Genomic DNA, 72,089 nt, shown 5'->3' with positions numbered 1-72,089 from the left:
CTCACCGTGAAAATCCAGGTTCTATCCCAGTTGGCGGCACAGTGGTAGTCGTAAGAAGAAGGTCTTCATGCGGTTTTCCAACTTCGAGATGTGAATATCAGCGGTCTTTTCGATTTGAAAAATCTATCCGTAGCGAGCGGATAGGAAAAAAAAAGGCAGACCCTCAACACGATCTTGCATAACACAGGAGAAATGTAGAGATTTGCCACTTTCACTTCAAAATATGGGAGAAGAATGGTAGCACTAGTACTAAACGAAACAAGCATAAATCTAACAACATAAATAACAGCATACGCACGCAGAATACGTTCCGACATGTAACCAGTTCAGTAGAAATTCCGATGCGTTTACGTGATGCATTTTACAGTTAAGTACTATCTGTCCTATCACTTTTAATGCCATTTCGCTTATAACGACAGCTTTTACAGGTCGCTACCAGCACGATTAGCGAATCGGAGTCATTATCGAGTCACCGCGCTCATGCACGGTTACGTAGCAGTAGAATACTGTACATTTCAATAGACCTAGTACTTAACCGTACTTGCATCTCATAAGCATTCTGCAAGTAGGTAATGTTTATTGTGTTCACTCTACACGGAGTTCTGGCATGTTTGACGACACATTGTGCTGCAAATCTCGAAACACCGGATGTCAAATATCATGGTACAATAAGGGCCTGATTATTCGAAGTAATGTGAACCAGCACACTGGTGGATCTTGGGTCGTCTGGCACTTGGCGCCACTTTAAGAGGAACGCCAACTTCGAGGTGAAAGACAGTTATTTTATTGACCAAAAACATTACAAGTACAAAGGCCCCAACAGGCAAAATGCCCATCGAGGTGACAGAAAATAGATGCCCGTGAAAAATATGGATGCCGAGTTACATCTAAACTATAAAAAAAAAAACTACAGCAATCCAATAAGAGCAATAAAATACCAATAATTACGCTAAAATATAATACACTGCCCATAAAAAAGCGTTATATTTGTTTTATCTAAGTATGGAATAGATTTTCGATTTTACCCAATATGTTTATCGTGGTTTTTTAACACGTCAAATTGAGTTAGAATTCACGACCTGCGGCGGAAAATTATTCTTTGGAGTTTTCTACTTTGTTTGGAGCACGTTGTTTGCTTATTAGGAGATAAGATTTATGAGCGCGACCGAATATACAGTGAATTCGCGATTAGTCGAATTCCGATAACTCGAAAATATATTTAAGTCGAAGTTTTCACTCAGTCCCAGAACTTTTGCCGTATTTTGGTGTAAAAATTTTCACTTAACTTGAAGCTTTCTTCCTTTAAGTCGAAGTTTTCGGGAATGAGAGAAATTTAAAAAATAGCATTTAGCAATAGAATGTAGCGTTTAGTAATACACTGTAGCTTTTAGAAATATAGTTGAGCATTGAGCAATAGAATTCAGCATTTAGCAGTAGAACTCAGCATTTAGTATTAAGCAATAGAATAAATAGAATGTGGCCTTCTAGCAATAAAATAGAAATTTAGCATTTATACTTTTATTATTTTTTTGATAAGCCTTATTTTTTTTTGCACTCTGAAATCAGAATTTACGGTAAGTCGAACTAACGATAACTCGAAGCTACAGTTACTCTCGAAGTGAGAAAGGGGTAGACCATCGAACAACAGTTTACTAGATGCTGTGATATTCGATGGAAGAAATCACAAAATATGGAAACGTGGTAGTCATGATATAAGAAGGTGTCGCGTCTCTGCAAGTCTCAAGTGATTTTTCTTAGGCCCTACCAGGCGAATTTTCGAAAAATTCAACTACTCTCTTCTAGAAAAGAACGGGAAATTTCTTTTCTGTTTCCAAAAACACTGACATTAATTTCCATGTTATTTTTCCAAGAATCTTTCCAAGAAAAACTCTGAAAAGTAGAAAAGAAATAAGAGAACTAAGAAAGTTAAAGAATTAATCAAACGACTTCTTTGAAAACGGGGTTTGAATAAGGAAAATCAGAGACAGAGAATCACAATTAATGTATTTAATTCTCTCTCTCTCTCTCGGGTTGACGACATGGGATTTTTAGATTAAGTGGAAGAAACTAAAATAGTTTGGTCACAAGAGTGTAATTCCAACGACATACAATGGAAAAAGGAACAGAGAAGATTCGTTTTATTGATGGTTCTATCTTCTTCATTAAATTCGAAATTAACGCATTTGATTGCATCTAAATCATTTGAATCTCCTCACGTACATCACTACAAACATTTATTAGCTAGTATTGATTTGGCTGAGTTCAGAAACAGTTGAATGGGCGAATATCTCAGTTTAATTTTAATCTAACTAGTCTCGAAACCAGACGAATCCAAATGTTATGTGCCTCTAACACTCAAAAATATATTATGAGAGAAATTTATTTTCTTTCACGTGTTTCTATTTTCTAAGATGACTCAAGGAAACATCAGCATTAACCGGAAAAGAAATGTTATTGATTTCATGGCGGAAGTAAAAAAAAAACCATTAAGAGAAGCCATTTACATTACATATATTTTAGGAATGGATATCGGCAATAAAAATGATTGAATTTATTCTTATTCTTTATGAACAGAAGATCACGTACCGATACACATCGTGCATATTTTCTGAAATTTTGAATATTTGTTTCATGGGAAAACTGTTTTCGTGCTCGCGACATCCGTTGCCTGGAACAAAAATAAGTAAGACTTGAGAAATACAAAAGCACGTTCTTCTGAAAGGATAGAGAAGATTCAATATCTTTTCTCTTTTTTTCCGTGTCACAAAATGTCACAGATTCTTTTCTCGACGTCTGTCACAACTCATAATTTTTTTCTTATTTATTGGGCACTTTAAAATTATACTCCATGTTCAAAATACTTTTTTTTTTTGCGAATTTAAAATACTTAAGAGCGGTATTCACTGACATGGTTTAAACCATAGTTTCCCAACCTTTTTTGTCCCACCACCCCCTTCTTCAGAAATTTTTTTCTCCCATCGCCTCCAACGCAATCTATCCCATAGGATCCTATATTATACCCGTAGCTTCCACCGTCCCCTCCAGGAGGCGTTAACGCCCACGTTGGGAATCACTGGTTTAAATTGTAGTCACAATTTTTTGATAAGAGATAGACATGGATATTGGCTAAATTCAGGTTTTTAATCGATCTATTTATATTTCTTATCCAAAAATTGTGACTGCAGTTTAAACCATGTCGGTGAATACGACCCTTAAGAAATTTGCCCCCAAGTTTGATCTTGGAACCTGATCAAATTGAAGAAAAGTCCATACATATCAAATTAATTTAATTCGTCATGAGTAATGACTAATACTTCCTGTGACATACATTGCTGATGGGGGCGAGTTCAACCTTATTCATCGCTGTTTTTCCCATTATAAATTTTACGACAGGAAAATATTAAAAGCGTAACTAACAAAGAAAAAAAGCCACTACATATAAAGTTAAATGGGAAATTCCAATCAAGCTTGAAATGAGTATTAATTAATACTCAGGAAAAAAAATCGCGATTTCACACTTCGAACCTTAAATTGTTTTGCATCTGAATTCAACGAAGTTTATGGGATTGAATGGATTCAGCGATTATTCAGATTTCTCAAGGAATAATTAGCATTCGATCAAACAAACGTAAATATCTTCATATCCTCTTTCGCCTCGGTATTAATAACATTCTAGTCATTATTACACTGCAGCCATTTCTTGAGGCTTCGATCGATCACTTTTATGCTCTTTGATATTTTCTGCATACGCGCTAGCGCGTGTGCGTTTCATGTTCGACCATGTATTCTGTGATTGACAATTGTTTGCATTGGTTATGTTATCTACTACAAATTGTTGGGTTGGGTGTTTCTAAATGATTTTTTGTTTTGTTTACCCGTAGTATCACTTGTTATCAAGAATCAGAACATTGTGCCACCACAATATTTTCCCAATTTCCATAATTTTTATCTCTTTTTTTCCCTTTCCTGGATGTCACGTAAGAACCGAAGAAAAGTTGATGGACGTCCGTATCGGCAGTACGCAGAGAACTCCTGGAGAAGGTGTTGACGGAGATCATGGAGAAAGAAATTTCTTGACGTGAGGTGCAAAAGTGGTATAGCATTCATCGAAATTCACTTATTTCACAGAACAGCTATTTGCACGTATTTACAAGCAGAAGTTTTGACGAAACACGCTTATCAGAGAGCGACTTCTCTCCATATAAGAAATCTCAACAAAATTGCGCATAGTTCTCTTCTGGTGGTGCCACTATGTAGGATAAAGAAACCTTCCAGAAAAATCTCGAAGATTCTCGCGTAATCTTTACACTTCTCTTGGCGATATGACATCGCCAAATCACAGAAGCTTTCGCCAGACTTGCCAAGTTTGTCATCAGTTTGGCGAGATTTACAGAGAAATGCATTAATGGTTATTAACAGGCGAGAAATGACCTAATAAATGATAAATAATAACTATCTACATAATATTCGCAACAATACTTCTAAAGTCGACGGTTATAGAGTCAGTGCTATTGAAAATACAAATTTGAATCATCCTACGCGAAAGGATACTTTCGATAACGATAATATCCATCTTTAAGAGGTAAGAGAAGAATAAGTTCGTGTCCCACGAGGAATATGGAAAAGAGAGAATTGCTCTGGCATTATTTCTTTATCAATGGATTATTTATGAGCTTTTAAAGAGAACTTCGAGGTGACGCTTCTTCAACTTTTTTCCCGTTCCCGAAATTCTCTCGCCAAAATCATAAAGTGCTGTGAAATCGCTTAAATGACTGACGCGGAGAAAATGGAATTTATGGCAGGAAAATTCTACGGCTGAGAAATACTGCCCTTTAAAACGAGAATTTCGCTCAAAACGAGTGATAAATGATCCAATTAAATGAATGATAAGTAGTTGAAGGGGGAAGTGCGTGTCTGAGATGTCTTGAACATGTTTATGCCATGAATATTCTTTCGCCTTTGCGCTATACACGGATATAAGAGTCGCAACCATAATGTATGACGATGATGGAGTAACAAAGACGACAGTAATTATGGCTGGATTTCATAGAAGAAATAATTTTTTTTTCCTTCAATGTGTGGAGTTGCAGGGGCGGATCTAGCGCTCACCGTTGGAGGGGTGATTTTTGCAAATTGTTTCGCAAAAGTAACCATCCGTCCCACATTTCGTCCCGTATCTTCCAGAACAGTCCCGGTTTTTTATGCATTCGGACTTGATGCTGCATGCCAGTACTATATATTATCATTAGTGTTTTTGGTGAGTTCCTCACCATTGGCCCTGATGAGACTCCTTTCGTCCAAAAAAAGAATCTGGTCCGTGTGACTGGGCTTTCTTTTGAACAGAGGCAGATGTTGTGATGATCCTGGTTTTTCTTGTGCTTGATGTAGGTGTACATACATTTGATCTTATTCACTCACATATAATCGCATTTAACATTTCATTAAGATTTACATGTACAAGAAACTACACACTGGTTTACAGTGTGTTCATGTTTTTCATTCCTTCAAAAAAAAAAGAAAACCTCTGGATATCAGGTGACCCTACGTATTCACCCATCTTATTAGTATTAATTGCCATTGCAAAGCGCTCTACTGCAACAGGAATTGGCAGTCTTGATGGGTTATCATTACCCATTGGAACCCCGAATCACCAATTATGGTTTTCAGGTTTCTAGAGTAAGGAAAAGATGAAACATATGATATAACAACCAGCGGCACGCGAAGGTGGTTGTTTTCCTTGATATTTGCAAGGACTGAAAGAGATGTGAATGAATACGAAAATCCCTAACTCTTTAGGGATTTTCCATTCAAACAAAGCTCAATTTGAAGACTTTTAGGGAATTTTCTATGAAAATAAAAAAAATCGGAAGAATTAGATTTGCGACTGGAAGACTTTAATAAGGCTGAAAAATCACAAGACTTCCGGGTAAAAGAATTACATACATATACATTTACAAAAGTATATGCTAACAATGAGCTAATGTAATAATATATATGACATAAATGTCGCTCTCCACTTGTTAATACAAGATATACAGAAGACTGGATGTTGTGAAGATATTTATTATTTTAGATGTTTCTTATTTTAGATCTTGTATTAACAAGTGGAGAGCGACATTCATGTCATATATATATAGCCCTCTGGTGGCTCGTCGTCCATGAGCTATTAGCTGATCGGTTTCACCGTCCATGGCACGGTTCCGTTCGGCATATATACGCTCTAGCGAAGGAAAATCTCTATCTCCTCTGTAGCTTAGTGGTCAGAGCACTCGTCCGGCAATCGAGGGACCCGGGTTCGACTCCCGGTAGAGGCAGAGATGAGTTTTTTCCTTCCTTAAAAAATGAACATCTAAAATAATAAATATCTTCACAACATCCAGTCTTCTGTATATCTTGTAATAATATATGCTAATTTTTTTCTTAAGGTAAAATACATATTGTAAGCCCCAGGGTCACCAAATTGCTGTTCGCTAGATGTTAATGATGCTCCCTGGGGGTAGGATGTAAATCTTGTTTGTTTTTTTTACATTGAGAAAATAAATGCTCCCTCCGAGGAACCCTCATATGGCGAATCATATTCGCCGGACCGGGGTAAGTAACTCATAGGTTTAGAAACGCTGTATCACGCAAAATACTCTATTCGGGTGACGACAATTAGTTACACTCTTTCAATAATATGATTTGTTCCAGCTACAAGAAACGATCACTGGGAAAATAAGGTATCGAACATATCCATAAAAATGTGGTCATAAACGTCTTTATCCGATCTGAAATCGATTGTTATGGCTTGAAATATGGTTTCCTTCGTGCTTTTACGATGCTTCGCAATTCCCCGCAAGACCTGCTATTGTTCTTAACCGTTAACGGAATCGGAATCTTTTCTATTTCTTTTGAGATACGTTAGTTACATACGCGGTTGATAGAATTTCCTCTTCTTTGCCTTATCTTCCGAAACATAAGAAAACTCGTGGGATATTTGAGAAAAGAATATCCTCAAGGGGCCGCGGAAAATATGAAGATGGGTAGAGATGACCAAAAACAATTCGTTATTGAATAATTCATTTTTTCGATACTATCATGCAATTATATGTTTTTCGGTGTATATTAATTCTGGACTCAAAAACTGGACTTCTTTTTATTGTGGATAGAGCTTTATACGCAAATCAGCGGGAAAGTCTGCTACAGTCACCAAAAATGTTATGACAGTATTTTCCGCAGTTTTTCGACACTTCTTCTGACTTTAACAAAATTGACCAATTCGCGAAGTGGCCGGCCCTGTCGCGAATTGGTAAATTCCGGGCTTTGGAAGTGACACATCTGACTCGAAGTGCATTTTAACATTTAGCACTACTCCTACCGGAATTTCCATTCCCACTACAACTACACTGCTCAAAACAATTAGGGGAGCACATGGTTTTAACAAAATTACGCAAAGATGTATACCGATAAGTAACATAAAATGAATCATCCATAATTTAAAGCCTAGCAGGAAACGGAAGAAGAAAACTTCATATGCAAATCAAAGTTCATGACGTCAAAAACCAGAAAAAGGAGATAAGGGATGTTGCAGAAACGTCTGTTTTACTGCCGTAACTGTGAAATTCGATTGCGCAGTATTTTTTTTTGAGACAAGGTGACTTGAGGATGTCTCAACAACGTGATTTACCGGAATCCATGGCATGGCGTGTTATAGGCAGACTGGAATCCGGGCAAACACAACGTAGTGTCGCGGACGCTGTTGGAGTCGCCAGAAGTGTTGTTGCAAGGCTGTGGAATCGATTCCAAGAAACAGGAAATGTTGGGAGCAACATGATTGGAGCTAAGTGCTGTTTACAGACGAGTCCCGATTCAGTCTGGAGTGTGACACCCGACGTGTTCTGGTATGGAGGGACAGGGGCACTCGAAATAACCCTGCATTCGTTCGTGAAAGGTCACAATACAGACGAGCTGGTTGGATGGTATGGGGTGGAATCGGCATAGGCGGACGTACGGACCTGCATATCATTCGGAATGGCACTTTGACGGCCCGAAGGTATGCGGACGAGATACTGTGACCTCATGTCATCCCTTACGCTGGAGCCATTGGAGATTCCTTTGTTTTCCAGGATGATAATGCCCGACCGCATAGAGCTCGTCTGGTGGAGAACATGCTTGAAGCTGAAACAATACAGCGTATGGAATGGCCAGCGTGCTCTCCTGACCTGAATCCAATCGAGCATGTTTGGGACATGCTCGGACGACGCATTGCTGCGCGAACAAGGCCGCCTGTTACTGTCCGAGACTTGCAGATTGCACTTCTTGAGGAGTGGAACAGTATTCCCCAAAGTCTGATCGATAACCTCATCGCATCCATGGCAAACAGGTGTGCAGCAGTCTTAGCTGTTCGAGGAGACCACACGCCCTATTAAAACTCACGCATCATGTCTAAACATACTTTTTTTCATCGTTTACATGTAACCACATTGTTGCCCTAAATCATCTTTTCATGTTTTTTCCATATATTCAAAGAATTAAAGCTTAATTCCAAATTTTTTTACGTCTTTTTTCTGTATTGCGCATTGATACGCGTGTAATATCCATTGTATGCCAATACGTGGCTGTCTCACACGGTTTTCTTCACTTTTTTGCTTGCTACTAATTTAAATGCAATAATTATTTATATCTGAACGTGCCACAATATCCACGCAAATATACATAAACTGGGTCTTTAATTATATATCCACCGTCTTCAAAATCATTCAGAATTAAAAAATATATAAACTGAATGCAAAATTGAACGTTTCAGAATATACTACATATTTTATAAATTCAAATTGATTTTTCATAATCAGTTATGCCGAGTATCATCATTATTAACAATTTCAGATTTTTTCATGTAGTTAAATCGATAATGTATGGTTTATTGCCTTCTATACTCACTTAATTCATACACTCACAGAAATTCTGGGATTTCAACCCAATAGTGTTCCCTTTGGTTTGCATGGTACAAATAATTTCAGCCATATAATACATAATATTATGTACTTCAGAAACACCCCCCCCCCTCCTTCAGTTACTGCCGAGCATGTAATTTTTTTTTCAGTGGTTACTTATTTACCCAGTATGTGTGTTTGATCAGAATTGATCGTTAGTCTAGTAATACTTTAATGCTGCTAAGTAAAATAACGATTCATAGATTTGCTTATCCAACCGGCGAGATGATAATTAAAGGCTATTTCGTCATGATTGCTATGCAATCCTCCCAACTAACCCCTGAAAGATTCACCCAATAGCGATTCACACACAGATAATCGGCATCTACTAAAAATCAGCAAAATTAGTACAACCAATATCTTTATACGGCTTCTTTAGGTCCCCGGAAGTTACTTGAGATTTACCTAGAAAATAAGAACGACGTGATTAGCTGTTAACATGGGAAAGTATGGATTTTAATGCACTCGTTAAGCTGTAGAAATTGTAATATGTACACACATTATGTTTCATTCGTATATCGCATGTAGCTGTGTTAGCGATTGGGTGAAAGGGTTTCGTCATTCTTGTATTAATTTGCAATTTTGCGTCCGATTTTGTTTTAATGGTTTACGGAATATTCACTGACCAACAATTCATCGTCGGGAAATTCACCTGTGGGAAATCCGATATTTGTCCGGTTTCTTATTTGCATGAAGTGTTCACCCTATTTATGAATAATTTCTGTAAACGGAACAGCACATCTCTACATTATTCAGGTTACGACTGCCTCGTGGAAAAGAGTGAATTTTGATGCCACAATTCCTTTCGCGTCGAGATAGCAAAGATACATTTCACTATAATCCCTTCCCTACTCATACCTGAACGCAGTCTCGGACGGGGGTTTGAATGTGGAGAAATACTGATTAATAAATATTCATGAAGCGTCGAAATATGCGTACATACTAACTACGAATATGTGTAAATATTTAAGTTTAGATACACGTGTTTACTGGCTTTCGAGGCACGACGTCACCGAAGCCACAGTGATCGATATGACGACTGATGGACCGTCATAACCCTTGGCCGCTTCCGACATCAGCACATAAGCTCCTGCTCCAAGCGTCGTAGCCAAACCTGAAATTATGTCATAATATACGGCGGAAGGTAATCATATATTAAGTTATTCATGAGGGGCTCAAACGTTAATTGAGTGTTGCGTTACTTTATATCCAATGACGCGAACGTCCATTTACTTCATTTTTTCGAGGATTTAATTCTCAAATAGTCCCATCTATATTAGTTTGACGTAACACGCAATGTTTCGTTTGCGTAGTTCTTATCCGTGACTGGTTTTTTCATAGAAAAGTGGGATTTTGATAAATAAAAACAATGTCTAGTGGTACGTATGATAAATATAGTCGCTTCCCAATAAAATCATAACAAATTTTGCGATTATACTCCCACATATAGATATACAATACATATGTGAATTATCATGCATAGCAATCTGTTGGCCTGTGATTCAGTGCGGCCCCCGACAAGATAAAAAATATTGCGTATTAAATTGAATATGTGATCAATATTTAAGCCGGGCGTTGGTTTCAGCAGCAGATAACCTGTGAACAACAAACTACTTACACTAATTATTTGTTGTTACAAAAATAATTTACCATACTGCCTTTTCAGCACATCGTTCATAAATTTTGTTTTTGACATTATGTTTTCGGCCACCTCGTTAGGCAAGTTGTTGTGTCATCTCTATTTGTGCAGCTGAATGCATGACTGCTCAGTCACTATGACACCTTAAAACTTCCACCAAAGAACCGACCATGGCCCTCTGCTCTGTAAAACAACTTCCACCGAAGGCTACGGGGAAACAAGCAACTCCTAAGGGCAAAAATGTTTCACATCAGTTTGACAGAAGAGTTGATATTGTGTTTTTTGACCGAGAGAGTTTCACAAACTGATTCGATGATTTTATAATCTTTTTTATTTATATATTTTTTATTTCTTATTTCCCTTTTTCCTTAGGGCACACTTCAATGCATTTGGTATGCATATTTTTTATGTTTTTAGAGTTTTAGCCATGAACTGTGTTAGAGATATTGTTCTCTTCTCCTGACGCTCATACACGTCGTTAGAAAGGAGGGGGGGGGGGTGAAAGAACACGCACACACATATTCACATCGAAAATTGGTTCAGTTCCTTCTTTTATTCCACTAGAAGTCGTAAATACATCCTCACATGGATTCCTCTCTCCTTTTCCTTGTGGTCGGCGGCATGGTGTGCATTCTTATATTTTATTATTATTATTTTGGGATAAAGAAAGATTAAAGAAACAAAAACGTTGAGACACTGCAACTGAAACTTTTTGCAGTGTGACGGCTACGGCTCTCGTTGTGGTGAAACTCGATAAGCCATTTGGACGGCGGTCGCGGTTATAAGTGACTTAAGAAATACACTTGCTATTTTCCATTTACTCGCTCGCTTGAAATACGTGACGATCATCAACGGAACCTGCACCATGCGACCGGGGGAAGAGATCCTATGCGAGTTGTTATGTATTTCGACAATAAGGAAATCCGTAATGGGAGATCTTTTACGGTTAAGTTTCATGAAGACTGTTTTGGAGATGTTTAGGGGTAGTTGCCAAGACGAGCACCAATCGGATATAATGTTACGGTTGTGCTGGAGAGAATCTTGGTCGGATCTGTTGCAAATTATGTGATAAATAACACAATTATCGACATGAAGTCTGATGGAGCAATTGATTGATAATGGTAGGTCATTAATATAAATTAGAAATAATAGAGGGGAGAAGATAGATCCTTGAGGCGTGCCAGACTTGACACGGAGGTATGAGGAGTTTTGGCCTTTGAAACCGACAAACTGACTGCGGTCAACAACGAAGGCCTCCTTCCATTTCAGTAATTGAACACATAAGCCAAGGTTTTGGAGTTTAAGCAGTTCACTATGGGGGCACCCTGTCAAATGCTCTGGAAAAATCCAAGTATACGATATCAGTTTGTAGGTCTATGGTATATTTCGTTATATTATAGTTGCTTGTTCACACTTAGCACTGAAAATGTTCTGTAATGAGAGAGAAATTTAGTCTTTCATATAAATGTGTTTTGTGGCCTATGGTGGTCATCGAGCACGCGAAGTAAAATGAACATTTTTAATTTTATTTTTTGCCATTTTTCTCAGTGAAAGCAGAGCATCTTCAGCGGTGAAATTTCACGGTAGCATCACTTTTAGAAGAATGAAAAATTTTCGATGAATTATTCATTCATCAACTGGCCAAATTGAAAGTTCTAGGATAGCGATAGCGAAACTATGACCCGCGGGCGAGATGCGGCCCACTTAGACGTTCCATCCGGCAGCTTTTAAAATAATAGTAAAGAAATGGACGATTTTATTTCGTCCCACGATACATCAAATCAAGAGATTGTCTGGATATTGCGCCGAAGTAAACTTGGGAAGAAAGGTTTGTTCTCCCCACCGGGAATCGCCTACAGGACCTCGTACAAACCTGGAAAGAAAGAAAGTCTCTTGATTTGTGAAAGCAATATGTTTCTTATAAACGATGCAAAATTATTATTTTTTGTTCACGCCGTCAACCTGCGCTTTATTGAAGAGCTGATTCAGTTCTTTTAAAGCAGGCATTTTCAACCTGTTGTTCGCTGTTCACCGTTGCTGAAGCGTCAAGACTGCTCTATGCTTGTGCCCGATTTGATGACCGCAAGCACCAATTCTTCGACTGTTGCGATATTTAAGTTGCACTAATGGATTTGTTTTGAATTTTAGCATTGATTCTCTTTTAAATCTGGACGATTGCCAATCAAAAATAATGTGGAAGTACTATGTTTCACACACAGATATCTAAATTTACCACCCTATAATAGAACCCATCTCAATTTAAAAAGAGAAATAGTATGTATATCCCTCTGGTAAATCTGAAAAGATGCCTATGAACAGTGTTTCTTAGCCGATGGGTCGCAAGAACGCCTTAGCATGGCGTTTCCCAAATTTGGCGATGGGAGTATTCAGTACGTAAATACGTCGTGCTACGGAGAATAATAACTGATATTTCTAGTGTTTAAGGCTTAAGCAAACAATTGATGAACGCAACAGATGAAGATATTCAACAATAGAGATCACGTAAGTTCCATAAATTTATTTGATATCAACAACAATTTTGTTCGAAAATCTCAACGTTTAGAATCTCGTATGAAATTTTCAATTTTCGGTACATCTAAAATATTGAATATCACGATGATTTCTTGACTTATACATAATGGGTTCATTAAATGTCAACGACGCATAATGTGTACTATAAAAATTCTGTTTTCTATATGCTGTCCGCCAGGCCGTCGTCTTCGTCTTGACAATCGTCGTTCAAGGATAGTAGACCGACGTCTGGCTCACCATGCTTACGAAGTGTACTGTTCCACAAACCGTACACCAAATACACAAGGGATCCTGAAAGAAGTGCGAGAAAAACGGTCTAAATATCTTAATTCTTGAGTGCAAGCAAAGAATTTGCCTTAGATAACATAGTTATACAGGGTGTCCTGTAAGTGCTAATGCCTTTATCTCATCAACCGTTCATCATTCAGCTTCCAGTTTAAAAAGTGCTCAAAATGCGTTCAGAACCAGTTTGTACCAGTTTTGGGAGTGAAAGCACAGTGTGTCACAAAATAGAATATCTAAATTTTTAACTACCCCCTTCCCGCCTGTCATCCAACTTGTCCCGTGTCTTCTGAACCCAACAAAAAAAACCCAAATTTTCAAGTGCAATGTTCGCTGAGATGTTCGAATTCAAGAATCGGAGAGAAACGTTGGGAAAGAACAGTATAAATGAGGAGAAAAGCGTTGTTCGTTAGTTGTTTGCTGTTTTCCCCATAACTTTTCCCTGATTTTTGGAACACAAATATCTCAGCGAATATTGGAGTAAAAAGTTTTTTTTTTTGTTAGGGTCAAGAAAAATAGGGCCCAATTGGACGTTAGAGGACGGAGGGAACCGCTTCAGAATTTGGATTTTTTTATAGTTTGCGACGCACTGTATTTTCACTCTGAAGACTACTTCACCAAACACCAACTCTGGCCATATCGCTATATTGCAATTTACTGCCATTAATGATGGGTTGGAAGTAAAGGCGCTGTCGATCGGTGGTCGCCTCGAGTTAGTTAGGGAAAATATCTTATCTATATCCTCCCTTGGTTTCGAACCCGGGACCCTGACAACAACCTCTGAAGACTGGTACAGGGCAGTTTCTTAACGCATTTTGAGCATTGAAATCATACCTCTTGGAGGAACGGTTGATGAGATAAAGGCCGCATCAGCATCAACAGGACACCCTGTATACCGGAAAAGTCATGAATAGTATTTCTTTGCAGTAATAATAATAATACTCTTATTTACTTATAGGGTCAGACCCATGTATGTAAGTTCATCAAATAGAGATCATCTGAATTTCTTACCAATAGCTTTTTAAGCGAAGTGATAAAATTTGAGCAATGATACCCCAAGGATGATCCATCGCGGTTAGAATTTATTAGGCGTTCGAATATATCAGTTCATTAGGTTATAAGTGCGTTGAAATATTTAAATAAAGAATTTTGTTGTGGCGCCAACCTCTCATAGATGTGTGTACAGCAATCAACACGTTGCTCGCGAGCACCACGGTGCTCCATGAAGCCCCCCCCCCCCCAGAGTGCTCGATGCTCGTGTCTAATTTCGTGCTCGCGTGCACTTGATTGCTTGGTCAATTAATGACTCAAGGATCATCATTATCTGGATTGCGAGCTTTCACATGTCAAACGGACCGCGAGGGGTGCTCTTATTTTGATGACGGGTGCTGGCAGTGCTTGCGACTAGAAATAGGTTGACGGCATCTGGTATATAGGGGGTGTTATGTACGTGGTTATATTATTGTCAGACAGATGGCGCACATGTCATTGTATCGTATTACGGCTATTGGACGTTTAGGCAGTTCGCGCCGCGTTGTTGTTACGATAGCATCTTTGTAATCGTGTGTCCGTTATCATCATGTATTTGCGTATGTCTGTAACCGAATTATTGTAATTAACTGTACCATTAAACAAAATAGAAAACAGGGGGTAAATTCCCCTTGCGGCATTTTACTGGTGAACCGTTGATCCTAGAGACACACTCCCAATTAGAAAAATTATCCAAATAACGTGTAGAACTCAGATACGTCATTCATGTTGCAAGTGATTATGCAGTTATGAAAAAAAAAAATTATGGCAAAAATTGGACATTTTTTGCCCAAAAACCCAGTAAGGAATTTGTTACCCTGTCTCTTATGAGACAAAAAATTGCAATAATCGCGAGATATTTCAATTGAAAATCGGAGGAAAGTTAGGGAAGAACAGCATGAATATCGGGGAAAGACGTTGTCCGTTATTTATTAAACAATAATCTTGGGTTGCTGCATTTCGGATACGTTTGACATCCACATATTTTATGGCATCTTTCTTTAGCCACCTCGTAGCAAAATTTGCTGTTGTGACCTTTGTATTCGTTATAGTCCATGCTATTCTTTTCCAAATTTTCCCCGATTATTAAATTCAAATACCTTAGCCACACTTAGAAACGTAGGATATTTTTATTGCCATCAGAAGAGACAGGGAAGCAACTTTCTAATTGGGTTTTTGAAGACAGATTGCAGGCATAAAAAGTTAATTGTTTATTTATTTTGATAAATATTCACCCCCATTCTTTGCAACATGAATGATGTATCTGAGTCCTTCACGTTATTTAGATAATTTTTACAATTGGAAGTATGCCTGTAGAATCAACGGTCCGTCAGTAAAATGCGGGCAAAAGAGTGAAATTATCATCGTATGTAAAAGTGGGCAGTATATAAACGCAATCCATATTTATCATTTCACTGCTTTTCTGCCATCCATAAATCTTACTGCAAACTGTTAGAAAACATATGGTTTGGGAGAAATGTCCATAAAACTTTCCAACTCAATTTGCTGAAACGCTTGAAATCTCTTGTGAAGTTTCGCCATCGGAGAAATTCGAAGATTTCGGAGCATAATTTTGAGAGACATTCGCTGGCAATAATCCAAGATGTTCTTCATTTGAGCAATAAAACAACGGATTCATTGCTGATGAATCTCGACAGAATCGCTTTTAAAAGGCGTGGAGGTAGCGGATCCTTTCTCTTAAAAGACTTCCAGAAAGTTCCATTTAATTTTACGATTTCCTCTGGAGAACACTCAGAAGTTGGCAATTACGGAATTTCTTCTCGGGTTATTACCGAGTATGGATGGAGAAACAGTGTAGAACTTTGCACTGTATTATCCAAATAACCGTTAGATTCGTATAATACGACGGTATCTAACAAGAGAAGGGTTGATATCCTATCATCATCACCACCAGAATTTAATGGCACTTATGTTACTGTCGTGACTACATTAAAAACTGTTACATTATTCGCATGTTATGATCGATTATCAAAGCAATCGAAGTACCTTAATTATTATTATTTTAGACGATGGAATTATTTTTAGTTTAATGACGAACTGAATTGAAGGGATTGAAACGGAGCTCTGGAAGAACATAATTTCTCTTCCATTATTCATTAATTATTTTAATGGGTGTTTAGTTATACGCAACGTTGTTGAACTAATTGAGGAATGGTTGTGGCCATGGATAAACACGCTAGATTTTCCATACAATGATTTTAGTTGTTCAATTTGTACTTGCGCCTACGCTTCTTAAAGCTTCTTTCCTCGCATGTGGACTCTGTTGAATGCTACGAATTAACACGATTCAATTCAGCTCTATTTCATAACCTGTATGGAGAGAGATGCATATTTTCGTAACAAACTAATTGACTATAATAAAGTAGAAGATGCCCACCATAGTAGTGGACGAAACTTCTGCTAAGCCTGGAACAAGACATAACAGCCTGAAAGGTGTGAAAGCACCTTTCGGGCAGTGAAAGCTCGCCTTCTCTTTTCAATTAATTGACTGTTTCGATAGGTTCTTTCACTTAGGAATACGTTAAAGGCACCAAAAACTACGCATAGGTATTTGTAAAAAAATATTTTTCCTTAGAGTGTTTATAGAGATCGGGTATTGAAGACTCTCTTCTGAATTATCTAATAATGAAATTATTAAACTCACACATTTTATACTCGCACATAATATGTGGGAGTTTTACTACACAGGGTGCATAGCTAACGGGACGAACTGCAAATAATTGGCGAACCGTTGATCCTGGCGGCATACATCCAATTGGAAAAAAACATTCAGATAACGCGTAGACCTCAGGGAGGTCATTCATATTGCAGGGGGTTGCACACAGTTATTTAAATTTAAAAAAAAAACTTTTCATACGGTCATCTTGTGCTCAAAAAACCCACTAGGAAGTTGTTCCCCCGTTTCTACTGATGCCCGCAAAAGAAATTTTACATTTATAAGCGCAACATTCGCTAAGATATTTCAATTAAAAAATCGGAGAAAAGTTGGGAAAGAACAGTATGATGAACTTACCCTTGTTGGGTTATGTTTATATATATATATATATATATATATGTATTTTCCCACAAATTTTTCTCCAATTCTTGAATTAAAATATGTCAGCGCACTTTGCAATTGAAACGTGTTTTTTTTTTTTAAATTTCCCCTGATCTCCAAAAAGACACTGAAACAACTTTGTTGCTGAATTTTTAGAACAGTGTGTCCGTAAAAAAAATCGATATTCATTAATTTATCAATTATACAACCCCCTTTCAATATGAATGACGTATCTAAGGCCTAAGCGTTATTCGGTAACTTTTGCTAATTGGAAGTATGCCTCCAAGATCAACGGTTCGGCATCAATTTGCTGTTCGTGCTGTTAACTATGCACTCCGTATAATAACTCGTAATTGTTGAATTTCGGTAAGCACTAAATTTATCAACCTATTTCAAGTTTCTTTGCATCGTCCAGGGATGGGGGGTGCTTCTATTTATTGATAACATTGAAATACACATTTAGAGAAAAGTATATAGAGTTACGCACACACACCGAACAGAATGGATGCCTAAAGACTATAAATCCATTATACCTGCAAATTTTAATGATTATTTTCAAGATATATATATATTAGCACTCTGAAAATATGTAGCGATCCCTAGATAATCATGAATGAGTTACGGAATGCAGAAGTGCGGAATCCCCAGAAGAGAAGTGCATGCGAGATTCAAATATGTGATTAGTGGTATCTCTCAGATTATAATAGGGAGAACTCGCTATAAAAGAGGAAATAAAAAACATAGAACGGTGCTTTTCAATTGGAATTTTCCCAAAGACGCCTTGGTTGAACACAAATGGAACCTGTCACGCCTTGCAGTATATCACAGTCACACGATTCATATTGTTTCTTTGTTGTGTTTTCGTTCTTCTGAAACACCAACTGGGGACCCCTTGGTTCTGTCCCACAAACCAGCTTTTACAAATCCTTGAATCACATAGAAAATATCGTCAGACCATGCTTTCGTTGTCCTGGTGATCACTGAATACCAGTATCAAGACGGTTTTTATACTTAATGTTGTACGCGCAATGGTAGAAAATAATGATCATTCAAAAATAATGGATGTTTTAGTTTCAAAAATATTAGGGGTTTTGTATATATCCAAAATATGAAGCGGTAATGTTATAACTATAGTATGTGAATAACATAAAAATTTGAATGCACAATTAGTAAATATTATAATAAAACGAGGCATTTTCACTGCGATGACTATCTAATTAGGGCTCAACAAGGGAAGTTAACATTCAGAGAAAATAATATGTAAATATATGTAAAATCAAGAACAGTAATAATAATTCATCGTCACTTACCAAAGAGCGACCACACCAGGAACAACAGCCACGCGGAGTAAGGAAGACCAACAACCAAATGCACATCCATCAGAATAGCGGATAGGGGAAGAAGCGGGACACAAGGCACGTGGTTTCGGTGTCTGGGTCTATGTCTCGGCTGCCTGCAGATCATCGCGACGCACACCAACACTATCACGAACAGGCCGCATGCTACGGCTTCGGTCCAGAACGTGTTTTTCGGTAGCAGCTTCGGGATGTGGATCGTAACCACACCCATCATGAGCATGATGATCACTGAAGCTACTACGAGTCCCGCTGCCGTGGCGGCCGATTTCCGATTCGGAGTCCTGCCGATCCATTGTGGGGAGAAATCGGACAGGCACGTGATGTAAGAGTCATTCACGTAATCGACTGACATCGATCGGCAATGGATGCTGCCGTAGTCGTTTACATTATGACTTTCAGACCCGGAAATCGAAGTTTTGCAACCACCTTCATCTTCGATTGAACTCGTGTGATTATTTGTTGAGATTTGTTCGTTCGAACACTCCTGGATCGAGTGCGTGTCTGTAACCCGGAAGTTTTCTTCCAGACCGTACCGTATGCACAACACAGAAATCGCTACCGACATCGATGACAGCAGCGTACCCATTCCCAAGCAGTGCACCAACAGGTCTTTGTCCAGCGCCAGTGCAAGTATCGACGATGCCGTGCAGCTAGTGATCATGGCCGTGCAGCTCATCGCGGTTAGACCGGGTTTCTTGCCCATCAGGAACTTGAATAGGAGCCCGTCCGATGCGAGGTTCTGGAGCAGTCGGGTGAGTGCGAACAACGACGCCACTGCAGCCGACATGAATCCAGCGACTGCTCCAACGACTGCGAAGTACTGGATCCCTATCACGCCACGTAGTATCAATGCCTCGAGTAGCGATCCACGACTCTGCAAGAGTACAGACGGGATGAACAGAGTCACTGCAGCTGAAGTACCGAAAAGAGTCAGCAATCCTATCAGGAAGACCAAGGTTGTGGCCATGGGAAGGACCTTGGGAGAATGTTTTGTTTGACCGCATGCCACTGACATGATGTCGTAGCCGACGAATGAGAAGTACGTGATCGAAGCTCCTGCGAATACCTGAAAAGCACACGTGAACGAGTCTTCGGTGAATAAAGCATCGAATATCTCAAGAAAATAAACAATCATATGTTACATGGACCATAAATATTTCAGTGTACCAGGTACGCAGGACAATCCCTGTCACCTGAAATAACTGGTGAGCGAAGTGAACTACAGCTATTCAACTTGGATAATTTTGTAGTAAAATGATTATCTATATAACCAAGTGCTACGAACAGCAGCGCCTCCATTATTAAATTTTGAAAGTTTGCTGTTAAAATTCGGAAAAGAAAGGAAATGGAGCCAAAATCTGAATTACATACGGGATCATTATGCATGAATACTTCATTTTGGTTCCCGTTTTTCTGAAGATCATATCCCCCTCCCGCCTGCCCTTGTCTATAAATATTTGTCTTTTCTGCTCTTTTCTGCATTTCTGAATTATTTTCCCCCAACTTTGTGAATTTCTGCCCCTACTTCTGTGCCGAAATTTACCTACTTCAGCTCTCACCAAATTTTCTGCCCACTTAGAATTTTCCAAAATTTCTGTCTGCTTTCTTGTCTTTTTCATATTTCTGTCTACTTCTTTATGTGTTATGAATTTTTGTCAACTATATTCTGGATTTCTGCAATTTTCCATGCCTTTTCTCTGAATTTCTTCTTCCCTTTTATCTGAATTTCTTCTTCCCTTTTATCTGAATTTCTTCAGCCCTTTTATCTGAATTTCTTCTGCCCTTTTATCTGAATTTCTTCTGCCCTTTTATCCGAATTTCTTCTGCCCTTTTATCTGAATTTCTTCTGCCCTTTTATCTGAATTTCTGCTTCTATTTTATCTGAATTTCTTCTGCCCTTTTATCCGAATTTCTTCTGCCCTTTTATCTGAATTTCTGCTTCTATTTCATCTGAATTTCTTCTGCCCTTTATCTGAATTTCTTCTGCCCTTTTATCTGAATTTCTTCTGCCCTTTATCTGAATTTCTTCTTCTATTTTATCTGAATTTCTGCTTCTATTTTATCTGAATTTCTTCTGCCCTTTTATCTGAATTTCTGCTGCCCTTTTATCTGAATTTCTGCTTCTATTTTATCTGAATTTATCCCATTTTATCTGAATTTATCCCCTTTTATCTGAATTTTTCCCATTTATCTGAACTTATCCCCTTTCATCTGAATTTCTGCCATCTTCAAAGTTTTTTCTTTATAAATTTCTTCTCTTCCTTTATCTGAATTTCTTCTCCACCTTTATCTGAATTTCTTCTTCGCTTTTATCTGAATTTCTTAAAACTTCCATACGTTTTTCTGCATTTCATCTCCTCTTTTTATCTACTTCATCCCCATCCTACATATTTCAAAATTTTCACCCGTCTTACCCGTTTAGAAATTAAATTTCGAAAATCTAAAAAGGTCAGGGAGAAAGAAATTTTCTGTCTCCCTGACCTTTTTCGATTTCAGCGTCCCTGATGGCGTTTCTAATCGAGAAGAATCCTGAGAGAGCGAAACAACCATTCTAGAGACTGATATGCGAGTTTCAATTGATTTGCGGTCGAGATGAATGATCACGCTTTTTATGGAGACGTTCCCGTGAAAAATGATCAGTAAAATCTCGTATAATATATCGAGTAAGAATGTAAAGTATTCATTTTTGAATTCAACCTTTACGAAAGCTATTTATACAAGCAGGGAGTCACGATTTCAGAAAGGATAGATGTTTTTCTGTATCGTTCAAATTGCTAGGGAATGTGTTTTATGGACCCACTTCATCCTTCCCGTGACATTCAAATGGCAGCAATAAATAACACCTCCTAGAATGGGTTACATGAAACGAAACGGCGTCCTCTAGTCTGAAAATGCATCGCATACATTTCTCGCATCTCTCTCTCACAATAAACAAGGATCGATATCAATAATAATATTTTTTATTATTATTATTATCAGAGAGAAGCTCTTAAATTAGGTTTCGATCGAGGGATGGGACAAAGCGGGGAAAAATCTCATTTTTCCCTTTCCTGGTACATACAGGAAAATACGCTCTTCGAGAGAATAATGATGAAGATACGTTAAATTTATCTTCATGTTTTATAACTTGAGAGCTTTTATGTGTTATATATTTTGTTCAATAAATGGCGGAAATATAGTTTTATGGGTCTTTCGTTAAGCGAATTTTCTGAATATTTCATAACAACGTTATAATGTAAATTTTTGCATAATTTTCAGAGTAAGCTTTATTGACATACACATAGAAAAGTATATGGGCAGCATATACCTTTCTTAATTAGTAAATTAAACGAGTGATGTGTAGCCACTGCATGTTAAGCAATCAAACATGGCGTTTTAGAAAAGATGAAAATACCAGTGTGTTTATTGATGGTGAAGAATCTAGGAAGATATTGGGGGGGGGGGGGGGGGGAGAACAAAAAGTGATCGTTTAGTAAAAAACAATAATAGTTACTTAATCATTAAACTATTTTTTATACAGGGTGTCCTCTAAGTGCTAATGCGATCTTTATCTCATCGACCATCCGTGGCAAATGATTCAAATTTGAAAAATTCTCAGGCATTCAAAAATTATCCTGTACCAGTTCCGAGAGTGAAAATGAAGCGTGTCCCAAAATGAGAAATCTAAACTTTCATACGGTCTCCCTGTCCTCTAACTTCCACTTAGAAAGTTGTTGCCCTGTATCTCCTCAGGCAAAAAAAAAAAATAATCCACGTTTCTAAATGCAGTATCGCTGAGGTATTAGGATTGAAAAAAATCGGAGAAAAGTTGGGAAGGGACAGCATAAATAAGGGGAAAGCAGCGCGTTGTCCGTTAGTTTTTGCTGTTATTTCGTAACCTTTCTCTAATTTTTTTTGAATTAAATATCTCAGTGATTATTGCAGTCGGAAATAGAGAATTTTCTTTGTTGGACTCAGAAAAAAATAGAGGACGGGAGAACGTATAACAATTTGGATTTTTTTTTTGCTACACACTGTATATATTTTCACTCTCAAAACTGATACAGGGTAATTTTTGAACGCCTTTTAAGCATTTTTTAAGATGGAATCATATATATATATATATATATATACAACGGATAGTTGATGAGATGAAGGCCGTATTAGCACTTATAAGACACCCCGTATATGTTAATATGTGTAAATTAATCACAGTCATCAGTTAATACCACGATGGAGAGTGAGATCAGGGGATCAAAAATGGGTCACGGCTGAAATTTTTGTTTGAACCTACTGAAGCAATCGGTGATAAGTTTCCTGAGCAAGTGCAAGCCCCGACTCGATTGATATTTTTTTCAAATTTTTATCGCAAGAGTGCCTCGGTTATTTGGCTGAGATGTCAAATGTTAATGCCGCATAACAGGGATCGAATTTGAAAATTGAGTGGAAAGAAATTCAAAGTTTTTTGGATCGTTTTTGCTAAGTGGCTGTCACGGAATACCAAGTGAAAATGATTACTGGGGTACTTCAGAAGACACGGCAGTACCGATCGTCCCCACTGTTATGCCGAGAAATAAATTTAGAGACATAAAAAGGAACTTCCATTTGATAGATAACTCTTTCTTGCCATCCGGTGATAAGTTGGGCAAAGTTCAACCTATCTATGATGAATTAAATGAGAATTTTATTCAGTTGGAGTTGTTCCATAATAAACTGAGCATCGATGAATCAATGGTACCGTATTACGGTCATCATTCAAGTAAGATGTTTATACGGGAAAAACCGATTCGCTCTGGATTTAAAATTTGGATGATTTGCTCAAACAATGGTTTTCCATATAAAATGGAAATATACGCTGATAAGCAGTCATCAGAGCCTGTGCCTTTAGGCACCAGAGTTGTAAATAACCTTTTATCCGTAGTGATAAATCCCCTACAAGTGGAAGTTGTTTGTTTTTGATAATTTCTTTACATCATATGATTTGCTGAAATCACTTGCAGAGAAAAAGGTAAAGGCAACGGGAACAGTTCGGGGAAATCACACAAAAAACTGTCCTCTGATGCCTTTAAAGGAAATGGAAAAAGTGAAAGGGGATACTTTGACTACTGTACTGATGGTTCGGTAGTATCATGTGTAGACGGAACGACAGCGCAGTGTGGTCGCGGTAGCATCGAATTACACTTCACATCTACCAATTGAATCAGCAAATATATACTCCCATGAAAAAAAGTAGAAAATAAACATATAAAAACCATATCTGATTCATGAATATAATTCTGGACAGGGTGGAGTAGACTTGTTTGGACAGAATGTTGAGCAACTATCGTCCTCAACTCCGCACCAAAAAATGGTGGTGGAATCTGTTCACTAATGCGTTGATCATGGCAGTTTTTGTTGGGATGGCTGTTGCATAAATGTTATCATTAAAAAAGTAGTCAGCTGACTCATTTTGAGTTCCTCAGAGAAGTAACTATGACTCTTCTGCGGCTGCTTCCAAAGAAAGATGGAACAAGACCAGGACACCAAAAATTCATTGTCAACTCGCACTTAGGAAGTGCGATGGCCATTACCTCATAAAATCTTCGCAAGGAACATGTGCGTTGTGCAGTGCGAATGCTAGACTACAATGTAATGAATGCATTGATAGACTGTATTTTGGGTTGCGGCTGAAAAAAGTTGACCTTTCTGAATTTTTGGCCATGGGAAGGACCGCCATCTAGTGACTATGTTGAGACTTTTCAATGTGCGCATTTTAACGAATGTTTTTATGGCATTTGCGAAAGTATTTCGTGCTTTGTTGAGCAAAATGAAAAAAAGATTAGGCATAATTACGTGCTAATTATAAGTTTATTTACTTTATAATTTGTTTTAAAAGTGTTGAATACTTTGTAATATTCCAAGCCGATATTATTCATTCATTCGTGCGTGTGACGACGAGTCCATTAACGTCGTATGAAAGCATAATTGCTTGGTACGTCGAAATGAAAAATGACTTTCTGCTTTTTATGTCCTCTCCAGCCTGCTTAAGCTTTCTTTTCTCCCTAGATTAATAACCCAATGTGGGCAATATTAAACTCTAAGTAGTTTAAAAATAAAACATATACAGCCATGGCGAAAATCGCACTACTAGTCCAGGATGGCTAAGAAATGACTCAGTTTGCACTCAGAAATGCACTGTTTGCCAATTTCAGTCGGAACCCACAGGCCACTATGTCATATTTAGGATGGAGGGGTGTTGAGTGTCGTCACCTCTGTGAGTAAAAATCTCGTTGCAGTTGAATGTAGAGTATGGAATGCAAATGGAACACACACACACGAAACGTAACTTAGATACCATATCTATATTACGACCCACCATAGATACCCTCCGAACGCGTTCTGACATGCCCGAATTGCTGGACATTCACCAGAGGAATGTTTACTATTTGCATGTGCGGTTTTGTGGTAGTGAGTGCAACACAAATAATAAATGCATTTTATACCGGGGAATTTTCGTCACAAAATGGAATTAATGAGATTTATCTCAAAACATTACGAAAAATTGTGATTTTTAAATCATAATTTTTTTCGTAATGTTTTGATAATGACCACCCCACTTACCGCATATGCAACCCGTAAATATTCTTCGGATAAACTTATCAGGAATGAGTGGATGACGGGAATTAGGTGTGTGTATATATGTTACAGCCAAAGTCCGGAGTTGGCCACTTCGTGAACTGGCTAGCTCAGTTGACCCGGTCAATGTCCGAAATTCAGGCTTTCGCAGGGTTTTTTGCCGGCCCCTATATGTCGATCCCCATACATCCCTATGTACGGATCACTAAGATATCCATATTCAGATTTCTTTTATCATTAGGGTTGTCATAATTAATCATAATAATTATGCTTAGCTATGGCTAATTTAAATGGCAAGAGTTGCCACAAAAAATACTCCAAATGGGGCGATGACCCTGAATGATAGGGATCGATCTATAGGGGCAGGCCAAAGCCCGGGGAAAGCCCGAATTTCCGACATTGACCGGGTCAGCTGGGCTGGCCAGTTCACGAAATCGGCAACTTTGGCATATATATATATATATGTGTGTGTGTGTGATGTACGTGTTTTATGTGTTAGAATATATGGTTGCCATCTATCGTCCAGCTCAGTAATGGAAATTTGAGGTATGATACTTATAGCGTTTGTAAAATTCTTTAAATGTTTATGTGCCTGTCACAGACAGACATTTTTCTTGGCGGCTATAATAGCAACTGGGATGTCCACTGTAAGATAGTCGAGATATGACATATGCAAGATTTTTTAAGATATCACAGTAAGTGCGTGCCATCAAAGATCTTCGTCAGTTTCATTTCTCAATGCGAAGTCGTGCCTTCGCTTTATTATGTTAAAACGTATTTAAAGTATCGCATTAAAATTGAATTTTTATTGGTCTCATTGTCACATCAGCAATGGGAAAATTAACAGACACTAATTCGAAATGAATTACCCATGACTACGAAACGTAAAATTATTCGTTTGAGACATTGGACTGAACAGATCAGCCGTCAAGTTATGTCATTATGAATTGTATATCAGTTTCTCTTGCCGATGACAAAATAAAGGGAGCCACGCCCATTCCATTGACGGCTCTGAAATGGCAACACCCAAAATATTGTCAAACAACGACACGTATAAAAAAAAGAGGCGTTGGAAGCTTAAACACGCACGGAAACCGTGAGATCGTTAATAACTAACTTCCTTGTTTTTTTACTTCTAATTCAAATTTGTAATTGTTATTGAAATTTTCAGCAGTAATAATCAAAAAAATGATTATTATTTTTGTTTGGTAATAATTATAGTTTCACACACTCTCATTTTTCGACACTGGAACTACGTTTCCAAATTCTGGGTTTTCAGTAGTAATATTTCAATGGTAGCCGGTCTCTTGAAAGAATATCTCTGCAGAGAGCAACATGCCGTAAACACGAAACTTACATAAGTGTCATACTTACATAGTACAGGGTGGGCAAAAAGTCCGTAGAAAATTTTAAAATTCATAAAAACCGAAAAAATGACCGAAATAAAAAATGGTTTGCAGGGTTAGCATCGCTAGGTGACGGGAATTTTTTTAAGACGGGGGGGGGAACTAAAAAAACAGCCGATAGGTGGCACTGACGTACACAAGCCAAAGAAAAGATACGCAAATAACGAACAAAATGCCTCCAAATCGTTTATTACAGCAGTTTGTGTTCCACATGACCACAACCACAGGGGATAACACATTGCAGGCGCGTCACAAATCCAGCAATGGCAATGCAGCAGGTCCACATACACAGTTTACAATTGTGAACTGATTGTGGATTAGGAGCGCGCGCAAGTTCTTATAAACGTCTCATTTGCATATCTCCACCGAAGTCGCTCGCGCCAGCCCCACCTATCAGCTGTTTTTTTTTTTTGTTTGTTTTCCTGTCAAAAAAAATTCCCGTGACCTAGCGATGCTAACCCTGTAAACCGTTTTCTATTTCGGTTATTTTTCCGGTTTTTATTAATTTTTAAAGTTTCTATGGACTTTTTGCCCACCCTGTATTAATATGTGACTGCTAGAATCGCACAGGAGACCATTTTGTTCTAAACACGAGAACATAATATCGCTTCTTCGCTAAATCGGGAGAATCTAATACTTATCAATTCATCTTCCCAATATTAAAGATTATTAATACGTAATTTGTTTCATGTCAAAAGAACGTCAGATTACTTTGTATCGCGAGAGGAATTTATGAATTATGTATGAAACATAGTATTCAGAGTTATAGCACAGTTCGGGAAAAATATCAATAATTATTATAATTACCCCCGAAGCTCCATGTGGAAAAAATCCAGCACCTGCCGTCCAGTTCTCAACGTCCATGTTGAATGTTGCGATGAATATTATTCCGGAAAGTACAAGAAGGTTCAGTATGACCAGGAAATTGTTTAATGTGCACAGAAGCTGCGATATGAGATTGAAATATTCATATCAAAGCCATTATATATTATCAGAAACTCAACAGTTCGTAACTTCAAAATGTTCAGTTCAATAATAACATTAATAAGAAATAATTAAGCTTCCTGACAGTTGAGTTGTGCGTTCGGACATAGACATACACTTACACTGGAAATATTCACGTTATTATTATAAAAATAATGAAAGATAATAATCTATTAATTATTTACGTGTCTGAATTCAGCGTGGTGGTTTGAAAATTAATTGCACATAAAACAGTGTCGTACATACATTAAAATTGTGCCTATAAATGCTTGAGTAGTGTTGCAACATATGTACATTTATATTGTTTGCCGGCATCATTGCAATACGACCGAATACTATGATCAAAAGGTTTAAAAATCACACTCAAAAACTCAATTTTTTTTGGCATAAAGATCAGTGTTTCTTGATTTGCGAACCGTTTAAATCAGTGATTCCCAACGTGGGCGATGGAATGTTCCAGGGGGGGCAGGTATAAACTACGCGTATAGCATAGGATTCTATGGGTTAAATTGCGTTGGGGGGCGCTGGGAGAAAAAAATTTCTGAAGAAGGGGACGATGGGACAAAAAAGGTTGGGAAACTATGGTTTAAATCATCATTGTCTATGTCATTTTCAAAGCAAGTTGTAAGTCGGGCATTCCACATTCGAGCACTTGCATTTATACCTTAAACGTTTGCTGCGCGAATAAGTCGTTGAAGAAAATAAATCAAAAATATAAAATTATTAATTCAAAATTAAATAAATAAAATTAAATTTATAGCATGCAAAATAATTTGTGGAAATTTTTTATTAGTAATTTGTTTATTTTTCATACGTTAGACTACGGCTTCTGTAATATTCACATGTAGTTAAAGGGCTTGTTGTTAGAACGTGTTAGCTCTATGTTTTCCCGTTGGGGGCAGTGAAGGAGTCAGCCCCCTTTAATTTTCCCCTTTCCTGCCCCAATGCGACGCTAGTGTTAGTTCTGAATATTGAGAAATGCAGGGACTAATTGCTGGAGTTATCTTCGTCTAGCACTAAATCTAGGACTTTATATGTAATTTTTTTCCATAGAGGAAGTGAACTCAAAAAGCTAAAAATGGAGCTAACTCAATCTTGCTGCATTTCTTTCAATTAAAAATGACTGATGTCTCGGTCATAGTTTCGTACGTGACAGTGAGCTGCTAATTAATGACATTATCTAATTCGGTAAAGTGCACAGTGGTCTCCTACGATCGGAAATAGGCATGTGAACCTTGTGCAGCATAATTGTCAATGTTTAAGTTCAAATACAGTGTTTCTTAGAAAATCGCCTGTTTCGAACTGTCGAAATCTATGAAATTTTAGGATTGTGCACAATTATCTGAATAGATGGGGGGGGGGGCAGGAAAACATTCTTTTTTAACCAAAATGGTTTTGAAATTTACTACTAGATAGCATACGGTAAATCGTCAAGTTAATATCCCCACCGAACAGGGTTTCTTCTTCCATATCCACAGTCGTGCGTTGTCACGTTGAACAGTATAATATGCTTTACATGCGGTAAAAATTCAATGGCGTGTGTCAATTGACAAGGTGTTTTTAGACAGCCAGAGAAGCTAAAGATCTCATTCTGCGAAAAAAGCAGGCGAACGTAAATGTGGCTGTTGATTTCAAGTGTCAGAAAAATGGCTTCGCATCGATCGTTTATTCAGCACAAATGGTATATGCCCGTGAGTGCAAGAATTAGCATACGCCACCTCCTGCATGAAAAGGTTTATTTGGTGCTGAATTGTTGAACTTATTTTTTCGTATTTTTCTGTCAATGTGTTTGTAATCTATTCGTCATGATGATTTTTTAGTAGATTGATCATGAATATTTTCCTGTGTAGAGGTCTGAAACAGTCTCCTTAAGGTCTGAATAGGTGAACTTCAATTACAGACAGTATTAGGGATGGATTTAGACACTAATTTTAATAAGAAATCTTCGAATTATCCTGTCTTATTCAGGACATTCCTTAGATGCGAAGATCACTCGAAACACAGATACCCGATTCTCACCTTCATGGATAACAACATCAGAGAACTAGCGGAGACGACCGTTATCACCGAAGGAACATCGACGTATCTGTCTAGACCCGGCATATCGAGTTTACCGATCAGCTGCTGGAAGGCTGTCGACAAGGTCCCGTTCAGAGTCACGTCGATGTATTGTGTGCAGGCTTTAGAGGCCAGAGCGGTCCCGAGAGAATATTCCAGAACCATTCCCCAGCCGATAAGAAACGCGAAGAACTCCCCAGTCGTTGCGTAGGCGTAGACGTACGCTGAGCCACCAGACGGAAATATCGTGGACACCTCAGAATAACATAGACCTGGATAGAATATCAAAAAGTTCGGTTATCGATAGGGTGGACAGAGATGTCATGCATTTTTGTTAATACATGAGAGAATGCACTGTGTCGAAAAAAGTTTTCAGGACATATTTTTGTCTCTAATCTAAAATTAATGAAATTCAAATAGGCTTTCACACAGGTTTTAGGAAGGTTGTGCAAATTTTAGGTTATTCATTAGGCTCTTCAATATCTTAGTTGCTCGAATCTTTTATTATGGAACTACAAACTGTACATACATGTTTTCAGTTTCGAATTCAGTGGACTGTGTCGACAACACGGTCGTAAGTTCGAAGGAATGCGCATTTGACGGTACAGTGGCCTACTTGGTACCCAAATCCAGGGCAGGGGGGTTCCGTTTAAAGTGGTTTTGATATTTTAGATTATTGATAATATATTTTCATTGTCGTATTTCAGCCACCTTACTTCGTTCTTGTGCGGGTCCCGATGTAGCGGTAGCAGACGCACACCTCCTATTGGTGGCTTTGCCCAAACTTGAATACGAATTAACGGCCACGCACAAAGTAATCGTGATAATACTTTTAAGCACTGTAACCTTTCAACAAACTGTATAAGGCTAGCTTATAGATAGTATCTATCAACAGCCTATAGATAGTATCTATCAACAGCATATAGATAGTATCTATCAACAGCCCATAGATAGTATCTATCAACAGCCTATAGATCACATCTTATCTATACGGACTATCGACAACGCCAAGTTGATCCCGTACAGACAGGCAATTTTAGCTAAGACGCCTTGATAATCGAATCTACTCATCGTCATCCATCTGAGAGCGCCTAAACCAAATAAGCGGATAAGCCAGCCTAGGTTTCCAGGAACCTTAATTTAAAATATTTCCATGCAATTCATCACTGTAATGCCCTCGGATTAAGATATTTACAGATGGTTTATGTTTTTAGTGAGACACTTGTGCTATGTCGCAGTTCTTGTCGATGAATTCCGAGATTTGTCCCGGTTTTTCAGTTTCATGATCTGGCCACCCCATTAATATCAGAATATATTCTGAAAACAGAATAGAAATTTTTTTTAATTTTATATTATTAAGAATACGAAAAGTTACATCGGAAAGAATAAATATTCATGTGAAAATTCATTTTGTATCGATGTAATACTAATACATTTCGCTATAATCCCCTTGCTAGGCATACGTGGCCACAGTCTCGGTCGGATGTTGAATATCGGAACACTGAGTATGAAATATTCATGGCAAATCCTCCGAAAGAAAGCGGCAAAATATGTATACATATACACACGAATATGTATAAATATTTATGCTATGTATTTACTGACTTCCGAGGCACGACGTCACCGAAGCCACAATGATCGATATCACCACTGATGGTCCGGCGTAGCCTTTGGCCGCTTCAGGCATCAGCACATAAGCTCCTGTTCCGAGCGTCGTAGCCAATCCTGAAATTATGACATAGTATTTAGAAGAAGGTAATTATGCATTGAACTATACATAAAGGGGCTTATACGCTAATTATGTAGCGCGTTACTTTATATTCTACTAGCTTTTCTCTTCGCAACATCTTGTTTATTTCATCCCACTTCATCAGAGGGCTATGAAAAGTGACATGTGAAAGCATCAGCTTACTACTGACGAATTTTACAATAATAAAGCAACAAAAAACAAATTTTGCAATAATAAAGCACAAACAAACAACAAAAATCTACTTCATTCATCAAGTACCCCCAGAAAACTTCCCCCATGGGGGTCCCCAGACTGGAACCCTGGTGGACCACGAAAAGTTTTCATTTGTACTCATTTTACCAACAAATAAATACCAGCTCCCCACAATCCAGGATCGGCGACCCAATTCACAGAATTTTAGCGGGGGGCCCCCCCAGACTGAATTAATCTCGGGTTTCCACCATTGCAAATTTTGCAGTGTAAAACAACAAAAAAAGCAATGCGATTTATCTTGTCCCCAAAATGAAATCTTAAACTTCCACATAGGGCTCCCGACCTGGAAGCTTGTCGGACTCCAACCCCCCCCCCCCCATCCCCCGTGAGGGCCACGAAAAATTTCCATTTTTATTCATTTTACCAACGAATAAAATTCAGGGCCCCAATTCGCATACTTTTAGTTTGGCCACAGAGTGGCTTTATCTCTACACTCAGCCCCCCCCCCCTCATCCGGAGTATTGGCTAAAATTGAGAATGGTCGGTAGAGACTGGGCGCGCAGTGCACGGTATGAAACGATATGAAATGGCTTTATCTCGGGCTAGCGATGTTGGAAATTTTTGAGATTAGTCCAGGGGGCCTCCGAAATAAAACCTGTCAACTTTTCCATGGGGGCTCGGACCCCCCCCCCTCAGAGTCCCCCCCTCCCCCACGAGGGCCACGAAACATATTCAATTTGATTATTTTTACAGCGAATAAAATCCAGGACCCCCCACATCCAGTAGCAAGGGTCCAATACGCAGATTTTTTAGTGGGGGAACCCAGACTGGATTTATTTCGGGCTTCCGCTGTTGCAAATTCTACAATGTTAAACAACAGAAAACAGTAAGATTCATCCAGTGCCCCCAGAATGAAATCAACTTCCACATGGGGCTATATTATATCCTATGATACGAGAGTACGCTTAGGTCATTTTTCCGAGGACTTGATTGTAAAATAACTTCATTAATTTATTTTATCTGATATGTGCTATTTCATGAAACTGATGCTTAAAACTGTTGTGAAGATTATTTTTGAAGAATGGAGACATTCATATTAAGCTTCTTTGTAAAGGTATAACGTAAAGCATATATTTTTAAAGTTTTATCAATGTTTGAAGATCGACTGTTATCTATAGCGATGTTTAAACATCCTTTGCTACCTTTACCATTGTTTGGACATTTGCTTCTATGACTGTTGTCTTTAACACTGTTGGGACATTTTATTAAATGATTGTTATCAAGAGCATTGCTCGAACATTTTGTGAAACAATCGGTACCCGTAACATCGATTGAATATCTGTTGTTACCCAAAGCATAGTCTCAACATCAGTTGTTGATTAAATGATTTTTCGACAACCACACAATTATGTAATGCAGCATCGGTCGAACAGTCATTGTTTAACAAATGATTATTCGATTAATTATAGCATAGTTTGAATAACACATTTAATTTGACCATCCTTTGTTAACCATAACATTATTTGAACCTCCATTCTTACTTGTGTGATTGTTTGAATACTTATTACAATTGTAGCATTGTTTGAATAATAGCCATTGTTGATTGTAACATTGTTTGTATAGTCATTGTTAATTATCATTGTTAATCAACAATCACTTTCGGAATGTTTACTTAAGTTACAGCAATACATTTCAGGCGTACATATGCCTTTACAATGGTTTGTCACTTTAATGCTGCCAGTATAATAGTTTACATGCCTTTATAATGGTTTGCCACTTTTTCAATCTCCCAGTAATTGCGGAAAACCCGGGTAGCGCCGGGTATTATAGCTAGTAACATATATGTTAATATCGTTATATAAGAATTGAAAAACAAAAGTCACTTGTCCCACGGACCAGTGAATACGTGAATCTACTGATCCGCAGACATCAAGAGTGGTCCCTAAACGAAAAATATCTTCTGAATAATAATTCATTTTCCTAAATATATTGCCACTAGCTATAATACCCGGTTTTTCTTAAATTTCTGTGGGAGGATTGATAGTGTGGCAAATCATTATAAAGGAATAGACTATTATACATAACATTGGCAATATTGAAGAAGTGACAAGTCATTGTATTGAAACGCATTGCTAGGTAACCACGGTCACCTGTCGGGCAACAATGATTTCTCGGCCTCAACAATCACTTTCGGAATGTTTACTCTGGTAACCGTGGTTCCCTAGCAATGAGTTTGGGAACTACGGTTACCAGATTAAACATTCCGAAAGTGATTGTTGAGGTCGAGGAACTATTGTTGCCCGACAGTTTTTCGCCTATGTCGGGCATTTTCCAGCTCTATCATTTTGGGCAAATGCCCCATTTCAGGAATTTTCCCCAGCTCTCACAAACTTTTAAACCTTTTTTTAACCCTTTTAAATAAGTAGCCTATCGCTCAAGTCGTTTGGTATATATGGTAAATTTGACGACGATAGGTCTAAAATTATAGATTTGTATAGAGAACATTCACAAACCCACAGACAGAAAATGAATTATATATATATTTAGAAGAGTGATATACCACCAAGGTGTGCAAAACGCCATAAAAAACAAATATGGCTATAATCAAACCTGATGACGAAACCACCGATAAACAAGTGTGGAGGTTTGAAGAGGCATTCCTTTCTAAATTACATTTACAGAAAGTATTTTGCAAAAGATATTTTCTACTAAGAAAGTAAAATATACTGAATACTTTTTTGCTAAAATTCAAACAGCAACATTAATTACGAAATAATTAAAACAAAATATCTTCACATTAAATACACGTGTTTTTTTTTAGCATATTCAGCAAAGAATGACATTTACTGGCGAAGTTTCTCGCTACTCATCCCGTGGACCACCACAAATACAAAAATGATGGCAATTATGTAGGAAAATGATGCACGAAAACTCTGTTGTAGACATTTAGTGTAGATAAAATTATTTCGAACAAATAGCAGTCGTTGTATTTTTACTTGCGAACAACCCGTCGTATTATAGCGAATTCATTTTGCGACATATCAGATAAAAAGAAGAATAAGACATTGCTCCATAAAACAAAATACTTCAATTGCGCCGCATTTAAACCTTTAATTTATCTCTTAAACTTCACACATTTTCATCTGATATCTAGTCACAAAATCAGCCATGTTTAATTTTTAATATGACATGAATGTCGCTCTCCACTTGTTAATACAAGATATACAGAAGACTGGATGTTGTGAAGATATTTATTATTTGAGATGTTAATTTTTTAAGGAAGGAAAAAACTCATCTCTGCCTCTACCGGGAGTCGAACCCGGGTCCCTCGATTGCCGGACGAGTGCTCTGACCACTAAGCTACAGAGGAGATAGAGATTTTCCTTCGCTAGAGCGTATATATGCCGAACGGAACCGTGCAATGGACGGTGAAACCGATCAGGTTTCAAATAATAAATATCTTCACAACATCCAGTCTTCTGTATATCTTGTAATTTTTAATAATTTATTTTCATCATTAACCCTCACCCCCGTTAAATAAAAAGGAAGGGGGGGGGGGAATAGGTCACTCACCACACACCAAACAAACCGCTTGGCAATCTATATGGACATCTATGATTTAACGAAACGATGAACCTCTCCGCTAATTATAGGAACATACAGATGACTGGATACCGAGCGAAGATAGTTAAAAAGTCGTATTCCTTCTACGGGCAATCGAACTCCACCAATATGACACTTTGGAGCGCGCGCCTGGAAAGTGCCATGTTGGTGGGGTTTGATTGCCCACAGAGGAATGTGACTTTTCTTTCCAATTATTTTCGCTTGGTACCTGTTCATCTGTTCTTCTACAAGAACTTATACACTTCGTATCTCCGATTTAACTTGACTCGAAGTTCACACGTGCCCTTATCTTAACTCAGTGCCCTCACACTGTAGGAGCGACTTAACCATGACATGGCTTTTCGGCGAGTGTGTGAGTTCTCCCTCCCACAAGGAACATCGAGAGTTAATTGAACAAAAGACACCTGCCATCCAGCTGCGCTTATGATAGGTTCAAAGTTGAAAGAAAAAAAATCAAAAGGCATGTTAAACGTGACGCATGGGTGGAGATATGGAGGGGGGGGGGCATGAGGGACATTGCCCCACAGCGTCAAAGGCGGGGTCGACTGATCTAATGTATATACATGTATATATGAACTGACATCATCATAATCTTGCCCCCACAGCAATAATGACCATGCCCCCCCCCCAAACTTCCAAGTCTCCGCCTATGGCGTGACGTCTTCTGTCATTGATCGGTGATGGAGACGTAACTGCGCTGTAGAAAGTTATACGTATCTGTTATAGTAAAATGAACGAGCTGTAGGATTACTAAGAGAGGGAAAGAAACCCAGAGCATTGCGACCTTCTGATTTATAAATTTATGAAGTTGTGTGTGGAATTTTTAGAATGAATCGTTAAGGGAGGGTATATTACAATATGATATATTATATCATGATCATATGACAATACATTCATCACCCAACCAACAAAACGTCTCTTTATCGCATTTATTCAATGTGTGGGGGCCCTGATAACTGCTCTATTCCAGACCCCAACTAGTAAAAACCGTACCCTATACATCTGAATAACGAACAATAATTGATATTTATAGCTCACGGGTAATGTAAAGACCAGTGCAGTGTTTCAGGTGAAACCTACTGCGCAATAGTAAAGAGATTACGGTATTTTTTTTTTATTTCATCCCCTCACTCTCTTGCCAAAATCGATTGTTCGTTTCTGTCGCGTGTACAGAAATGTTTAACAACGAGTAAAAAAAAACAAGTTCTTTTGAAAAAGATAAATAAAGAACTTTCTTTTCTTTTCTCTCGGAAACAAAACACACGCGGCAGAAAACGAAATTGTCGTAAATTAGTGCAGCGCCTACGACTGTTTACTCAACTAATTGGGGGACTCCACGTCGTGGGCGTTTCTCTAAAGGCCTTCCATTTTCAACGCCCGAGAGACGCACGAAAGTATCATTCCGTTTCCAGAGACGCTGCGGACGTACGTGTTGTATGGCGTATGTACGTGTTCGAGTGTCTCTCTCTCCTTGCATTGGTTTTTAACGAGAATTTCTTTGGAGCAATTCATGTTAATGATGCCTCTTTCTCTCGCTTCTCAGATTCCTTTCCGCCCATTAAAATAGATGCTTTCTAGTAACAAGAGACTAATTGATTCAACATCGATCACCCGAAAAGTCATAAAAGGTTATTTTACGAAAATTACTCTCTCTGGCATACTTGATTGAAAATAGGTAAAATTTGAGCATTTTCTATGTTAAATAACACGATGATACTGCCCATAAAATCCGTCGTTATCGGTCTCGCGAACTGACCGGCCAAACCTAGAAGCAGTCTAAGTTTTTGTCAATTTCAGACTTTATATTTCGAGCTATCGATGGATCTCTTGTCCATATTTCTATCCGTGATCGCGATGATTGCGTGATTTGGGTGAAACCCAACGTTTACCATGTATTCGGTGGTCACATGCCCCGTATTTTACTGTATTTTTTCGTAGTTTTGGCCGTCTTGACGTTTTAGGTCCGAATTTTTCCTGTATTTTCAATTAGCATTGCTTGAATTTTTGTTCTTTATGGAGTCGAAGATCAAGATTATTTCAATAACTTATGATTTATATTATGATGATTATGACTAAAGGCCGCTACACACTACGCTGACGTGATGTGGGACCACGTCACGTCAGATTCAAGTCGAATTCTGATTCGTGGGAATTCTGTGACGAGGGCATGTCATTCCTACGTCACAGAATTCTCACAAATCAGATTTTGACGTCAATCTGACGTTATGTGGGACCACGTCACGTCAGCGTATTGTGTAGCGGCCTTGATTCAGTTCACATATTTGTTACGTTAGAATTTTTTCTACTGTTAAATACATTTTAATACCTTTTGCACTTACTTTCCCGTCATTAGCGATACCTGGAAACTTTCCTTATGTTCGATTTGGAATCCCAATTCCCCGTATTTTTCTCGATGAAATAAGGCAGCCTACTCAAAACCACTGAGCAAATACACATCAATCTCATCAGCTCAACCCGGTGCTCTTGGCAAAATTTGGCGACATTCACTTCGAAAAACGTTTACTTATGTGTTACACAACACCCTGGTCTCTCTCTCTATCGCCACACGCACACATACAATTTAGTATAATTTTTTTATTACGGAAGAAGGGTTGTGTTAGAATTGATTATACTGTAAGTAAGTATGCATTAATGTAAGTTCCGTGCACGTGTGTGCTATCATCTTTTTTCTAAAGACGAAACTGGCATGAATAAACATACAGGTGTTCTGTTAATGGAAGGACAAACTCAGAGGGTTGTTAGTAGACATCAAAAAGAACAAAAATTTGCAATGGAACATGGTGTCGCAAACCACTTTGAGAGGGTGAAAATCGCGAAAAACGCATGCAGGTTCCGACGTCACGCTGGAACGACAAAAAAGTACAATAATAACTACGAAAAGATTTATTTGATCAATTATTACAAGAGTTGGTGGAAGTGGCGGCCGCTGACGTCATTGCAGAGCCTGCAACGACGTAAAAAGTCGGTGAAAAGTAGTATGGTGCGAACTACGGCACATCGGATATTGCTGTTGGTACATCGGCTGTGCTAAGCGCCCATTGCCATCTGCTCGACCGTAAATCAGATGCATATCAGCGTATTCCTCGTTCGTATAGTCAGCCATCACGATACTCATTGAAACAGACATCTAACTGCTACAAGTGCGTACTATCACAATAGCGCTGATTTACGTCTTCCGCAGCGCGTGATCCTACCCCAGCGCATGCGTTTCACGACGCTGCTTATGTCGGATATGTTGAGCGAACCCACGAACGAATTCAGCGATCGACTGACGTCGATCATTTTTCGTCTCCTCTGGACTCAGACCCTGCATGCGTTCTTCTCGATTTGCACCTTCTGGTCGTGGTTTGCGACATTATGCTCCATTGCAATTTTTATTTCCTCTTGATGCCTACTAACAACCCTCTGAGTTTGTCGGTCCATTAACAGAACACCCTGTATTTATGAGTGCAATTGAAATGTTATAAGGTCTGTTGCTCTCGAGGTTTTTTCAAAGAAGGTATCAACTCGCTCCGAAGATAAAGAAAAAAACAAAAAACACAGGAAAAAACCACTTCAGCCAATAGACAATGTTTTATATCTTGAATAATTTCAAGAGAATTCTCTACTTTGAAGAGAGGGCGTAATGAACACACAGTTCAAACGGTGTGATTAACACGTGAAGTACACTGAAACATTTTTTTTACTTCTTGGAAGCTGTCAATCTATTAGACACTTTTTTCAAAAATCCGCAAATTTCTTCTACCCAGGCTAACTGCGTAGGGTGGTTTAGTGTTCGAAAGGAGTGATTGTGTGTGTGCACTATTCCTCGAAAATGTTTCGCACGTCAATTTTTACAGCTTGAACAAAATGGATCGTTGCTGATTATCATATTCTCTTCCCTTTATTAATTTACATTATATATTATATATATATACTAGGGGGGCGCTGCCCCCCTGCCGCCTTTGGCGGCCAAACCCCCCCCCCCCACTTCTCTTCACAACATATCTTGTTTATTTCATCCCACTTCATCAGCGTGCTATGGAAAGGGACGCGTGAAAGCACCAGCTTACTGAAGAAGCGAATTTTAATAAAAATAATAATAAAGCAACAAAAAACAAATGAGATTCATCAAGCACCCCCAGAAACTGGGGCCCCAGATTCAATTCGCTGAATTTTAGTGGGGCCCACACTGGATATATCTCGGGCTACCGATGTGTTGCAAATTTTACAATGTTAAACAACAAAAATCAATGCGATACATCCAGGGGCCCGGAATTATAACCTATCAACATTCCCATGGAGCACTGACCTGGAAGCTTGTCGGGCACCCCCTGTGAGGGGCCACGGAAATTTTTCATTTTTATCAATTTTACAACGAATAAAATCCAGGGCCTCACATACAGTAGCGGGGACACAATATGCAGATTTTTTGGTGGGGAATCCAGACTGAATTTATCTCGGTCTTCCGCTGTTGCAAATTGTATAATGTTGAAAAACAAAAAGAATCAGATTCATCCAGAGCCCCAAAATGAAACCTGTAAACATGGGGCCTCCGACTTGGAAGCTTGTCGGTCATCCCCCGCTGCGATTGCCATGAAACATTTTCATTTGTATTCGTTTTACCAACGAATAAAAGCGAGGGCCTCAACCAATTACCCGGGACACCAATTCGCATACTTTTAGTGGGGCCCCAGACTGGCTTTATCTCGGGATTCCGCTGTTGCAAATTCTATAATTTACACTATAAATACATATACACTATATATATACACACTATATACATATACACTACTACTTTATACACTATAAATTAACCACAGAGGGGCCCTGAAAAGCTGGTATGGGGGCTTGCCATCTAAATTCCAGCCTAAGGGCCCTGCTGTAGGATATGGGAGCCTCTCGGTACATGCACATAACATGGTCCCGATGGGTCAAATGGGTCCCAATATGTGCTAGAGTTAAATGAATACTTGACCCAAAATCGTAACCGACTTCCGTAACACAAAAACGTAACAGATTTCCGTCACTCAAAAACTTCACCCACTTCCGTCACTCGGTTGCTTAGCAACAGGCCCTTTTCGAGTTTGTGATTTTATATTATAGAGTTATTTATTTATATATAAACTATATAGTTTATATAGTTATATATAGTTTATAGTTATAATTATAACGTTAACATTTTATCAACAACCGTAACGTATAATTTGAGTTGAAAGTTAAACGAAACGTAGATGAAGTTTGCATTAATTATGGAGATAAATCTCTCTCTCTGTGCTACTCACACGCGTGCAGGATGTCGCGAATAGTTTCTGCTTTCTCGCGCATCACAAACTTTTGCACACTGCACGCATGTTTTCAAACAGCACATTCGAAAAAGGGTTCGATATTTTTCTTCTTCTCATCGCCAACACTGCTTCGGTGATAATTCGCTCGTCTCCGCAAGCACCAAGATGACGCTCCACCGTGATTTCTAATACTTGACCCTACAAGTGCACCTCTCGTCCATATTCCTCGGCGTAACTTCAAACGAATTGGTACGTGCTGGAATGAGCGTGTAGTGAACCTGACGTGAAGTTTGTTTCTGTGTACCACTTGTTATGTGTGTGTGTGTGTGTGTGTAGCACTGCCATTTTATTTAGTTTTTCCCGAGTGAAGTGCAATGATTGAATCGTTGTAGGCCTATTGCTCTCCGTGACGAGACAACAGGGAACCGTAGAAAACCAGCTGCAGCCGACCACCACTGTGGTGACGGTGGGGTTCGAACCCGGGTCGTCGCGATGCGAGTCTGCCACTATGACACCTTTGAGCTTTGAAGACCGGAAGCACCCCACTTTCCACCTCGGAGAGATATCGATATTCCCGAAGGATGGGTGTATGTATCCGAAAGTTTTATTAAAATCAAAGAAACGTAGTCACACATCAGACGAAGGCGACGAAATATAACGTAAATAAAAAATTGATACAATCGTCTTGAAACATCAGCAATCGTCAATCTGGAATCGTGTAATTCATAAATAAATATATAAACAATTTAAGCCAATGGCCAATCAAAATTATTAACAGGATTAAATCGAATAAATCACACTTGAAACGCCCTTGTCGTCGATAATCCAATCCGTCTCTACAGGTGAACGCACTTAGACCTTCCCATTCACCGGCCAATTCTGGGCTCTTGGCGGTTCGAACTCGTCATCGCCCCCACCGCTCAGACGTGCACTGCCAGTCTTCTTAGTATGTACGCGGTGTAAGTTGTTATGCCCACTCGACCACCACAGCGGCCCACCCACCACACTATCTACGAGATGACCGCGAGTTACCCTAAAAAGGTTCTTGGACTCATGCTGGACTCGCACAGTGGGGATCCAGAATCGCACTCCATTGACGGCACAGTCTGGCGGTCGTCAGAAGTTAATTTCTGCGATTTTTCAATTGCAACGGGCAAACATGAGCCTTTTTGCTACTTGAAAAAAAGTCTTTCTGTAAGAGCGGAAGACCTACAACACTATAGTTATACATTAAAATCCGAGCACTTCCAATTTTCACTTCAAAATATGGAAGGCGGATGGCAGCACCCGTAAAACACGAAATCGCGCCAGAGTATCCGGGCAATAAGCAATGCACAAAGGCGCTATCGCCCATGATAATTTTATTTTGGTTTAATAAAACATCCTGGGAACTTTTGGAGTCGGGCTGCGGGGGTTGGTCCCGTCAGCCGCCGTTCGGGTCTGTAGGCCCGTTGCCGGGGTTCCGCGAGGTGGGGGGAGCTGCTGCCGCTGCCTCAGAAGACATTGAACATTGAAGGACCGGACGCACCCAGAAGACAGACAACCTTGAAGACCAGGCTTCGCGCTTGCAGCTAGGACTTGCACAGAGTCGGGGGTATCGGGAGGGGCGCTTTTCGGTCGTTCACCGGCGGGTGCCCCGGCCCGGCACCCCCGGCTCCCTCCAGCACCATCCAACCCACACGGGTGAAAGGCTTACATCCCGGAATTGACAGAGCCCGGGTCGTGTCTGGTCTGACAGAGTATCCGGGCAAGATCTTCAGAAACAAGTTCTTTACCTACCGAACCTGGGGCGGCAACCGATAGATGGCGCCTTCATTTCCCACTCAACTGGACTGGTTGGAAATTGCCGTATGGCGCGCGATAAATGGCCGGAGTTGGTGTGCGGTGAAATCGTCGAATACGAAAAACGCATAATTCTCTGACAATATAAAATTAAACGTCAAGACTTAAATCATTAACGACGCACGTCATCTAGGCTATTCCCCTGTAGCATTTAAAACACGACGGACCCACTTGGGCTACTTGAAAAGGTTTTAGGGGGAAAGTGAGCCTCTCTGAATGCGATAACAATTCATTCAATAACGCAACACTATAATAACGTAATAAATAATACAATAAAACAAAACAAATATAATAATGCCATAAATAAACATACATTACGATGTTTGCAAATTAATTTACTCTAAACGACCAGAGAAAGAGAGAAAGACTGTCGTTTAGGCTAGGGCGACTTGAGGACTCACTTCTTCGATATTCTTTTTGTGTGACTTTAAAAAACAACCCTATCTACGACTCTTGCTTTTGCCTCTTTTTTTTTTGGTTATTTCGGGAAATGAGAAATCGCACTACCGTTGGACAGATTTATTGCTCGCACTGCTACACCTTTAATTGTGGTGGTTCTCTTCTACAACGTTTTGCACCGAATTCCACGTTCAACGCATCTCTTAATCTCATTTGAAGAGTGAGGGACTTCTCAATTCTCTCTTCATCTTTCTCAGACTACATCCCGTGCATAAACTCTTGCTGTGACGCGCAATGGAAATTCATCAGTTCGCTTGTGGATATGACCATGTTCTTCCACTATTTCTTGAATAAGGTGCTAATGCACCTACAGTCTCATGGTCTTCTCCCAGGACACAATCTCCCCTTATTCTTGCGCTAGTCCCTCAAAATCACGTTCAATAATGCAATCAACCCACAGTTTTCTCCGAGCACAATTGAAAAAAAATGCTTCGAGTGCAGATATGCGTGGTTACGATGATACATCTAAGTTTCATATCGTAAACAGTGACATATTTGTACGGGAGTTCATTTTTTCGAGTTATGCACGCTGACCGGAGACTGTAGGGGAGAATATTATCCACAATTTCACAGCATGTGTGTGGACGAAAGCGAAAAACCATCACCCCGCGAATATAAATAAACAAAGTTCATTCGCTCGTAATGCGAAGCATCGCTCGTTAATCGAATCAAAATTTGTGCTCGTTATGAGAATTTCACTCCTTTGAACATTTTTGTCGCACTACAGTCATTTTATACTCACGAGGGCTTTTTTGACCGAAATAAAACAGGGAATGGTGCTTTGTGCCAATTACTTAAAGGGTTTAATTCCTTACAGGGCTTTGTCTAAAACACTTCAGGTGTCTCTGGATAGAAGGCATTTTCATGTTTTGACGGTTCCTAATCTCACATTGCACTGGTGAAAATGAGTCAATTTCACAAGTAATGTGCGCTGTGGTAATGTAGGTGCATGTTTAGCTGAATTCTTACTTGTGCATCATGGAAATTCTTCAAGTCTACGTAGACTACAACAGGCCAGCATTTTCTCTTATCGGTGATGTTTGGAACCATAATTTTTTTTCCAGTGAAATCCTTTTTGCCATCGCGTCTTTAGTTAACCGAAGTTCCACTGTAACTCCATGAAAAAAAAAACTAACAACCGTGCGCCTGCTGCCATCTGATGATAGTTATTTAATAACTGTTATTAAAGTCTACATACTACATTCGCTGATTCATTCAAGGTGAAACAAAAAGATTTGCTTTTGATTAGCTAACTACTCATTTAAAATTAATCACATATATAATTAAATACCATTACAGTTTATTCAATTATAGTTTGATTTGTAGTTAAAGTATGTTTTTTTTCAAATATTTAAGTGTAACGATTAAGAATATCAAAATGTATAGCGGGTCTTTAAACTATTAGTGCCAACTCCTTGTTCTGAGGAAGGCATTGTAACGTATAGCAACATCGTAATTGATGTAATGAATCACAAATACCACTTTATATTTTAGGCGACAATAAAGAAAATATACCCGGGTTTGAACATTGCATCAAGCTCAAAACAGCCTTACTCTCTTTCATCTTAAAGCAACACAATATTACATTGGTATAAAATGATAATATGAAAGAGAAAATAAAATAAAACATTTGTTGTGGAAAATTGTCTTATTCACCAGCTTGTCGAACATTTGATATCTTCGTTCGTGAAACTGTCTTGAAAGATGAACTATTGAATATTTACAAAAATATGTATACACACAAACGCACACACATTTTTCAAAAAATTCGGACACATATTTTATGTGGAGGATGTTTCAGAAACTCGCAAGCATCATAATTGGAGATCTCTCTGAGATGTTGGCGACATGACTTTTCTTGTTTTTCGAGCCAGTTTCTTGATGTGGAAATACATGGACGACACCTTCAAATCTTTGTGGAAGATTTAAGGAAAACTTTCGGTGCTCCAGTGAAGCGCCTTAGGACGCGATTCTGGAATCGTTGTAATTTGTAGTACATGTTGCTCTTAGATGCGAAAAACCCAAGCTGGGGCACCATGTGTCAACGATTTGTTCGTACATAAAAACTTCCTCCAATAGCAGAATCTCAATAGATTCTCTAAGAGGATCTGAGCCTTCTTGATTTTGTTCTTGGTAAGGCTCCTGAAGTTGAATCTTTCATCCAGGGTGACGCCCAGGTACTTAGTTTGAGTCGATGGCGCGATATCGTGTTGCTGTATGATGATATTCGTATTTGCAGGGATATCTCGGTTTGTGAGCCACATCATTACACATTTCTTTACATTCAACTTGGCATTGTTGTATGCATTCCATCTTTCGACATTTGTAATCAGCTCCTGGAGGTTAGTACTTAGCGCTTTCAAGGACTTCCTGTAGGTTGCAATTAATATAACATCGTCCGCGTATAAAACCAGGATGCCCTTTGGTACCATAGGATAATAATCCATGTTAATAAATGGAATAGCTTACTCCCGGAGGTAGTAAATTCTAACACAATTGACACGTTTAAAAAGAAATACGATAAACATGTTGGGGTAAATCGAGAAGCTCTGTCCATACTTGGAATAAGAGAACCATAAGTATTCTTTATGGGCATTGTAAAATACTTCATCATGTATATATATATTGTTTGTAATTGCATTTTTAAGTGGGTTGCTATATTTTGAAATATATGACATCCATATTTATTATGGACATCTTTTTCTCAGCCACCTTGTTGTGCATTTTGCCTGTTGTTGCGTTGCATTTGTATAAAATATTGTGTATCGTCGGGCCCAAGCTGAAACCTTGGTTAATTCCTGCGGTTATACGTCTTATTTCTCATGTTGAGTCGTTTATCTTGACCTGAAGGAGGAGAAGTGGAGACGTCGTTTGGAGAGAGCTGCTGTAAAAGTGATTCACTGCGAATTCATTTACTTTGAGCTCGTCTTCAAATATCAGTCACTGTGGATCGTTGGAATCGTGGTGGCTTCTTTGTTCATTTTTCTACAGATGTCGTACACGTTCTCATCTTCTGGCTTAGCGTTCATGACCCATTCATTGAACCTCTCGTTTAGGAAGTTCCTAATGAGGCTTCGCGTCTCGGCTTTTCTTCTATTGCAATGTGAGTAAAAATGCGGATCTCTGGGTTTCTGATACGATTTTCTGTACCTGTTCTTCTCTCTGTCTCTCACCTTTTCTTCGGGAAAGTATGGAAGCGCTAGTGGATTATGGCGTCCAAGTTTCGTAGAAGTTGCAGCGTCGACGCATGCCTGTATGTCATTCGTGATTTTTCCAACTGGATTTCCACTTCTTCTGTTTCCTGCTGTGGAATCAGTGTAGGTATATCTTGGAGTAAACATTGGTATTTTTTCCGGGCTGTCTTTTTGGAGGTGTAGATTGGTACAGAGGTTGTGCAATTTATTATAACTTCAACTGGCAGATGATCTGAGTTAAGAACACTCAGAACCTTCAATTGTACTTCAAACTGCCGGGTTTTCACCAGCGTTATGTCCAGAGGATATGGTCGGCCGTTCAGGTTGTGTGGATAGTGAGTGGGAGTTTGAGATCCCACAATGCATATTCCATTTCTGTCACAATGTTCTTTTAACTTTTTACCTTCTGAGGAGTCGATTCTTGAGCCCCAGTAAGAATGTTCTGTCGGGTTTTCCCCATATACTGGGAGCATTAAAGAAGCAACAAGTCATTGTAAAGGCATGTACATGGCTAAAACGCATTCCTAGGGAACCACGGTAACCAAAGTAAATATCACGAAAGTCATTGTTGAGGTTCAGAGACCATTGTTGTCCGAACGATTTTCGCTTAATTCGGGCATATTTGCATAGTTTCTAACGAACTTCTGAAGTAACATATCATTAAAGTCGGGCCCCGTTTGGTATACCTGCAAAATTTGGCGACGATGGATCTATAAATTTAGATTTGTATAGGGAACACACATACACAGAAAATCAGTTTTATATGCAGGGTGCATAGCAAACAAGGGGGTATGGAATTTTATTGGCAAACCGTTGATACTAAGAATACCAATCAGAAAAAATTTCCAAAGAACGTGTAGTAATATTAACTTTTTACACAGTCCCCGTGTGCCCCAAAACCCGATTAGAAAGTTGTTGCCCAGTCTCTCCTGATGACAACAAAAATATTCCACGCTTATAAGTGCAATATTCACTGAGATGATACTTGAATTTTACTTGAATTCGAAAAACGAAGGAAAGTTGGAAAAAATACCCACCTCTAAATACGGAAAGAAACGTTTTACCCGCATTAACACTGTTTTTTCCCAACTTTCCTCCGTTTTTCGAATCCTAGTACCTTGGGGAATGTTTCACACACTTTTAGAAGCATGAAATTTTCTTTGTTGGCATCAGGAGACACAGGACCACAACTTTATAACTGGGTTTTGGGGCACCCGGGGACTTTAATTGAAGTTAATACAAATACAAATACAACGCCACAACAGGCAAATTGCCCAACGAGGTGGCTGAGTTAAGAATATCATGGATCCCGAGCCCCTACCTACTACTGCTACGCCACACATGCAACCCCCCCCCCCGCGGAACCCCCCAACGAATCGGTACATGCGGGAATGTGCGTGTACGTGTAGTGCTACCTGACGTAAAGTTTTGTTTCTGTGTAATGCTTGGTATGTGTAGTGCTGTCATCTGCCCCCAGTTTTACAAACTATGAGTGAAGTGTTATGGTTGAATGATTTATCGTTGTAGGACTGTTGCTCTCTGTGGCGAGACTTTTTAACGGGGAGATCGGCTCGCATTTGCGCCTTGAAGTTGGGAACCACAGAAAACCAACTTCAGCCGACCACCACTGTGGGGTTCGAACCCGGATCCTCGCATCACGAGTCCGGCACTATAACCACTCGACCACCACAATATGTAATAACTGCTTTCAATATGCAAACTAACCAACTAACTTTCAATATGTAATAACTATACACCCCCTTGAAACATGAATGTCATATCTGAGTACCACACGTTAGTTGGAAACTTTTTCTAATTGGACGTATGTCTCTAGTATCAACGGTCCGCCAGTAAAATGCCATAACTCCTATTTACTAGGCACCCTGTATATAGATTATACTGCAATCTGAATACTGATTACGCAGAGTATACACAGCAATGCTCGCCTTTTTTGTTTAACGAGTCACAACGTTGTTACGTTATTAGGGTTATTTCGTGTCCGTTTTCTAACTACGCCGCGGTGCTGGAGTATCAGAAACGGCAGTTGTGATTTTTTCTTATGATTGCATTTTGAAGTCAACGAAACCACCATTGCTTTCCTGATAAGCCTCTCTCCAGGAAAATCCCAATCGTTCATCGAATCAAGTCCTATCATATCAATCCGGTTGATGTTTCTGGGCCATGATTTCGATGCTCTACAATCTTCCCTTATGAAAGAGTCTAAGCGGGGGCTCTGAACCAATCAGCCTAGTAGTGCAATTATACAGGGTGTCCTCCAAGCGCTAATGCGACCTGTTTTTTTTTTTCATCAACCGTCTGCCGTAGATGTGTGGTTCCAATTTAAAAAATTCGTTCAAAAATTACCCTGTACTTGTTTTGATAGTGTGTGACAAAATAAAAAGATCTGAATTTTTTAGATCTTTTATTTTTTTAGATCTTTCAACTTGAGGCCGATAGGAAGAAAAAAAACCATGTGTCTAAGCGCAATATTCACAGAGATATTTCAATTCAAATATCTGAGAAAAGTTACGATATAGAACAGCAAAAACTAACGGACAACGCTGTTTTCCCTCTTTTATGCAGTCTTTTCCCAACTTTTCTCAGATTTTCGAATTCGAATATTTCTGCGAATATTGCACTTAGAAACGAAAAAAAATTTACAGGCGTCTGGAGAGAACGGGCAACAACATTCTCATTGGAAGTTAGAGGACAGGGGGCCGTTTCAAAATTTAGATTTTTTTTCTTTTATTACGCACTTTATTTGCACTCTTAAATCTAAATTGGCGCAGTGTAATTTTTGAACGCTTTTTGAGCATTTTATTGAAACTATACCTCTACGACGGATGATTGATGAAATAAGGATGATCGAGCATCACTTGTAAACGTATTACGAGTGATTTTCATGCATCAATACGTTGGTCTATTCAAAATCTCACCGTGGTCTATATGCACTTACATATACAAATCATCAAAGTGTAAATGCGATTATATCATTATTTTTTTGTAATGAAAAGCTTTAGCAAATTGGGGGTGGGAAATGTTCTGTACTAGACCAGCGTATTTCTCGCCTATTCCTTTAATGTAATTTGATGCCGTTTTTGGTCAATCGCGCTGCCGGGAACACAAGAACGCATTTCATTCAATACAGATCTATATATGAACAGAGATATATGAATACAGACATATATGAACAAAAGAAACCTACATTGGGAAATTTATATTTCTTTAAATATTATTAATTAATGATTTTGTTTTTTCAATTTATGTTTCTTACCGAGACAGACAAGGTCCACCACCGTGAGACATCTGGGCAAGCTTCTGCCATCGATAGAGTTTGAAGACAATTTCTTTTTCCATATGGTACTCCAAATGCGGCGCAGCGCCATGCTCAAAATCGGATCTATTCCACGTGTCAATGTTATTATGATGTCCGTTGGAATCTCCCTGTCAAATCGGCGATGGAAAATGACCAGACACTAACATGAATTATCGGCTGTTAACAAGATCACGTTTCTTGCTGCTGTCGTTCGTTCGCATCATGAGAACTCACTGCAAGTGGAAGAAAATCAGCCACGTTAATACATAATTGTCAAGAGAATCATGGGTATGATAGAAACTATAATAATTCCGATGTAACATGAATGATATTTTCAGTTGCATGTAGTTTAGTTTCTTGCTCTCCAAGAGTGTTTTGAGAAAGCCCAGTGTTCGAGACAATGCTGCGAGTTCTTGCTTCAAGTATGATAAAAATAATAAATGTGACTTGGAGCGTGTTTCAGAACGTGGGAAATGCTTCAAAGCTTTCCTGGAACACCAATATGGCTTGCTCTAGGGATTCTCGGAGCCTTCGAGTCGTGGCTCTTGGTATCGTAATGATTTCGGTGTGGCCTAGGGTACGACCCGGATACTTTTGGGGCCTTCTTTAGATGCGATTTCATGTACAGTTGTTTTTTGGTTGACGGGGGTTGAGAGAAGTCACTATCCAGAATAACATGATATTGTTACGGAATGCTGGAGTTATATATGAGGAAATGTATATATACTGTATATAAATATCCCATAATTTTAAAGGATAAAACAAATGAATTTCAGAATTAAGGAAAAGCATTTCCATCATTAATAGAAAATTATTCCGAAATTGGTGAAAAATAATTCTGAAACAAAAAAAAAAAAAATTGAATAACAATACGAGACATACTTTCAGAGTTTTAAAATTTAGGGCCTCTCCCCGTTGGATTCTAGTATTAATCCTAGCGTTGGAAGTGCCAAGAAATTTAGCCTCCATCTATGCTTCATAAATTAATATATATTAGGAAATATATATATATATTTTGAAAACACGAGAGGGATTACTGCAATAAAATGACCTGACCTGAATAAAACGTTTTGTGGCGGTTCCGCGACACGTTCGCCGTTCTACCGCACTTAACAAGCGGGCCAATGGGGTAGCCTATAGTTAAAATTTTTATTTCATTTTACTCATTTTTGTCGGAATTTGTGAAGTTTTTGTCTCCAATTTAAACAAAACTAGAGATTTTCATAATTACATACTTGATTGTCAACAGATGGCGGGCGACACGTGTGTAAAAATAACATCATTTTGATTCATTTGAAACCACATACAGGGTGGTTCAGAAAAGATGGGGAAAACTTTAAGAGGTGATAGTACACGCTAATACAAACAATTTTCATCGGAGAATGCATGGTCTTAACATGAAACGCAAACGCTCTAGCGCGTTTCGAAACGATCGCTCCGCAAACGTTAAAGTGGCATTCCTGTTGAAATTATCGGGAGAAAAAGAATACCATGCATGCAAATGTAACCTGGGCAAGAAGAAGAAGAAACTGTATGTAAATCTGCGCCACAATGAATAAAAGGCGCGGATGCCAGCCCTGTGAAGTTATTGCAGCGTGCAATCGCGCGTTTTAGAGTGAAACCGCCTGGCATCCGCGTCTTTTATTCACCGTGACGCAGATTTGCATACGGTTTCTTCTTCTTCTTCTTCCTCAGGTTACATTTGCATGCATGGCGTTCTTTTTCTCTCGATAAATTTCACCAGGAATGCCGTTTTGACGTTTGCGGAGTGGCCGTTTCGAAACGCGGTAGAGCGTTTGCGTTTCATTCTAGACCTTGCATTCTCTGATGACAATTTTTTGCATTGGTGTGTACTTTCACCTCTTAAAGTTTTTCCCCATCTTTTCTGAATCACCCTGTATAATATCATTATATGCAATTTTTTTCTTCTCTCTGGTTAAACAAAAAAATATGTTGAATGTATTTCATTCCATGCTTGTAATTACGTTGATCTCGATTTACGTTATTCATTAGTCCCAAGGCTAACGACGTAAGTCGAAAAGGACGGAAATTGAAATGGATTTTTTTCCCACTTATACGGGGTGATCGGTTACAAGTCCCTTGGCCAGAAAACACTTTGGAACCATTGATTCCAGAGGAATACTTTCAATTAGAAAAAATTATTCAAATGACGCGCAGAATTCAGATATGCCATTCGTATTGCAAGGGTATAGTTAATTATTATTGTATAGTTAATGATATAAGGTGAGCAAATGATTTACGACCGCTCGATGTGCGGCCGACCACTTCGTGAATTGGCCGCGAGTTTTGTTGGCCACTAAAAGTTCAAATTGCAGAAACGATTCGGACTTTGACTGGCAATTTCGTGAAGTGGCTGGAGATACCTGGCCAAAGCTCGATGTAAGACGGCCCGGCAGGAGTCAAATCAATTGTTTCAATCGCCGACGTGCGATACATGTCTACATATAGCAGCTCTATCGGATTAGCTCCATGTGACGAGAGAATAAAATAGCGAAATTTGAGAGAAAGAGAGAACTATATAAAAATAATAATTTATAAACATGTAATTGTTTTCTGCCAAATTTTTCGAGAAAACAATTATTACCACACTGTGACTGCGGTTGAATGGGTTGCAATAACTAACGTGGCCATAATTATCACGGAAAAAACTACGCCAACTCGATCCCGAATCATGTCTTTTGTTATCGGACTTTGGCCAGGGATCAGCGGTCACTTAGCGAACTGGCTGGCCAATGAGCGAATTTCAGACATTGGCCGGGTGAATATTTAACAAAATTGGCCAATTCGTGAAGTGGCCGGCCCCGTCACGAATTGGCCAATTTCGGGCTTTGGCAGTAACATATCAGCCATTTGCCACACCAAAGTGAGATGACACAAGGGGGAAAACACATTCAAACATACAAGAGATAAGAAAACTGGACGTATGTCCGGTCCAGACTAACTAATGTCGAAGGCCCTTCTTTTTTTGGATTTTCACGCACAATTTGCAAATTATGATGTAAATTTCTCTTCTTCCCTTTTGAAATTGTCTGATGCTATGACATATTTTGAAAACAGACACAGAATTTGCAACGTACTTACTATCCGTAGAAAATATATGGCATATAGTTTTGTTAACCGAAAATAAATATTATGTCTCTGTTTTTTATAGTTCTTTTCTGTTTTGCAGTATAACCCCACTCTCTACGTTGCCCCTCTTTTACGTCCAAATAATAATTACCCCCTTGTATAATAAAAGTATGTATTTCAAACCCCATTGTCACCCCTGTCTTACGCACGAAATGTTTTGTCCCACCGGTGTCCGCTTAAGGGAGGTTTCACTGTGGTGTGTTCTATCAGTACTCTAATGCGGCTTTTATCTCAGCAACCGTTCATCGTAGAGGTACATTTTTAGTTAAAAAAAAATGCACAAAGGAATTCAAAGTTTACCCTCTACCAGTTTTGAGAGTGAAAATACAGTACGTCACAACATAAAAAAATCTAAATTTTTATACGTTCCCCCTGCTCTTTCTAATTTCCGACTAAAAAGTAATACAACGGTAAAATCCAAACATTACACTTATAGTTCGGAAAATAAGAGGCAGATGGAAGCACTATTACAAGCATTACACAGAAACAAGCTTCACATTAGATTCACACAACACGGACACGCACATTCCAACATATACCAGTTCGTTAGAAGTTCTGCAGAGGAATACGGACGAGATGCAGGTATGGTTTAGTAGTAGTAGATAATATGCAACTGTATATATAATATGAAATTCAAATATTTTGAAAGCGCAATCAGCGGATTATACGCAGGAGACTGATACGGAATTATTCATTTCATGGAATTGCGGTGTGTTTAAAATTTCAAAACGTCATTCCACTTTAAACGTCACATTGCAAATTTCTATAACTGCAATAAATTTGTTTCTGTTAAATTTTGCATTTTTACGCTCTCAATCTGCTTTTTCTTCTTCTTTTCAAATAAGTTGTATGGACTTCAGAACGAGTTCTCGAAATTATGTAGTTACGGAATTTTTTTCTGATTTTACATTGAAATTGTCCTCACAGTTATCATTATTATTATTTGAAACAATGATTATTGTTATTTATTATAATATTTATTTTGTTTTATAAGTTCAATCATTTATACGGCGAGTTACAGGTCATGAAAACTTGTTACAGTGGATCTCCCGATTATAACCGTTATTCCCGTTTATAACATTTCGAACGTTTTCCCCGCTCAGCACGACGTTTTTTTGTGGTCCAAACTCCTACTAATACTTATCCAGGTCTCCCGTTAAAAATTTTTACCCGCTTACAACATTTTTTTTATGGAGACATTTTGAAAACCGCCATGAGTGGAATCCACTGTATAATAGAACTTGTGTAATACATTATTATAGAATTATATACATAATTGTAGATTCTATTTAACATTGAATTTCTTGATAGAATATGCATACTAATGTTCATAAAAACTTTGATCTTTTTGAAGAATATTTCCTAATTCAGATGATATATAGGTAGAATCGGTACTTATACAAGTAAATGCGATTCACTATAATTTTATTCGTATGTTACGGTAAATGTCATAAATTGGTTATTAACTACAACCCCCGATTATTATGACATCGTGGAATTAAGTCACCAATTACGTTTAAGTCACCAATATTATCGGTTTAAGAAATTATCAATTTTACCGGTAGCTGTTCGTAATACCCAGGCTTACCTGGTAAATTTGATAAATAATTGAAATTTATCACATTTACCGTTGATTATGTATAATACTCTCGAATAGTTATTGAATATGATGTATATGAAAAAAAAATCCAAATGTTCGTGAAAGTTTGATGATATTACGATGTAAAGAACTCTCATTCAATGAATTTCATGATCTAAGGATTGATATCACGATTTCAGGATTAAAAACTCATTAAATGAAAGAATTTGTTAAATGAAAGTGGGAGATATCGGAGTGGAGGGGTGGTTCGTAAAATTTGTAAAATAGGAGTCTATTATATCAGGGTATGATATTATTATTATTTTTTTTTAATGAGAGTTCATTATAGTGAGGGTAACTGTATAATCACCGGCGGAAGTGATACTTTTCTCAGCATTTTACGAATTTATCAACGTGACTTGAGTATAATGCATAACTGCAAGTAAACGTGATATATTTGTTAAAAATTTATCGAACCGAAATGGTCAGTGATTATGCATAATAACCCAATTTGTCACGTTTGCCGCGTAACATACACGCAGAATATTACTTTTTCATCAAGATACTGAATATATAAATTTAAAAAAAATGAACTTCTTACTATATATTCGTGAGAATTCCAACTAAGAATCCCAGGTATCCTTGAAGATCGTACCGAAAAATATAAGGAAATGAAAACGGTATCTATACTACGTTTCAAGTAAACGCCGGCAGTAACAGCTGTCCACTGAGTACACGATGCCAAAATCCCCCGGGAGAACGAAGTGACATGGACGAGAAAATTGATTGCATTCGCTTTAGCGAATCAAAGATCACTCACACACAAACTTGAACACCAAACTCTCTCTCTCACTTTACGCCAACATTCCGATCCTTGAAAACTCTGGGAGACCTTTTCCCACTCGGTGTTACGCTGTTAATAAGACGTGGCGGTGGTGGAAGCAAACGGATATGCGTGGTCCACAGCGATGCCAACGCCATCTCCGAACGATTCCTCCTGGAGGATGGGAATGGGAACTCCGGATTAACTCCCTCTTTCTGTGATTTGAGCACGTAACCTTTCAACATTTGCATTCCACCAACACCCTAGCCTTTTCCTACTCGACTGATCCCATTGGGAATCTCTCTCTTAAGTGATCCGAAGACCATCATTTCCCGAAAGATGGCAGCTCCCCAAAAAAAACCCGAACCAACTGCTAAATAATTCACTCTCCAGCAGTGATTTTCGCGCACGTGTGTGTGAGTGTGTGTGGAGAAAAGTTTTGGCGGAAACATTTCCGGAAAGTTTTGCGAAGTTTAAAGTGAATGAACTTATGCATTATAAATATGTCTATGATATTTGCTAAATGACCTTTACATTATACGTCGCTAATATACTGTTACTAATTGCGAATAGTAAATATACTATTCGCAAATCGAAGAGGTTTGGAATGTGCATCTCGCTATGCCCCCCCCCCCCCCAAAGCATTTTTGCATAATCTGATGGTGGAATAATTTCTTTCAATAATCATGGAATGATTACTTTTAATAATCATGGAATAATTTTTTCCAATAATTCTGTGGTGTTTGGTTGGAACATGATGTCTCCAAAAAACGGCTTTTTGATCTGAATGCAAGTCTTGGTAATTATAACTAATTAGAAGTGAGATAAATGCACAAATACGAGCGTACGGCTAAATAAACTGCTGACGTATGATATTTCCATTTGTATTTGTCCGTATGTTTTATCTTTTATTTTTAATTGACAATGAATATGCTTATATGTCAAAAATTTGATTTATGAGTTATCATGTTCTGAACAAACACCACAAAATTATGGAATGATTTCTTTCAATAATTATGGAACCATTTCTTTAAAAAAGAATCATTTCTCCGATTAATATTAAAATTATTTCTTTCGAAAATTCTGAAAGTAGTTTCTTTATTGATGTTTATTCTTCTCAAGTCATTTCTATAAATTCTGTGAGCATGTGGCTTTTTCGTTTGCGGGCCACTGCAAAAACCTTCGAGGGCCACACGTGGCATGACGTTCATGCTTTGAAGATCTCTGGGCTAAAGCTTCCAAAGAACATGACATACCGAAAATAGAGGAATAAAAGAATGAATAATTATAAGAAAGAAAAAAGAAATCATTAAAAAAATCAATTATTCCAACGGATAACAAAAAACAGCGAATGAAGTGTCACCGCACATATTAGTAGAAAGCTAAAATGCATAATGATATATAAAAAACGATTTAATGAAAGAAACCACAGTTAAAACAATGTATGTTAATAGCCTATTCTTAATTATTCCCTTTAGAAATGAAATTACTCCTCTTAAAAATACAATTGTCCCTCTTGAAAATACAATTGTCCCTCTTGAAAATCAAAATGTCCCCTTGTAGTGCGTGGGCCCCACATTAAGAACGACGGGATTAGTGGATGAAGAAGATATCGATCGAAAGTTAATCGCTGATACCATTTAATTAATATGAGTTAGAAGAAATCACACACAATATATACAGCTTGTTATAATTAAAGTTCCCATACTCTGAGTAGTTTTTCTCAAAAACTGCTATTCCGAATGCAGCCAAATTTTTAGGATGTCTTAATGACATCGTGTGAAGAGATTTATAAAATAAATTTTAAAAAAAATTCAATTTTCGACCACCAGGAGAAAAAGCGATGCTTTTTTTACTGCGTTACACATTTTTTCCCCCATGGCCCATATAGCGTATATACCAAGTTTCAATGGAATACGTCCTCCAGAACGCGCGCTACATAGGTCGGAGTAGTGTCAATATATGTGTACTGCTCAGAGCTATATAGCGTGCCAGTTCTGGTAGACGTATTCCATTGAAACGTGGTATATACGCTTTTTTTTTTTTTTTAACCGAGCACAACTCAGGTCTATCGCCATAGGCAATTTTCTACCTAGTAAGTTGTGCCGGAAGTGTAAGTGTGTGTATAAAATAAATTGAAAAATGCTATGCCTAACAGTCTGAGTGCGTATCTAGTGTTGTGTATGATTTTTCAGTGCTGCCATCTATATCTCAGAAGTGAAGTGAGTGATGTGTAGTGACTGAATATTTGTACTGTTTGTAGGTCTGTTGCTCTCTGTGGCGAGACTTTTTAACGGGGAGATCGGCTCGCATTTGCACCTCGAAGTTGGGAACCACCACAGAAAACCAACTTCAGCCGACCACCACTATGGCGACGGGTGTATATACGCTATATGGGCCGTGGGAAAATGTCCATAAAAAGTGCCACTTTTTCACCTTTCGTTCTTTCTTTCTTTCTTTCAAAGCGAGAGCGGCCATATCTCTATCGGCTTTAGTCAATTTTAACCATTGCCCGTTTGAAGGGGTGAGACCGTGTCGGAGAGAAATTTGTTTTACACAATCATAGTGCATACACAGAATATTTTTTTCATTTGGTGGTTGAAAATTTTGTGAACTATTTTTTTTAAATATAAACTTCTCTCCCATAGTATAATGAAGCTATCCTAGAAATTTGCTGAAATCTACTCAGAGTACACGGGAACTTTGATTACAATCACACCTGTATATAATAGTGAAAATTCGGAACCTCAACAAATATTCATTCATTAACGTATTCTATGGAAAATTTTCGTTATAACTGAAGGTTCTGGAATCATGGCCAATTTAATTTAAAATAATGAGTTTGAAATTAGAAGATTGATTCGCTGATGATTGCAATGAAGTCATTGCTTTGCAGCAGCGTTCCTTAACCTGTGTTCTGTGGAACAAAAGTGGTTCGTTAACGAATTCGATATTCTAATTCAGACTGAATTCAAATATCATTTGATAGTTATAATCAATGTTAGGTCTTATAGGATTCAAATTAAAAAAGTAGTCCTCTGTTTCTTAGGATAACCATGTTTTATTCACAAAAATATAAACAATCGGGAAATTAAGCAAGGCAAAAAGTATGAGGTGTCACCAACAACATTGAAATTGAGTCGGAAAAAAATCACCAATTTTTGCTAAATGTTACAATCACTAATGGGTGGGAAATGAAGGACTATAGGAAATTGCAGTGAATTCGAATGTAGTTCTCGGCAGCCAAAATTTTCATAGATATGAATTAGTGATGGGTAAATTACAACCGGTGGGCCAGATGCGGTCCGCTTGGAAGTTCTATCCGGCTATATTTCGAAATAACAGTATAGAAATTTTCAATTTCGTTGTATTAAAAAAACCATTTCGGAGGGTGTTCCTTTTTTTTACGTATGGGAAATTTAGTTGTGAGAATTTTTAAATAGAAATTGGTGAAAATACTTTTTTGCATATGCAAGATAATTTAAAAAAATGTGAAATGGATATGCAAAAAGCTATTTTAAAATATTTTTTATTCATTTCTTTTTTCAAAGTTGTAAAGGATAACAGACCCATTGTCTCTCATTTACAATGAAACCTCGGCAGTCTAAATTTCCAATTATGAATTAATGTCCGAACACATGTCCAGCCCACAACTATTTTTCTTTTTGTTTTTTGGCCCATTCCTAAAACGTTTGACCATCACCAAGCGAATCCAGAGGGAAGCGATGGGAGTTATCGCCCCTCCCAAGAGCCGAATAACATCGGAAATTTGTGTATCCCGTAAAATACGGTATGATCCATTGCACCTATATATTGGCTTGTCTTCACTCCATTCTCGAAGCTGAAGATGTCTGCTTTCATTCCATTCGAGCTGAAAACTGGATTTTCACATGGAGTTCGTATTTCTGAATTTTTGACAATATATTAAGAACAAATAGTGTTGCCAACCAGTGAAAAATAAGCATGGTGGATGAAGACTTCTGAATGAAAAAAAAAAACTAGGATTTATTTTATTATTTTCACAGATCTATGATTCGAAAAAAAAAGGCCTCAATTATGTACATTCTGGAGTCTGCACGTATCTGCACCAATCCTTTAGTTTATTACACAAGGTAATTCAGAGAGAATCATCCGATTTCATAATGATGACTATGTAATTCTTTTTTAATTAACGACACGAAATTATAATTAATACGTAACTATGAAGGGAAAGTCAATTTTTTTAATGTATTGTATAAGACATCCTTCAGTCACATGTATGATATTAAGACGATATGAAATTTTTTTGAGAAATACTTGCCGAGAAATAGGATTGCAAAATATTGCCCGCCTCCACGGCTTGTTGCATGTAAAGACAGAATTTTAGCCATTTTGGCTCATCATTAGGCATAATGATGAGCAATCTGGTAACTTGTGCATTTTTTTCTCTTCGTATGTGATTGGGATGAGATAATTTATGCATGGGATGCTCGCGTTAATATGTCTGCCCGATGGACTTATCAACTTTAACTTCCTGCCCATAAGATAGTCATTTTATATTCGATATTGACTGAAAATTTCTTAAAGCCAGTTAGCGTCATCCAACGTAATATGAACGTCATTCAAGATATTTCATGATCATTTCTGATCAATTTCATCTTACAGAAATGCTGATTTGTGATTCAAATCAAATTTTAATATTGATATTATAAAATAATTTATTTCTCAGAAAAAAGTAGGACAGAAAAGTTTTTGCTCTTAAAGTAATTTTATTTGTGAGTTAAAAATACAAATTAATTATGGAATAATTTGTGGGAGTTGGTAAAACGTGATTCGTCACAAAACCTCTCAGATTAGGAAGTGACGAGATAATTCATTCGTAGCGTTATATTAATAGAATTCGCTCGTGAAGAAAGAGGCAAACGATGGAACAATCCCCAGTCAGTGAGCGGACAACTTCTCTCCATTCTAGGGCCTACATAATTGTCCGAATTACAATCCAACAAAACTCCGCGTGCACCGGGGGGGGGGGGGGGGGAAGGGAACTCCGGCATATAAGCCGCACCCAGTATGATTTCTTGCTATGGTGATGCGGGTCACAAACATTTAAACAGGATTTATTAATTAATTAACCGAACTCTTCATTTTTTGGAAAAATAGTATTTATATGTCCTCTCACAGACGGTGAAATCATCGCAGAAGGAAACTGCGTAAATAGGCTTCACCGTGGACTACAATTTAGTACCAGACTGAATGTTTGCTCTCATGCCCAGCCTTCAGGGCTGATGGTGGGATTACAGACGGGCTAGTAAACAGCCTGTGAAGGTGTATTTAATGTGCGTCCGTAAGTATAGACTGTCAGTAAGTAAGTAACAACGGCTTTTTCCTGTTCCTTACTAAATAGAATTTTTCCCGAGTTTCTGTCAAAGTTGGCAGATTTTCTCCGCAAGTCCGTCCACAAAACTGGACTTGGGGTTAACGCATCCGATTTTTTTTTCAAGTTTCTCGGCAATTCATTAGATTCAGCGAAGTCAGTAAATCCTTTATATGCGGTCTTAGAAAAAAAATTCACTGACGGCTGGATTTTTTAGATTTTGTTTTCTTCATGGTGGCGAAACTTTTCCCAAGCACTTCTGTGGTGTTGGTGTATCTTTTCTCAAACGCGGTGAGCTTAATGTTCTGCTGAGAATTTTTCCAGTTGGGGTTTTTTAGCCCTCGAGTTGATGTTGTGATTTGCTCGCAGTTCAGTCAAATATTTTCTTGTGTGCCTCGCGTATTTTGTTCAAGTTTTACTTACTTAAAAGGAAAACACGTTGGAGAGAAATTTTGCTCGCCGAGAGATTACTATCACTGACCTTCGATGATTGCGCAAGAAAATCTGCTACTGTTACTTCCATAACTACCGTAGTAGGTTTCTGAAATCAATTATGTCTCCCGAGTGTTTTATTTCTTATAATTGAAAATATATATTTCTTATGGGCGAATTTTTTCAGTCATCTCGTTGGGCAATTTAACTGTTGTGGACCTTGTATTTGTATTTAAATGGGTTTTGGGTTTTTGTGTGTTGAAAATCCAATTTACCAAGTCAGAAATAACTTTTTTTCTACATTAACAGTAATTTGCGTCAATCGAAACTACTGTTGGCCAATTCTGACGTAGGTCAACGGGGGAATTTATCATGTAGAAACCGGCTGAGGTCCTGAAGATGGGCAAATTTCTGAGGAGAGTGAGAAAGAATATCATCTGTAGATTTAAAAAAAAAGAAGATAATAATAATAAATAAAACAGTGTGAAACCCCCTTATAACAACACCGGGAAATCCGCGGATTTCGTCGTTGTAATTGATGTGTCTTTTCCACAGAGGCTGACATTTTTGAAAAATGTTTTTTTTTTCTCGAAAAATATAACCAGATGCAATCAAATACTGCGCATGAAGTTCTTATTCCATTATGATTAAAAGTGACCAATGACAACTGACAAAATCAATTTGATCAATGAAAATACTGTGAATTGGGATCATTAATGCGAGACATCACCAATTCTTGCTAAAAATCGTTGACATTTGTCCGCGAAATTGCAAAATATTGCTTTAAGTAAACAGAGGTGAGAAATACCGTGCTATAGGTGTGCTATGATTTAAAGTGCACTGCAAAGAAAAGTAATTGACACGGCAAGCGTGAGAGACTAATATTTATAGTCTCATTAATTTTTACACAATCTGTTAAGTTCGTAAGTTATCATCCTGATTCTAATATATATTATGAAGTAAAATAACCTACATTTTGGAAAAAAACGGGGCATTTTTATGAAATTATCGAAAAATGAAAGCATTTTTTTAGTGAATCAGTAAATGATCACAAAGATGTCAAAAAAAAGAAAGTATAGAGAGGGAACCGAACACATAACCTTCAGCACGTGCGTCTGGTACTGTAACCATTGCTCCAACTTCGGGCGTCCGAATTGCGTCCAATTAAGAATATACATTGTTAAACATCACCAACAAGAATTTCACTGTGATGACTCATTTCTCTCTCTCTCTCGGCCAATCACGATGCGCTAAATTTCTATAATGTAGCTAAGAATGTAGGGATTGTTTATAAGCGTCCCGACGCAGGGTCAGATAATTAAGGTGAGAGATAACAAAACGTCTTTGTTGAACATAAACCACAAAAAAGCTAAATGCCATCGGCAACAGCAACCGGCGTCACGTTTTAATGTACTTATGCGGAAATTTCGAAGGAAGATACTTAGTGGGGGGGGGGGGGGAGAAAAACCGCCCGTTCCGTCATTTTTCTATGGCCTTTGTATTGAAAGTCATAAATTATTGCTTCCCCGAAGCCCGAGGAGGATGACTGCGGTACCAGACATGGCCCAGGCTCTGTCCCGTGTGGGATATAAGCAAGGAGGATGACTGGACCCAGTCATAGTGCGAAGACTGCTTAAAAGTCCGAGCCCTAGCTAGGACTTACCCACTTGTCGTTACAATCTCTTAACACCCGAACCAAGACTAACTATTAAAGAAAAGTTTTTTTGATTGATATGCGTTTACTTTAGTATTGTATAATGTTTTTATATATTTCGCACGTCAAAAATTAATTAATTAATTTGGGTGATAGTGATAGGAACCGAGAGACACCCAGGCTCTGTCATACTCGGTGATATAAGCACATTGTCCCAGGGGACTCGGGTGCCTCCGGGGAACCTAACCATTCATTGAGCTTGAGAAAGATAAGTTACATACATGAGCAGGTGCCATCACGCACCTCGCCAGTAAACAAGTATAAAATTTATGATCGAAAAAATGGTGATTCATGTCAATAAATCACAATTGTAAATCACAGGTTATAAATCACAAAATCATCGTAATAATCGTCATAATCGGGAATAGTTCTTGATAAAATTTGATCTGCTCTTCAGGGATTTTCATTGGATCAGTAACTATCACATCAATGAAAGCTGTCAATCTGCTGCTGGGTTGATCTAATCGCTGCACCTTGTAGTTTGATTTGGTCCAAAGACATTCGTCAGTAATTGCTGCCTGTATCCAGCTTTTCGATAAGCCCGCGTGGATCAAACCATTCTCGACTACTCAGGCTCCTCTTCTTCCTCTTCTCGAAACAGATGTACGGGATCGCTGTCTGGTGTAGTTGACGTCATATTCTAGTGGATCTCCTAACTGGCGTAGGTGGCTCTCTATCTGGTTCTGGCTCTGGGACTGTAGCTCTGATATCCTCAGGGTGCTGCTCTAGAAAGCTGACCAGTTTGCTTATTTTACATTTAGAATCTTCTCGCTGCACTCAAGCCAAGGTATTCGCAGATGTTCAGCTGGCTCTCTGAAGTGGAAAGCCGTTAATTTGGGTCGATATCTTCAATAGGACCATTCAAATTAGGTGCACATATGTGTTGCCTACCTCAGGGGTCTTGAAAAAATAATCATTATAAAAACCGTTAAAGATGAGGTACACATGTACGTACCGCGAAGAGATTAAAAATATGGTTTTTTTTGTTTGCGCGTAGTAAGAGTTGAAACCCTGTAAAACATAGTTTTGAAACATAATGATAGTAATTCCATGAAGTTTTATACAGGGTGTCCTGTAAGTGTTAATGCGTCCTTTATCTCATCAACCGTCCGTCGTTGAGGTTTGATCCCACGTTAAAAAATGCGCGAAATGCGTTCAAAACTTACCCTGCCCTTGTTTTGAGTGTGAAAATACAGTGCGCCCCAAAATAAAATATCTAAATTTTTATACGACCCCCTTGACCTCTAAGGTGTGTTGCCCTGTTCCTACTTTCTTTCTGTCAAACCGAGTACAACTCAGGCCTATCACCATCTATGGGCGATTTAATACCTAGTGGGTTGTGCCGGAAGTGTAACTGTGTACCTAACAGTCCGAGTGCGTACTTAGTGTTGTGTTTGATTTTTCGGTGCTGTCTTCTATATTTCAGAATTGAACTGAGTGATGCGTTATGATTGAATTACATTTGTAGGTAAAAAGTCTCTGTGGTGAGACTTTTCAAAGGGGGGAGATCGGTTCGCATTCGAGCCTTGAAGTTGAGAGCCACAGAGAACCACCTTCAGCCGAACACCACTGTGGCGACGATGGGGTTCGAACCCAGGAACTCGCGACCGTCACCCTGACCACTCGCCCACCACATCTCTGTATCTATTGAAGCCAACAGATAATATTCCTTGTTTCCAAGTGCAATATTTGCTAAAATATACGAGTTCAAAAATCGGAGAAAAGTTATTAAAGGACGGCAAAAGCTAACGGACAACGTTCCTTTCCTACATTTGTGCTGTCCTTTTCCAACTTCTCTCCGATATTTGAATTCAAACACCTTAGCGAATATTGCCCTCAGAACCGTGGAGCTTTTCCCGTCGGCCGAGGAGGTACAGGGCAACGGCTGTCTTATTTTAAATTAAAAGACAGGGGGGAATGCATAAAAATTGAGATTTTTTTTTATTTTGTGATGAACTGTCTCAGAACTGGTACAGGGTAGTTTTTGAACGCCTCGTGAGCATTTTTTTAAAATTAGAATCATACCTCTACGACGGACAGTTGATGAGATAAAGGCGGCATTAGCAATTACAGGACACCCTGTGTATTGGAGACTTTCATGAATCGCCCTCTATGAAAATGAGTGGCCGATGAATATCGATAAATATCATGCTTTACTTTATACTTTTACTTAAATATCGAATGCATACTCAAATTTGTATAAATACAAAAAAAATACAAGTGATCATACTTAGAAGAATAAAGCAAATAAATCGCTATTATACGTATTTTCAGTGGCAAGTTTTTTGTAATTTTTCAATTGAAATGTCATAAAGTTGAAAATTTGTAAAAATTATCATATACATTTATCTATTTGATGCAAAAAATCTTCTATATACGCTAAATTGATACGGACAAAGCAAAAATGGCTTTCGTCGTTGGATAGTTCTGCGCTATTTCCCCCCCGTCTGCGTGCGTAATGTGAAGTGCGGTCGTTTCTTTTGTGTTTTTAACGGAGTTTCGAATGATGTGATATGGGTGAACTCGACTTTTTTTGTGACCCCTATAGATCTGAACCACAAAATCATCGCAAGATCAAACTCACTCGTCGAGGATTCCTGAATTGCTTCGGTTCCCTGGGGGGGGGGGGGGGTCAACACTCATTAAGTCATTAACTTAATTCATAGGTGAATCACTCACAACGTCGCGCACTATTTCACTTGATCACTCTCAGTAGGTAGGTTTCTCCAGTAGGTAGGTCTTGATCTCTATTACGCTTATTTACTTCCTAGGTCAATCATACGCTCTTTGGACGGCAATTGCATCCCGCCATTCCCCCTCCGAGAATCATCCCGGAGCTGAAAACTGCGTTGCTGCAGGAGTTGGACCGATTGCCACAGGGATTCCTCAACTGCCTCGTGTCCAGTATGCCGTCGCGCTGTGCGACCTGTCTGACTGTGAGAAGGGACCATACCCCATAATAGACTCACTTTTGGTTCGATCTCGCAACGTGGATTGTGGACATCCCTGCAATGATGAGCTTTACTGGCAATCATGAGTACTTACTATGACTTTTGTACGGTACATCTCTTCCTCTGTTACAACTGTGTATTCGTACCAAATTTCATTAAAAATCTGACCACTAGTTTTTCAGAAATTCGACATAATGTGCAAATTCTCTTAATTTTGCATACGAGAGTATTTCTTTTTAGAGGGTTTTTAACCGTAATCCTCCATGTGCTGTCCAGTACGAGTTGGAGGATGCCCACATCCGCGTCCGTTCACCACGTGTTAAACATGGCTACTTACAGGCTGCACCACGATAAGGTGCGGATTGGACTTTAAGCCGCTACTCCTAGTAGATTCCTTCAATTCCTCATATAATAAAGTAATTGAAGGGTTTTCTCCTATATATTTAGCAAGTAAAGAATATTCAACAGCCCTCAAAATATATATGGTGAGGAAATTCAAATTCAAATTTCCTTTATTTAAGATTTTTAAACACAGTTAAAATACAATTAAAAAAAATTATAAAGAATATATACACATGGTAAAATATTATACAATGCCCATAAAGAATACTTATAGTTGTCTTATTCTAAGAATGGATAGGTTCTGGATTTACCCCAACATGTTTATCCATGTATTTAATACATGGGTCCATCCAGCTGTGTCACAAATCTGCCTCTTTTGAAGTAACGGAAGTAAGATGCTTTGCATGAGTAAGGAGTTGTGAGTGGTTCCATCTATCTATGATCCTAAGGTCTCATGTTTATAGCTGCCCTACACCACGAGAGATTGCAGAGTTACCGTCTACTATAGATACTGATGTTAGGACTTTTATTGCTTTGGTCAAAATCTATAAATATCAATAGCGTGTGCTTTTCGGCAGTACGTATGCTAATGTGTAAGCTATTACTCCCGGCTTATTAGCCCGACAAAATCACTTTGTCCGAGGCCCATGATGTTGAGACGGTCCTGCAAGAGGGAAGTTCACTGAACCTTAACCCAAGTATCCCGAGATCACCTTAACGTAAAAAAGTTTTGTTTACTCAAAATTTAACCAAAAAATCAACACAATTAGTAAAAAGGGTTCTTATGAGGTTGTGGGGGTGTGCTGAGTAGGACGATGGGTCACGAGAAGAAAATATTGTCCAAAGAGGGCCATGGGCTATGGACAAAAAAAAAAGTGTCCTAGACGACATTTTTGATATACTCGAGGAATGTCTTCTAATCAACCTCAGTACCAAGGCAAAGCCCACTAAAGGAAGCTTCAGTGGAAGCTTTCGAGGAATCTTAGTGTTCACATACGTGATGCCAGATTGGTTTTCCCATTGCTCTTTTACAACAAAACGTAGGAGGACTGAGAAATGATTTACCAGAATTCCACCATTTCAGTAGAAGACAAAAATTGGCGTGGCATGCGTCGCCGAAACATTCCTGAAAACCGCGGAAAACGATTAAAATTTCAAACTTCTCATATGCCATGAACAACAGAATGACTGGTATTAAGGGTAATGTGACTATGTATGTCAAAAGACACCCATCCTTTAGTATTATGAACATCGTGTGCGATGAATCGGGTTTTTTTTCAACATGAGAACATAAGAAAAACAAAATCTCAATGTGTGAGTAGCCCCAATTCTAGAATTTTTTTGCGGACAAACGCTATACGCATAAGAAAGCAAAAGCAGTGAAAATATACATCAATTATATCCGAGGTTGTTGCAATTCCATCGACTTCATAAGCGAGGTTCCTCGACATTAATTTTTGTGGAAATAAGAAAGGACCGCCAATTACTAACGTTATAGCCGAATTGTCGTTACAATCGAGGCCAACGAGTTTAACTGTGTATTTATTTTCCTTTTTACATACAACCAAAAATATTCGAATAATAAGTAATGATGTTCACATGAAATACCACACTCCTCCATTGGCACTATCATCTTAGAGAAACTATCTATCTGCTTGAGTATAATTGATCATAATATTTTGGGTAATGAAATCGTTTCTAAGTGGTCGTCACGATATCGCCATACATGTTAAGAAAATAAGGTTGAAGAAGATTACGGCGTTACTCGTTCTCCTAGTCAGATGGTGGCATATCGGAAATTTAATGGTTAGTTGGGTAATTTATGAAGTTCAATACTCTTCTCTTCCATCCCTTATCGTTAATAACGGAGGGGGAACTCCGGAAATTTGCCAGCGTTTTCAGGTTAGTTTTTTTCAGCCCCAGGAAGAAATCTAAAAGTAATAGCGGAACTTTCGAAAGTTTTTAAGAGAAGATTTCCCGCTGCCACCACGCCTTTAGAAGTGATTCTGTCGAGATCAGTCCCCATCCTCCGAAAAAATGAATCTATTCTTTCATTTCGCGAAGAATACAGGGAATTTTGGCTCGTTGCCCGAAAAGTTTGTTCCGGGAACCTTGAATTTCTTTGAAGATTCGTCTTTGAAACTATAACTTAATTTTGTAACACAATCTTATAATAGTGGGCTCGGACGAGAACATCAATAGGTATTCCATTCTAGAAAAAAAAAATCGAAACAGAACGCGCACGCGCACACAACTGCTAAATAAGTGATGTAATGAGTCCGGATAATATGCAAAGTGGTCTCGGCTGAAGTTGTTTTTTTTCTCGTGGTTCCCAAATTGGAGGCGCGAATGCGAGCCGATCTCCCCGTCAAAAAGTCTCTCCATAGAGAGCAACACACATAAAAAAACGATGCAATTTTCCAATCACCGACTTCCCACTTCACTCATAGGTTGAAAAATTGATAGATGGCAGCCACTTCACGTTAGGTTCGCAACACAGACACGCACATTTTCCAAGCATGGCCCCTGGTCTTCTTCGACCACCTGCGAAAATCTCTTCATTGACACAAAGCGGCGTGCCACGCCACGATCTGGTTAGAAAGATTATATGATAATGCACATGTGCATATTTCGGTTTATTCTAGCATTAATGCATATTCAATGCATAAAATGAAAGAATTTTCAGAATAAGTGCATATTTTTGAAGGTTTATTAAAACCCAATCACTTTCATAATCTGGTCTGTCTATTTAAATGTTAGGGTCTGGTCTGTTCCCGGCATGAAGGGAAAAGCGAGATATGATGAATATTGCATTATGAATTCAGTGGTTTTTTTTAAATAGAGTTTTATAATAAAAATATTCAAGCCTTTTGGCAGAATCCGTTATTCGAATATCCCGGAATGCTGGTGTCCCTCGATCATTGCCGGCTAATGCGGAGAAATACGGTGAAGCTATAGCGCTCCGTTGTTTAGGAAAGCCATAGCGAATGGATAATTTTCAGAATGGAAAAATAAGTTCTGTTGCCTGTATATTCCTAAATTGAGAAATTAAGTAAAATTGACGAAAATCAACCACGTGGGCAGTGGGAGTAGGCCACCATGTGTGAAAATTAAACAGAATGTTGTAAGAAACGGGGGGGGGGGGGGATATCTACATCATCCAATTGACTCGCGACTTACTATGATTTGCCCTGTGTACTGTGAGGGCGCTACTTAACTACAGGGTACAAGTAACAATGCTTTATCTTTCTTACTCTAAGCATCACAGGTCAAAGTCAAATACGCTGAATGACGGATTTTGTCCATCTTGCAAAAAAACCCCGAGAGGCTGAGCTGAGATCGGTCATTCTAACGGAATGAACGGTATTTGTCGGTCGTTATATTGGATAAAAAATATCATGGAGGAAATAGCAAAAATTCGGGACGTGTCGTAACGCTCGTTATAATGTGGGTCGACCGTATTAAAAACACCTTGTTTCTTCAGATAGAATATAACAGTCATAAGCATATATTTCAAAATATGAATTCTATGAATACAAAACGATCCAGTAGGATTATTCAGTAAATGTGTTTTCGGAATCGGAGTCAACCATTCCGAAAAAAAACGTGATTATAAAAGTGACAAATTCTAAGTATTGATATAGGAAGTACTTGTCTCTAACCATTGAAAAATCTTTGAAAGAGAATCCTTTTCGTTCAAAATTCTGAGAATTGATGGTTATTGTTCCTAAATGGATGAATTGTTGAATGGATGAATATGAATGGATGAATATTGTTCCATGAATGGAGCATGACGTTTAGCGTAGATAAGTGCATGGTCGCTCATTTTGGTTCGAACAACCCACGGTTCTCTTACGAGTTGAATGGTGTCACTATCCCGGATGCAACTAGGGTCACCGATTTGGGAATTCTCATTGACGAGCGACTTAAGTTTTCTGAACATTGTTCAGCGGTTGTCAAAAAATCGAATAGAATGCTTGGTCTCATTTTCAAAAAGGTCTCTTCGCGTTCTCCTAAAGTCATTCTTCCGCTTTTTCGAGGCTCAGTTCGTCCTGGACTGGAGTATGCTGTAAGGTTTTGGAGACCATACCTACAGAGGGAGATAGACTTGGTTGAAGGGGTGCAGAGTAGAGCTAAGCGTGTCCTTATTGGCACACAGGGCTTGAGTTATGAAGAGAGACTTCATTTTTTGAATATGTTTACATTGGATGAACGCAGGTGTCGAGGAGATATGATCGAAGTGTTCAAAATTTTCAATGGGATGGATAGGATGGACCATGAACTTTTAGTACACCGCCAATCGACTGCTTTTACAAGGGGACACCAGTATCGATTGGTAAGGGACAATGCGAGGTTATGGTGTCGCAGAGAATTTTTCTCTAATAGGGTTGTTAATAAATGGAATAGCTTACCCCCGGAGGTAGTAAATTGTAACACAATTGACACGTTTAAAAAGAAATACGATAAACATGTTGGGGTAAATCGAGAAGCTATCCATTCTTAGAATAAGACAACCATAAGTATTCTTTATGGGCATTGTATAATATTTTATCATGTATTGTTTATAATTTGTGTTAATTGCATTTTTAATTGGGTTGCTGTTTTTTTGAAATATATGACAAACATATTTTTATGGGCATCTTTTTATCATCCACCTCGTTGGGCGTTTTGTCTGTTGTGGCGTTGTATTTGTATTTGTATTTGTATAAATGTACTAAAACGAAAAAAAAAAGACATTATAAAGTTATTTATAGCTTCCAGTTTTTCATCACCAATAAAATACCAGAAGATATTTTTCAGATTTATACATGAGAAATCACGAAACGTCTTATATTCAGAAAAAAAAGATCGTGAATTTATAAGAAACGCCGATCGTGAGAACGTGTGTTAATGTTTTCTTTCTTTGAAAGATCAATATTCGTGATGGGAGAATGATTTGATTTAGAATGTTAGCGAACGCGCGCAACATCCTTCACCATTGAGAATCATTTCGTGACGTCCATTTTCTGAAACGCTGAATACTGTGGAAGTTTGATGGTTTCGGTTTGTTACGAGGCTGTCCTGTCCGGACTCAATTATATCATTCATTTAGTGTTTGCATATGTGCGTACTTCGTTCGACCGCCATAGTGCACGAAAGAGCTTTCCTATCACAATGCAGTAGTATATTATTTGTCGATTTAACGTTATCAATATATGATTACCACACACTTATAATAATGATGCTGGGGGAAAAATTACTTAAGAGGCATACGTTTTGGTTTTGATGAATATGAAAAATAAGACTAAAAATTGGTGGGGATTTAGATTTGTTGCGGTTTTCGTTATGAAATACTTTATGTAGGTTTACATAGCATATTCTGAAAATTAACGAATATTACAAATGACAAATTAAAATTTTCGAAATGTAATTAATATAATACATTGAATAGTGTAGTGGTACTCGCCCAATGAAAACATATGGATATTTATAAATTAGCGGCTTTCAACGTAACTTTGCTCAAAATAAGCAAACAAAGCACTATCCAGTAGAAAAATAATAAAATTCTACACAATAATTTATAGTTGAAGTTTACACATCGAAAATTTTCAGCTTTAACAATCTTACCTGTTTAACTCGAATAATCTTACCCTTTTAAAACTATAATTTGAAGATACGTGAATATCAAAGATTTGATGAGATTTACAGTAAAACAATGCAGATTTCTTAAATTTGCAGCTCTCGATTCTATATTGAAAGAAATTCACCTCGCGGCATCTGAAGAAAATTTCCCGAGACATCGATGGCTGCAAGAAGTAGTAGTAGTAGATGGTATTAAATGTTGAAAATTTTGACTGTCAGTGTACACATTATGAGTAAGTGTTATATGTAAACATCCCACGAAATAGAATTCAATAAATTCGAGCTGTAATTTTATTCAAAGCCCATTGATTTGTCAAGACAAAGTGAAAACTCGAGAATTTTCCACCAGGTGGTTGTTAAGATCGTGTAGCGCATGACCGATTTAGTTCACCTGGACACGTCTTCCATCTTTCTATCTTCATCCACTGATACGTACGCGGAGCCTCTTACAATAATTTCCTACCTTACAGAATCATTTTAAGGTCGTTGGGAGAAAAATATAAATATTTGAGAGAGATGAACGTAATATCTTGAATATCTCCTGAT

The 72,089-nt window shown here is 38.3% G+C and overlaps 1 protein-coding gene and 1 long non-coding RNA gene across 2 annotated transcripts; one reads left to right on the top strand and one right to left on the bottom strand.

Annotated features, from left to right (window-relative positions):
• Window positions 1–13,112: 13,112 nt before the first annotated feature.
• On the bottom strand, window positions 13,113–49,655 carry LOC149077899 (cationic amino acid transporter 2-like). Its single transcript, XM_089241500.1, has 6 exons — window positions 49,536–49,655; window positions 31,518–31,637; window positions 29,874–30,184; window positions 27,678–27,815; window positions 18,823–19,936; window positions 13,113–13,434 (listed from the first exon to the last, which is right to left on the bottom strand). Exons 1-6 carry the CDS (start codon window positions 49,645–49,647, stop codon window positions 13,304–13,306), a joined length of 1,926 nt encoding a protein of 641 aa, XP_089097626.1. The 5' UTR covers window positions 49,648–49,655; the 3' UTR covers window positions 13,113–13,303.
• Window positions 49,656–49,752: 97 nt separating this feature from the next.
• On the top strand, window positions 49,753–65,669 carry LOC149077898 (uncharacterized). Its single transcript, XR_016193895.1, has 2 exons — window positions 49,753–49,865; window positions 65,400–65,669. It is a non-coding gene; the product is annotated as an uncharacterized LOC149077898 (long non-coding RNA).
• Window positions 65,670–72,089: the final 6,420 nt, after the last annotated feature.

This window comes from Pholcus phalangioides, unplaced genomic scaffold (genome assembly GCF_987345545.1).
Source record: "Pholcus phalangioides strain wild (caught in Gottingen) unplaced genomic scaffold, Ppha-v1.0 ptg000014l_1, whole genome shotgun sequence".
NCBI classification, from domain to species: domain Eukaryota; kingdom Metazoa; phylum Arthropoda; class Arachnida; order Araneae; family Pholcidae; genus Pholcus; species Pholcus phalangioides.
This window is presented reverse-complemented; position numbering and strand designations above follow the sequence as displayed.

Bases quoted from the DNA above. Each gene is read 5' to 3' on its own strand.
- LOC149077899 (XM_089241500.1), bottom strand. From the start codon at position 49,647: ATGGCGCTGCGCCGCATTTGGAGTACCATATGGAAAAAGAAATTGTCT. The intron at 27,816-29,873 runs GTGAGAATCGGG...CTCATATCGCAG, and splicing joins TGATGTTGTTATCCATGAAG to CTTCTGTGCACATTAAACAA. The intron at 19,937-27,677 runs GTAATTATAATA...TGTGCTTTTCAG, and splicing joins TTCCACATGGAGCTTCGGGG to GTATTCGCAGGAGCTTCGAT.